This window comes from Sorex fumeus, unplaced genomic scaffold (genome assembly GCF_029834395.1).
Source record: "Sorex fumeus unplaced genomic scaffold, SorFum_2.1 ptg000026l, whole genome shotgun sequence".
Classification (NCBI taxonomy): domain Eukaryota; kingdom Metazoa; phylum Chordata; class Mammalia; order Eulipotyphla; family Soricidae; genus Sorex; species Sorex fumeus.
The window spans coordinates 7,757,499-7,828,001 of record NW_026606083.1 but is presented as its reverse complement, the minus strand read 5'-3'; the positions used below and the strand labels follow the sequence as shown (position 1 = coordinate 7,828,001).

Below are 70,503 nucleotides of genomic sequence, written 5' to 3'. Positions count from 1 at the left end.
AAGCAATTACCAACGGTCATGCATTAGGGTGCAGGGAATAGGCGAGATTCAGGTTGCCTTTGGCCTGTTTGTGCAGGTGAGACTGTGTATCTGTGGCTTGTGTCGCTCATCACTCGGGGTCAGGAGCATAACTTTCAACTTGCTAATTCAAATTTCACAACCCAATACAGGCTTCTATCCATGAGTGTTTTCTACGCACGAGTGTGTTTCTTTGGAAGGAGGCTCCCGCGGGCTTCCCCAGGCAGGTACTGAGCTCAGTCTCCCTCCACGCGCTGGATGCAGAGACGGCCTCGGCCTTGCTTTGTTCCTCTGAACTCTGAGGGGGCTTCCTATTTCTAAGATATATCCTCACTCCCTCAGCTCAAAAGCCCCATCTCTCCACTGATCACCCACCATTGCATCATCTTCCCCAATGTCTCCATTCGCTCAGGATGGTACATTTTTCCACTGCAAGTTTTCATTTTTAGCCTCTGACTTTAGACGGTGAAGAGCAATCTCTCGTGGAGAATCATTACTGTATTCTGCTCTCTGCCATAGCCTTCAGTGATTCCTTGGGGTGTGGACATGCCTCACCAACGCGTTCTCTTACCTTCCTCCCTGGCCCTCATGGCACCAGCCCTATCCCACACCCTCTTCTTTTTATTTTATTTATTGGTTGATTGTTTTGGGAGTCACACCTGGCAATGCTCAGGGGTTTCTCCTGGCTCTGCATTTAGGGATCACTCCTGGTGTTGCTTGGGGGACCGTATAGGATGCCAGGGATCGAACCCAGGTTAACTGGTGCAAGGCAAGCACCCTCCCCATTGTACTATCTCTCCAGCTTTGGTTCTATACCAAGGTGTGGGTTTGATTGGGCAGGGTACTGCCTGGTACGCCCTTGGCCCTGAGAGGAAACAGGGAGATAGTCGGGATTTTGTTGAACACACAAGGGAGCAGCCCTGGGGCAGCCTCCATGTCCCCCCTCCGGGGTGTGCCCTGACAGCGCCCTCCTCCAACTCCTTCCGGGGCTGCAGGTGAGAGCCGCCAATTCCACCCAGGGCCCCAAGAAGCTCCCAGAGTCCAGCAAAGGAAGGGGTGAAGCCGGGGAAGGCAGTTGAAGCTGGAAACCCCCAGCTGGAACCAATCCAGGGAATAACAGTAACTAGTGAAGCAGACCAGCTCTGGCTTCTGGGGGCAGTGGGGTGGGGAAGGGGCTGTTCCCAGGGGAGCCCTCGCCATAGGACACCCCACATGCTCCCCACAAACCCCTGAGCCCCTGCCCTCTCTATGGTCTTGCACCCAATCCCAGGCTGGGGTTCCTGTGGCTGAACTTGAATGAGAAGTTGCCCCGTGCAGTGGGTTCAGGAGGGGCCCCCCAGGCAGGGAGGGGCTTCACCAACTCACCCAGGAAACAGGATTGGGGCTGGGGAGGTACGGCTCAGGGATCAGGGTCCCAGCCGGCCTCCAGCACTGCAGGGCAGTCTGCACAGCCTAGCACTGCCTTCCTTGCTAGCATTTCCCAAGCCCCATGACCATCAAATCTCACCTCATCACAGCCCCGCACTGTCCACTAGTGTGAAGGGCTGCTGGCCAACTTGAGGCTGAATGCCAGCACCTGCGTCTGCTCCACATAGGGGGACAGACTCATGCTGGGCAGCTGCAGGGCCCCTGGACACAGGCACCTCATGGTCCTGAAGGTGCTGCTTTGCCACGGCCATGGCCTGGGTGGGGTGACTGCAAACCCCACCCTCGACCCCGGGCAGGCCACGCTGCACATGGCTCCCTTTAGCCCAGACCCCGGGGCAGACTCAAGAAGGATCAACAGCAATGACTAAGGCCAGCCCAAGGCCAGCGGCCAGCGGTGTGTAATGAATGTGTGCGGCTCTGTTGAGGTAAAACATGATTCATCAGAACAAATGGAAATGGCTGGAGCAATAGTACAACAGGGAGGGCATCGCCTGGCTTACGGTTAACTCAGGTTGGACTCCCGACACCCCTTGAGTGCAAAGCCAGGATTGACCCCTGAGCATCACCAGGTGTGGCCAAAGAAACAAAAAGGGGAGAGGGGTGGGGGTGGGCGCTCCAGGCCCAGGACAGCAGAGCAGAGTCCCCGAGGTCATGGTAGGTAAGCAGGGGGGTTACACAGTAGTCACCGCAGAACCAGGATTCAACACAGACACCGGCACGGCTGGTTTCTCACCACCCTTTGACTGCAGTTGGGAGAATCTCAGGCATCCTACCCCATTCCAGAGGCCCTGGGCAGTGAAGGAGCGTGACTATAAGCCGGGCAGCTGGGCAGGGGCTGGGCCCATCTGTGCGGCCTCCTCGCCCGTGTGGGCCCTCCCGGGAGCACTCTCCCCTCTGCTCCCCAGAGCACAGGCCCGCTGCTCACACACAAAAGGGACCCGAAGCATCATCGAAGCATCATGTGAGAAAGTAGCTCTTCCACTCAGGCACCGAAAGAAAATGGCATTTCTGAACCCTTCCCCCTCCCGGTGTGGTTTCCATGGAAACCAGAAGGGTCCGCACAGTGGTTTCGGAAGCTTATGCGCACGTCCCCTAATGCCGGCTGAAGCTTAGTGACTGCTGAACACACGTGTTTATTCGGGAGCTTTTTGTCCATGTAATCAGCCACATCTGCTTTGATTTGATTAAACAAGGCGCGGCGCCCCGCAGCAGCCCTGCTCAGCCCTCCTGTCACCTGGAAACGCGGGAAAGAGGGCGCCAAGCCGAGCATGGGGACACCCCCCGGGGGGACACAAAGGAATCAGGAGGGATGGTGGGAGGCGAGAGGCTGGTCCAGGGGCCAGGGTGGAAGCTCAGTTACCCTGAAGCAAGGGCCATGGAGGCAACTGCTCTTAACCCGTTCCCTGCACCTCTGTCCCCTTCGGTGTCTGGTGCCTGATTTCCGGAGCCCTGGTTTTCTTGCTGTCTCCAAGTTGCCTGGATTCTTCTCCCGACTCAGTGACACGCTTAAGTTTGGAGCATCGCAGTGAGAACAGTGGGACAAGGAAGAGGGCATTTGTGCCTGCCAGGCCCACACAGACAAAACAGACAGCAACCCCCCCGCCCCACCCCCAGGGTCCTGACCCCTCCCTCCCTCCTTCATTCCTCTCTTCCTTCCTCCCTCCACTCCTCCCCCCTCTCCTCCTCCCTCCCCCTCTGTCCCTATCCTGCTCTCTCTCCCCTCCTCCTCCCTCCACTCCTTCCTCTCTCCCTCTCTTTCTCCTCCTCCTCCACTCTTTCCCTCCATTCTCCCTCCCTCCCCTCTTCCCTCCTCCCTCTCTCTCCTTCATCCCTCCTTCTTCCCTCTCTCCCCTCTCATTTCTCCCTCCTTCCCTGCCACTGTTTCTTCCCATCCTGCCTATCTGCTTCTGTCTATTGAAAACACCCTTTGAAGTAGTCTTAAAAGGGAGTTTTTGGGAAATGAATCACTGACTTAAAAATCACACCACTTAAACATTCGCAGAACTATGTCACCTTCTGAGTAGGTTTATTCCCTGTGCTCTTTAAGTCTATTTTCCCAAAAGATGCTGTAGTTCGCACAATCCTCTGGGGGAACCTGTAAAGACCTTAGCACAGAGGCGCATTCAAGGTGCTACTGGGCAGGAATCCTCCGCTCGGGGCCTCACTCCCTGTCTCTGCCGTCGGCTCCTGCTCCTTCTATCCCTGGTTTAGACTCACATCAACCTTCTTCATCTCTGCGGCAAAAGAGCTCCCAGTGGGCAATGCACAAAAACATTCGCCCAGAAGCTTCCGCTAGTCACGGCAGCTCAGTAAACCCTTAGACAAGGACTTAATGTCCCCTTGGGGAGATACAACAATTTTCACAAGTTTCCTGTTACTAAGTATCTTTGGATCGTTCCATTAGCCATTTAGTGGTAACCAGCAATATAAGATCAATTCTTGTGGGGCTGCCATGGGGCAGGCTTGAGGGGTGGTTAGGAAAATGGGGACAATGGCAGAGGGAAGGTGACCGTGGTGGTGGGAACCGGGGCTGGAATCTGAATGCCGGTAACAAATCACCATGGACAACTCTGTAAGCCTCTGTTCAAACAAAGTGGGGGAGAAAAACAGTTTCAAGTACCTGAACTGGGGCTGGAGCACTAGCACAGTGGGTAGGACATTTGCCTTGCACACAGCTGACCCAGTTCGATTCCCAGCATCCCATAGGGTCCCCCGAGCACAGCCAGGAGTAATTCTTGAGTGCATGAGCCAAGAGTAATCCCTGTGCATTGCAGGGTGTGACCCAAGGAGCAAAAAAAAAAAAAAAGGATAAAAAAAGGTACCCGAACCACCACCAATGGGATGGCCCTAGCCAGACCCAGACCCAGTTCATCTCACAGCCACATTGGGAAGTTTCACTATTGTCCTTGGGTCTCCTGCTGGCAGCACCACTCCGTCCCTTAGATACAAGTGTATTCCTCCCCCCAAAACACCTTGCACCAGATGCCCGCAGCCTGCTACCTCCTGCAGCGTCAGCGGGCTGGTGTGTAGTGCCTCCCTCTCTCCCTCTCCTCCTGGAAATCAGGTGAGACCCTCTCGGGGAGCTCAGCCCCATCCTCCTGGGCCCCAGTCATCTGTCCCCTCAGCGGAGGCCATGGAAACCATCTCCTTCTGGCTCCCCACCTCGCCTTGGTGCTGCATTACACTCTTGAAATCGGGTAAGGACATTTATTTTATTTTTTTTTCTTTTTGGGTCACACCCAGCAATGCACAGGGTTTGCTCCTGGCTCTGCACTCAGGAATTACTCCTGGTGGTGCTCGGGGGACCATATGGGATGCTGGGAATCGAACCCAAATGCCCTACCCGCTGTGCTATTGCTCCAGCCCCCAGGGTAAGGACATTTAAAACTCTAACAGGACTCAGGCCTGTCTCCCTAAAGGAGTGGCCTGCAAGTGTTCCTGCGAGGAGTCTCGTCACTTTAAAAAATAACTCTAGCCTGACAACAATAGTTGGGAATGATTATCTGGGTGAGAAGTGGGTGTTGAAACTAGGTAAAAGGATCGCACTGTAGCACTGGCCTCTCATTGTTCACTGATTTGTTCAAGCAGGCACCAGTAATGTTTCCATTGTGAGACTTGTTGTTACTGTTTTTGGCATATCAAATACATCACAGGTAGCTTTCCAGGCTTTGCCGTGTAGGTGGATACTCTTGGTAGCTTGCCGGGCTCGCCGAGAGGGGCGGAGGAATCGAACCCGGGTCAGTTGCGGGCAAGGCAAATGCTCTACCCACTGTGCCAATGCTCCAGCCCAGGTGAAAGGATGAACGCGATAATCTTTCAGCGTCTGTATTGAAAACCATGATCCCTAAAATGAGAGAGAGCGAGAGAAGGAGGGAGAGAGGAGAGAGAGAGAGAGAGAGAGAGAAAGAGAGAGAGAGAGAGAGGAGAGGTGCCTTCCATAGAGGGAGGTGGTTAGTGGGGGAGAGAGGGAACCTGGGTTCACTGGTGGTGGAGAGTGTGCACTGGTGGAGGGAACGGGTGCCGGAACACTGTGTGACTGAAACCCAATCATGAGCAGATTTGTAATGCTCTATCTCATGGTGACTCGATTTAAAAAATAAAATAAAAATAACTAAAATGATTGCCACCATCGGGAACACGCTTCTGAACACACTTCCTTAGAAAACAGGCCTGGAAGGCCAAGGCCACGTGTGCCAGCCCGTCAGCCGGGGCAGAGGAAGGCGGCGGCTGGCGCGGCTGGTGCTGGAGAACAAAGCAGAGCCCAGGCTCCGGGCACCATTTGCCAACTGTGATGAGCCAGTTAACCGCGCCCCGGAGGACTGCCTCGGGCCCACATCAATGATTCCTGCACACACAAATTCATTAGTTGTTTAATTAAGTTCAATCATGAATTAAATTTGTTTAATCATTAATTAAGAAACAAGTAGTGCTCTGCTAAAAGTTAGCAGCTCAGAAAGAAAGGGAATCGAAGGAGAGAGCAATTCCCAGCTCAGCGCTAAACATTGCTGGTGCTCCCCTCTGCCTCCCTCGGCCCCGGTGTGCACACACACACACACACACATGCACACGCAGATGCATGCGCACACACGCTCATATGTGCACGCCGGCACCCCTACACACCCATAGACTGCTGAAGTCACTTTCAGAAAGTTGTTCTCTTCCCTGTCCACACCCACGCTTTCAGAATACAAGTGAAGGTCCCCGTTTGCGGGTCCCACAGCTGACCCCATCCCTCCTGAGCCAAAGGGGCACTCCTGTCCAGCTTAACTGAAGGGAAGCACGCTGCCCTCCTGGGTAGGAAACTAGCCACAGAGGTCTCAGCTCTGGGCATCGCAGACTCTCCAGCTGTTTCTGCCCAAGTCTCTAGTGCTTCGACTCTCACTGTGAGAATTTGGAAGCGACTAGAATCCCCGGCAGGGTTCCCTCGGGCTCCTAAGACTTCGAGAACCAAGAAGTGTCTGTCCAGTTGCAGACCCAGGAGCAGCTCCCGGTCCAGAGCTGGTCGCTGGGAACGCAGATTTTTCTCGGTGGAGACAAGCGCCCCCTGGTGCCCCCTTGCGGCGACTGTGAGTGGGTCCGGCTCCCTGTGGCTCACCATCCATCCATCTGGGTTCCAGCTTTTCATCCGGGGAGTCGTCCGCGGTGTTGACTGGGAAGTGCAGTGGTTTCAGGGGCTCTTGGTTTTGACTGTGAGTCCGACAGGGGCTGGGGGGCTCACTCAGCAGCGTGGCTTGGAGGGGAGGCTCAGCATCCCTGCTCGGCACGACTGTCCACAGCACACAGAGCTGGCTGGGCTTGTTGTCATAGTAACAGACATAGAACTCAACCCTGATTTCCCTCCTGGTTTTTCAGACATCAGCCCCAGCAGGTGTGGGAAGCCTCAGCCGGGCATGCTCTGGGTGTGCTCCCGCCAAAGATGGGCGAGCCCAGATCCGAGGGGAGCAGGGCCACGCGCCAGCAATCAACCTGGTGGGCAGAATGTTCTGAGGTGGAGAATGCCACACCTCTGATCGCATCTACTAAAAGGGAGTCTGAACTTTGCCAGGATTCCCACCATCCTTCCAGGTGGAGGGGAGCACCCGGGGGAGCACTCTGCTCACCGGGCAGAAGTGGGGAGCACGCCGACCCCAGGCTCACTGTGCAGAGACATGGCTCTGAGGAGCACAGGGGCACCTGGCGGGGGCCTTAGAACACGGTCATGAGGGGGACGCTCAGTTGGACATCCCTGTGCCTGTGTGCAGTGTGAGCGTGAGCATAAGGGGAGGGGCCGCAGAGGCGCCATGGCACACCCAGAGTCAGCCAGTGCCAGGAAGGGGGACCCAGGTTGGGGAGGCACCTGAGCACAGCTGTCAGGGTGCTCACAGCTGCCAGGGCTCACGGAGTCAAGGGGGGGAGAAGGGATCTTCCTGCCACAGGGCCCCAGGACTGAAGCCCAGACGACTCTGAGCAGGTACAGATGCCCCCCCTAGGACCAGCTAGCTTGGCAGCTGGTGTGACAAACCTTGGAGAGTAATAAAAAAAATGTGGAGACTGTAATAAAAATCGGGGGTGAATCAGAAAGCCAGCGAAGGCCGGGTTTGGAGGGAGCTGCAGCAATGTTCTGAGTCAGCGTCTCAGGGTCTCAGGCTGCTGGGAGAGCTGAGCGCGGCCGGGGTCACTCACAGCAGTGCCACGGAGTCATCAGTCCAGGGTCAACCCTCCCTATGCTGGGCTGGACTGAGCAACCAGCCACCAGCCTCTGTTGGGTAACGCCAGGAAGACACGGAGCGAGGCTCTCAGGGAGGGAAGCATTCCCTCCAGAGGTTGCTCTCCGCTGGGTTTATACTAGATAATAAACAGAATTTCCTTTAAAGAAGACAATCATCATAAATCATTTTAATTGGCCTAAGGACCTGTCTGTTCGGAACGTGAGATTTTTCATGTTTCAAACTGGCACTGAAAATGGAGGGGGGTGTGCTAATCACAAAGGCGGCTTCACCATTGTTTCCTGATGGGGCCATGTGGGAAATTCAACTTGCAGAGTTGGTGGGGGGGCGGGAGGGGGATGGGGGGATGAGGGAGATGTATCCAGTCCTCCCTGGGGGGGTGGAAAGGAAGAGCTGAACCTTTTGTTTAAGGGAAAATGTATTTGCAACTCTGAAATTCTCTCCTTCCATTCTCTTCCTTTCTCACATAATGAAATCTCCATCCCGACTCCCCCAGCAACTCCCTCTGGAAGCAAAGCCAGCTGGTATTTCAAAGGGATACACGATGCCACCCCCCCCCATCCTGTACAGGTTCCAGGGAGCCCCCAGCTGGGAAGAAAAGTGTGTCTTTCTGCTTCTGATTGCAGACAGGGGTGTCTGAAATGTGGGAGTAGAAGAGAATCTCCACAGTCGGGCGACACCCCAAATACACACGTTCATACGTGCATGCGATCATACACACATGCACGCGCAGAGCCCTGTAGTGGCCAGCCAGGTCCTGCTCCCAACACATGTGTTGCTTTTGACAGAAGGACTTTCATGCTTGCACATGTGGCTGACCCTCTGAAGAGGGACCAGAGAGCTAAACACAAGCACAGTCACTCACCCTGCATGTGGTCAGCGCCAGTTCATCCCCGGACCCCCATCCGGTGCTCCAAGCACTACCAGGAGTGCTCCCTGAGTGCAGAGTCAGGAGTCGGCGCTTGCAGCCCTCACAGCAGCTGCGGATATCAGGGACACCCCAGGTTGCAAGACACGCTTCCCCCATACACACAGACACTCTTGCAACTCCTGAATCCCAGGCAGATTTTCCCCCAGCTCCCCAGGTGAGAAATGGGCTTTCAAAGACTGCAGGGGCTTACAGAGAAGCAGGCCATATGGCAAAGCGGCACGCACTGCTTTCTAGAACCTTCCCAGAAGCAGAAGCCAGGACGATCAGTTCTCCTTGTTCTCCTTCGTAAGGCATCAGTAAATCTTTCACATGAGAAGCCTGAATTATTTCATGGAAAAGTTTTTCCATTTTCCACCCCAGCATTCGGGGAGTGATGGGGGTGGGAAGCTTGTGCTACTTTCTGCTGCCCCCTGGTGTCTAGATGGGTAATGACACCACCAAACCCGCCCGCTCTTTTCTCCTTTGCTCCAAGTCACTAGTTTCTCCTTCAGCTGCTGAATGGAATGTTGGGTTGAAAATCCCACATGTGGGTAGGAGGACACTCACTTTACTTGCAGCGGACCTGGGTTCAATCCCTGACACCCCCTGTGGTCCGTCAAGTCCCACAGGAGTGATCCCTGAGTGCACAACCAGGTGTGCCCCCACCAATAAAGGCAGATGTGGGGCCAGGTGACAGGGCAGTGGGTATTTGCTTGCCGTGGAACTCTGAGCTGTGGTCAGTGGATGTCAGAGTGGCTCCTGGAGGCTCACAGTGAGCTGTGCAGGGAGGCAGGGAGACGGGACACCCAGGGGGTCAGGACTGCCCGGCTGGGAGCTGGGACTCCAGACGCTGGTGGGTTCCAGTGGACCTTGCCATCTGTGCTCCTGGAGGACCTGACCCTTATTGAACCAACACCTGTTCCTGGGGAACTTTCATCTTGTGCAAGAGCCAAGCAGGGCCTCCCCATGCACACCCTACCCAGCACAACAACATCTGGGCTCTAGCTGCCTTGCACAAACCCACCTTTTCTGTAGCTTGGGTTTGGCTGGAGTCGCTCTCAGAACCTCCGAGTGGTCAAAAGTAAGAAGCGAGCTAGCGGCAGCTGCAGGTTTGGGAGATGTCTTCTGGGAGTTTGGGGACACAAGTAGGGATCACCCTGACCCCAGGCTTTGCCATGACTCCCGAGAGTGCGCTCTCATTGCCTCTGCGGAGTCAGAGCCACCTCCTGCCCTCTTCGCAGGCTATAGGGCTCTTCACCCTGGGCCATGCCTTTTCTTGTCCCTTTCCCCCCCAGAGCTCCTTCAGGGTCAGGGAAATGAGACTCATTGTATTTACTGGTTTTGGCATATCGAATAAGCCATGGATAGCTTGCCAGGCTCTGCCGTGCAGGCAGGATACTCTCGGTAGCTTGCCGGGCTCTCCGAGAGGGATAGAGGCTCTTGGGGCTGCCTCTAATCGCCCTTGTAGGTGTTCCCATGGTTCAAAAAACAGGATGAGAACTCTATTTGGGCTCCCAAAAGAGGAATCGAAAGAGCTATGCTTGGAGTATCATGTTTCACTCAAATGAGAGAAAGAATCTGGAGTTCTGACCTCTGTCGATGATTGAGAATCAGGGATGCTGTCTCGTTTGCCAAGGCATTGAAAATCAGATGGGCTGGACATATAATGAGATTTGGAGATGACCGCTGGACTAGAGCCATTACCGACTGGACTCCACGGGACATTAAAAGACCACATGGCCGCCCATCTACCAGATGGTCAGGCTTCTTCGTCAAGACCCTGAACGATCAGTTTGAGGTTTTTCATGTTCCTAGAATGAGCAGACACCATTGGGCTACACTAGCATGTGACAGGGACGAATGGAGACATTACTGGTGCCCACTCGAGCAAATCGATAAGTAACGGGATGTCAAGTGATCAAGTGATCCCCCCAGAGCACAGCACTGCCTCCGTATGTGAATGGTACCAGGCCCCTCGGGAAGGAGGGAAGGTTCTGGGGACCGTGGCACTCAGTCCCAGGGCTGGGTATCCTGAGCCAGGGTCCCTCTGTCCTGCAAGGGGCCTGGGAAATGGGATTCAAGAAGCCACGCCCCAGAAGGTGGGAAAGGGGCAAAGGGGCGAGAAGGGCAGCATCAGAGCACTGTTCCTGCCTGCAGATCAGTAGCTGAACCGGGTGAAAATTAAATAAAGTGAAAATCTCAGCCCCTCCCAGGGAGGACCCACATTCCAAGTGTTTGTTAGTGACACGACACTTGTGGCTCCCACGCTGACCAGACGGAATGCTCCCATAATCACAGAAAGCCCTAGAAGAAAGCCGGGATAAAGACTGCATTTCCTGTGGAATGTAGTGGCTCTCGAGGGTCCACAAGCCCCCAAAATGTGGCTTGAGCGCTCCGAGGTAGTGAACTAATGCAGACCAGACGGGGATGGCTGCAATGGCGCAGTGTTGCCAGCAGGGGGAGCTGCAGGCCCGCGAGTGGAATCGCATGGCTGGGCCACTGGACTCTGCAGCACCTGTCGCTCCTCGGGGCATCCTGGACCTCAGCAGAAGGGGGAAAGCCATTGGAAGCTCAGCCGTGAATGCGCATCACACGCCCACACGGCCTCACGTGGCCCTGCGGGGATCAGGCGCCCCAGCATCCTGCCACCCCAGAGGGCCCAGAGCACTGGTGTGCTGCTGCAGGGAGGGGAAGAGACGTGGCTGGTGCCCCAGAGCACGCAGGGCACACTCCACCTCTGTGGCTCCTGGCGCCCTGCTCCACAGACCCCCAGGAGTCAGGACCCCTCCCAGGAAGGAACCCAGGTGTCCCGCACACAGGGCTGGGGACCTTGCATCAGGACATGTTCAGAGCTTCTCACTTCTGGGTCCCAGGGGGTCACCAGCGGACAGAGGACACAGTGGGAGCTGGTGGGCCATGAGCCAGACCCGGGGGTCTCACCCAGGGAAGGTCTGTGGGCCTGTGACCTGGAACAGTGAGGGGAGTCTTTCTAAAGAAATCATGACTTCCCAGACATACATCCTGTCACTCCACACACATGCACACACACTCACACATGTACACATTCATGTGCTCATGCATGCACAGACATATACACATACAGACCATGCTCACAGACACACAGAGTACATATACATGCACACATGCACACAGACTGCGCACACATGCACAGACTGCACACATGTGCACACACATACACACACATGCACACACTTACACATGGATGAGCACATGCACACACGAATGCACATAGACATGTACACGCACACAGACTGCACACATGCTCACGGACTCACAGAGTACATATACAGGCACACATGCACACACACACTGCACACACATGCACACAGATTGCACACACACGCTCACATACACACAGAATACATACACATACACGCACACATGCACAAATTGCACACATGTTCACACATGCACACAGACTACACACACATGCACATATGTACATGTGTACACACATGTACACTCACACAGACCCATGCACATACACAAACATGCACACATGTACACCCATGGATGTACACATGCAGACATGCATGCACACAAACACACACATGTGCACACACACAGTGGCAGGTATCTACTTTATTAGGTATTTGCATCAAAAACACCATCTGGCTTCAAGAAAATCCTTAAATCAGACAGGAACTATTTGGGTTTCCTTTTCCCCCCTTTTTGATGCTGGGGCCATACCCTGCAGTGCTCAGGGCTCACTCCTGGCTCTGGGGCTCAGTATTCTCTCCTGGCGGTGCTTGGGGGGCCGTACGTGGTATAGGGGGTCAAACAGGGACTGGCCGTGTGCGAGGCAGGCGTCCACCCTGCGCTGTCTCTCTGGCCCGGGTGGAGCAGCTGGAATGTCTGCTCAGCAGCGGGATCTCAGCGCCCTGAACCTCCTCTTCCTCTCTGGGCCTCCAGGGGCCGACCCGCAGGCACATGACGTGCGAGATGCTGACTCACCCCCACCCCAGACACGCGTATTTCTTACCTTCTGAGGCAGACCAGAGGCCGCTCTCATCGCCAACCTGTCCCGTTGCAAAAGTCAACGGCCAGTCTGGCATGAGAGAGGCCAAGGAGGGTGTCGCGGAGCTTCCAGCCTCTGGAAGAAGGACCCCAGAGCCAGGGCTGGAAGAAGGTGGGCGCGCTGATCTGGTTTCTACCCCTGAGTTGACGGGGCCCAGGACAGGAAGCAGAGCTGACACCTCTCCCCGGCTTCCTGTCAACAGCGCAGGCTACAGACAGATATCAGGCAGCTCCCTCAGCATCTGGGCAAATACCCTGCAAAGGTCACTCTCCTTCTTTCGAGCAAGTGTCCACGTGCTGCTCCGGGGATGACCTCAGGGTGTGGGGAACCCCACACACACTCCTGACTCAGGCTTCAACAGAGCTCAGCGCCTCTTCTACAGGAAAGGCCCCAGTGAGGCCTCGGTTCCTTACTATGGCAGCGAGTCTTTGAAAATAAACGCGCCCTTTCCCTGCTCCCATAGGCCAGCGTACTCAGGAAGGAGGGAGGCTTTGCTGGAACCCCCATAGCCAGAGCAGGGGGCTGCTCGTCCCCTTCCTCCCCGGCCCCACAGCCACGCTGGGAAGTGCAGCCCGGGGCTGGGTAGGGGCAGCTCCTTTACTTTGGGTCTTGAGCCCCATAAGCCAACTCCACTGAGGATACAAGTGTCTGGCTTTGACCTTGACCCACCCTGGCTGCAGTTCTCATCTCAGCCATGGGGAGGGGCCTGTGATCTCAGAGTGCAGGGTGGGGGGCAGGTTCTCAGAGTCAAGGCCCAGACCTCCCCCCTCCCCCGCATCCCCAGCCAGGACGGAACCCCGTCCAGTAGGTGACCATAACTCAACCTTAGGACTGCGGGTGGGCTGGACAGCCCAGCACAGAACAGGCTGTTGTCGGGAGAGGCCCCGGCTGGGGGGTGGCCGCCTTCCTGACGCGAGCCCTTCGTAAGCCAAGGCCTTCTTCCCGTACTGCCTCTGCCGGCTGATTCTGTTTGTCCACGTGAGAGACGAGCCACCTGCTGAGGGTGGAGGCTCCTTTCTCCCAGTTCCTACGGCTGGATTTTTGCACGGGGGCTGGAGGAGCCATGCGGGGTGCTTGGAGCTGACCCGTGTTCTGTGCTCCTAGTCAGCCCTGGCGGGGCTCAGGGGGACTCAGACTCAGATCTCCCACATCCTGGACCTCCAGTCCTTCACGTCTTTCTGTCTGCGAGTCACGCCATGGGTGTGTGGAAGCTACTCCTGACACAGTGCTCAGCTGTCACTCCCAGTCTTACAACTGGAACCCCTAAAGTACAAGCGATGAGACACTCCTATGAGCAGCCGGATGCCCACAAACTGCACAGCCCAGAACATGAGTAAAGCCACAGAGACAGGCCATCTACTCAGGGGAAAACACAAAGGGCTGAACAGACGAGTGTAAAGGATAAATATGGGGCCTGGGTCAGTCAGCCAAGTTCTCCCGACTAAACACTCCCCGAGGCAGATGATCTCATCGGAAGACCGAGTGAACCATTTAAAGAACCGTGAATGCTGCCTTCTCCAACTCTTCCCCAAATCAAAGAAGCAGGAACATCGCAGATTTATTTTACAAGCACCACCCTGATTTGAATGCCAGATAAAAATACAACAAGAAAACTACAGATAAACATCTCTGATGAATAGAGGTGCAAACATAATGAGGAAAATAATTCAACAACACATTAAAATAACAATTCAGCATCATTCAGTAGGACTCCTGGGATGCAAAGTCGCCTCTCATGCAAGAAGCACAGTATTGAATACTTTGCTTCACATTAACAGAATAAAGGATGAAACATATGTAATCATCTCATTAGGTGAAAAAAAAGCAACAAAATTCAACAGCTACTTATCATTTTAAAGATCTCAAGAAATTGGCTGTAGAAAGAACCTCAACAACAAAACAAGCTTCAGGAATAATCACATTATACTCAGTGGTAAAGGGATAAAAGCTTTACTTACCTATCAGATCAGGACCAAGGTAAATGTGTACATCTATTCAACATGATACTGCAGAGGTGAAAAAGCAAGAAAATAAGCTAAAAGAGATCTGAATCAGGAAAGAAGTAGAAATGTCTCTGCAGATCACGTCATCTTTTATGTAGAAAATTAAAGGTTCCATAAATAAAAGCCGATTTAAAAAAATAATAGATGCATTCAGTAAAGATGCAAAATCGGCATACAAAATCTGCTCTCTCTGGGGGCCAGAGCGATAGCACAGCGGTAGGGCATTTACTTTGCATGCGTCCCACCTGGGTTCGATTCCCAGCATCCCATATGGTCCCCGAGCACCGCCAGGAGTAATTCCTGAGTGAAGAGCCAGGAGTGACCCCTGAGCATTGAGCATCGCCAGGTGTGACCCAAAAAGCAAAAATTTAAAAAAATAGAAAACTGCTCTGGATGCACCTGTTAGATGCTGGTTTGGGACTGAAAAGAAGGGATGAAACTGACTTTCCCAGCCCCGGGGCTGGCTGGACCGGCTTAGAGCTGCCGCTGTGGGAGGGAGGGCGGGATATTAGCTCTGGGCAAGGAGCCAGGGGAGCAACCCAGGGACAGGAGAAAGGCGGACTGGGGAGAGCAGAGTTGGGGCTCTGGGATGGGGTTTGAGGGTGAGCAAGATCGGGATACCAAGGTTTCAGCAGGCCCCCGACTTCATCCTCTTTCCTCCAAGCCCGGTTGAGGGAGCCTGCTCTCCTGCCCGAGAGCCGACAGAGGAGAGGGCAGGCGCTCCAAAGCTTCCAGATTCTTCTCAAGAGTCACCTCAGCTGGAAAGATGGAACAGGGCCTCAGGCCTGGCACAGGCCCGACCCAGGTGACATCCTGCCCACCCCTTAAGGTCCCACCCAGCAGGAAGTGATCCTGAGCACAGCCGGGGCGTGGCCCAAACCTCCTGCTCCCCCACCCCCCACCCACCATCGCCAAGGGCCCACATTGTAATGGAAACTTCTGTCTTTTGAAAACAAAACAAATCATTCCCTTCTGAATCCAAATATCTTGACATTTGAAGGGAAAGCATGTCCTGGGGGCTGGCTGAAATTGGCGGCAGATTGGGGTGATGAGAAGCACCTGTCCAGTGGGCGGCTGCCCCAACCCCACCCCACCCCCAGCCCAGCCCTGAGAAGCTTCTGCACTCAGGTCCCCTCCTCCGGTGCTGCTGCTGGTGCAGGCCCCCGGGGAAACTACTTCCCACAGCCAGTGTGGGTCCCGCTGTCAGCTCCCCGGTCTGGGCCCTGCCTGTCTCCCCAACGTGCTGAGGGCGCCGAGTCCCCCACCCTCGGGAGCCCCGCAACCATGCCAGTCTGGTTTAACCCGTCTCTGGCCTGCAGACCCCTCTGCTGCTGGGGGAAAGATGCTAGCAGGACCCTTAGGAGCTGCCCAGAACTTTATTGTGGTGTCTGTTGTCAGGAGACGCCATCCTGCGGCTGGCAGCACCCCTCACCCCAGCATACCTGTCCACACACACACTTCATGCGCATGCATTCACACACACATGTGCACACATACATAATCACGTGTGCATACACACCACATATGTGCACGACACATCACACACATGCACACACAAAGTCATAGGCACATACACTCTCATGTGCACATACTCCTTCTCTCCCTCTCCTGCTCTCTCACTCTCTCTCACACACTCACACCACACACACACACACACACACACACACACACACACACACACACTGTTCTCTCTCCTTAGGGCCAGAGAAAGCACCCCGCCCCTTCCCCGGGGCCTGGGGCGTTCAACAGCTGCCCTCACCTCAGTGTTCTGACCTCACCCCTCACCGTACCACAGCTCCTGGGGGGAGCTGCCAGTGGCCCCCTCTCCTGCCAGGGGCTCAGAAACACACACACACACACACACACACACACACACACACACCCTGCACCTGTGCCCTCTGGACTGCTATTAACTGCCCCGGCAGCTTTGCTGAAGGCATGTGTCCAGCCCACGGTTACTGTGAAGTCCTGCGGCCCGGCCCAGCCACACCATCCTCCTTCTCGCCACCAAGTACATTTCCTTCAGCCCCAGAAAGCATAACTCTATTCCCTGTAGCCCCAGCTAGCCGTGGCAGCTGATAACACACTGTCCATCCACGCAGGTGTGTGGGAGCAGACCTGGGCATTCTGCAATGTGCCACACGCCTCTCCATGGTGCCCTGTGTCCCGGCCATGCTGGGTCATTTTCCAGTCCTCGTGGGCATCTCCTGGATGGGGTCACCTCAACGCAGCCGCCCCTGGCACCTCAATCTCCCTGAGGCATGTCCAAGTGTCTTGAGCGGCATCAGCGGGGTTGACCCCAAGCGGGGGTCTCGGAGGCCACTGACAGTAATACTTAGAGACTCTGCCTGTGACCCCGGAGTCACCACCAGAGCTCAGAAGTCTCCTGGGCTACACCCCCGATGTCACATGGTGCCAGGGGTTGAGCCCTGCGTGGGGGCAGCACCCCAAGCCCTGGACTGGTTTCGGGGTCCTCCTGACTGTGGTTCTGCTCAACATTTCCTGGGGGATGGAAAAGCACTTTCCTTGGGCCTGTCAGTGGTCTGCTCTGCAGAAATGGTTGGTTTCTTCCCACGTAAGTGGCTCATCTTCCCCTTACTGGCTGGTGCATCTACAGCTCTTAGATGAGGCCTGGACCTTGGACGCTCACACTGTGCCTGAGGAGCAGCCCGGACACCTTCTCCGTGCTTGAGTCACAGTGAGCAGGAGCTCCCGTCGGGCCGTGTGCCTTCCGTGTGGCCAGAATGAGGTGTGGGACAGGCAGCAGGCTGGCCTGGGGGGCTGCAGTGGGCAGATGGGATTTCGCTGTGGAAGTCCCCGGGTTCCTTCTCCAGGGCCCAGCCCACAGCCATGGTTGGGCAGATGCAGCACAGTGCGGTGGGGAGTGGCCCGGGCACCGTGGATTCTCCTGGCTCTGCTCACGCCAGCACACATGACCTCACTCGGGTCCCTCACCTGGAAGCCAGCAGAGCTCAGGGCTCGGTGCCAGGGGTGGGGCGGGGGCACACCTCATGCCTGCGAACCCCTCGCTTGTTCCTTCAGCCGGGCACTGCCAGCCTTGTCTCCCCACAGAGCCCCGATGCCCCCTTAGTGCCATGAGTCCGCACACGGGCCAGGCTGATACTCAGCCACACTCTGCCTGCCAGTTGCTCACCTCAAGCCTGGTCTGACTGATTTTACTCTATTTGCGTGTTTAATTTTGGCTTTAAAGCCCCCCTCCCCCCTTTGATGGTGCTCAGGAATACCGAGAGCAGGACTCAGGGGCCTTCTGCAGGGCCAGGGTGGAACCCGAGCCAACTCTGAGCAGGCGAGCGCTTCCCACTGTGCTGTCTCCACTCTTCCTCTTCCTGACCCAGACTCCTCCTCCTCGTGCCCCCTTAGTCTCCAGAGCTGGGACGCAGGGGCAGGCACCTCCTCAGGTCCTCACAGAACTCAGGAGAGGAAGAGGAGGTCAGTGTGGGGAGAGCCACACTGGGGATGACGCCTTCCAGTCCCCTCTCTCCCACCGGCTTCATCCTCGGGTCCCCGAAAACACGGTCTGACAGTCCCAGGCCCACCGACATCACCATCACCCCGCTGTGACCGGCACCCATGAAGTGCACACCCCAAATGTCTGATGTTTCTGAGCATCCATGGACAGTCCCTGTGATGTTGGTAGCCCTCCTGGGTGGCTTATGTGAAGCGGGGAGGAGAGAGATGGTCACTCTCTCCCGAACCGCCTCTGCCACCCCAAGACCCGGGGCTACCAGGTTCTTGTCTTATCTCACAGAAAAGAATTTCAGGAGTAGACGAGCAGTGGAGTAAAATCAGATTTTATTTGGAGGGTTTTAGGAACGGGAAGGAGGGAGAGAGGGAGAGAGTAGCACACTCAAGAGAGAACCCTGGGAGAGCCCTGCACACACCCCAGCATTAGACACGAATGCGTGAAAGTCCACATCTCAAGAGGGGAAATTTGGGCCACACACATGCTTGGCCACGTGAGCACAAGCAGCACACGGGCTCGGGCAGCATATGCACGTGCTTTCTTTGTCCACGGTGGTCTTTATAGGGTTTTTCCAACCTGCCCCGCCTGGGCTTCTACCTAGGCAAAGGTCTAGTGTGAGAGAGGTTGCCTACAGGGTAGAGTTGGGATTGGTGATGGTCTTTGAAATTCCTTTCCTGGCCTTTGGCTCCTGCTGGAGCTTCTGTCGAAGGAGGGTCCAGCCTTCTCTGGTCTGTGCTGGCCAAGTGAAAGTCTTAACAGGCTTTAGTTCCTGTTTTCTGCAACTTCAGGGCTACTGATATTTTTATTTTTCAAGAAATCGACAGCCAGTGCCTGGGGGGGGGGGGGGGTGGCCCTCCCCATCTACCTGCCTGCCTCCATCACCGGGGTCTCCCACTCAGCCCCTGAGCATGTCGTGAACCTGGTGAACTTGTGCTGTGGGTACAGTGAAGCAGGAAGTGTCTCCCATGGGCCCAGGGCCTCCTGTTGCTCTCAGACCCCCACAGGAGAGGCTCCGGGTCCCCAGGGCTGCCCGAGCGGGCTGAGATGCTGGCCCTGGGCCCTGTTCAGGCATAGCTGCTGGTGGCCAGGAGACCACACCCAGGAGAGAAAGGCCTCAGAACCTTCTAGAAGAGCCTGAAGGCTGGGAAACAAACCAGGGCTGTGAAGGGGAAGGTGCATCAGAAGCCGATGGGGGGATTGTTCTGCCAGGTGGGACCCTAGGGCTCTGGTAAGTGTGAGTGTGAGTGAGTGTGTGTGTGTGTGTGTGTGTGTGTGTGTGTGTGTGTGTGTGTATGGGGGGGATCAAAGCAGATGCTGCTCTTGCTGCTTCTGGCCCCACCCAGCCGCTTTCCAATCCCAGTGATGAAGCAGGTAGATTAGGGAAGAGCCCCCTAGGACCCACATCACGGCAATGACATTTCTGGGAATAAAGCCACAGTCCGAAGGCTGACGCGCCTGTGGCTACAGAAAGTGGTCTGCTCAGGCCTTCCCTGTGCCCCCTGAGCCCAGCCCCCCACAGGAAGGGCCTGAAGGGAGTTACAGAGACCCCTCAGTGCCTTCCTTTAATCCCCCCTCAGCTGGCCTGGACCAGAGAAGACCAGGCAGATGTCAGGTGTGGCTTGAAGACCACCTGGAGGGCCTGAGGGGGGGGGGCGGGGGAGCTGGGCGTGCAGATCCAGTCTTCCCAGATGGGGGCAGAGGTGAATCCCAAGAAACTGACCATTCCTCTCCCCTGCCTGACCTGATGCCCACAGACATCACCAGGAACCTGCATCCAGCTAGGAAAGCTCCCTGGGGGAACGGCAGATAGCACTATTGCCTACTGCCCCTGAAAGAATCCATATTAGGGCATCAATTTTTTGCGTGCTTCAGCTAACTTGCAACATTGCTTTCTGTAAAACTGCTTGGCTGCTTTGCACCTGGGGGAGAGGGGACTTGGAAAGTGAACAGGGCATAACTTCTTTCTAAACCAAGTGTGACAGGATTCAGGTGTATTTACTGTTCCTGAAATGTATTGTCTCAGTAAAGCACCCTGCAGACTTGGGTAAAGGATAACTCAGGATGCAGGTAGATTGCCCATTCCAGGAATGTATTGTCTTAGCAAAGACCCCTGCAGATGTCTTGGGTAAAGGATAACTCAAAATGTGGATGGTCGAGGGAGAAGACCTAAGGCTTAATGATTCCGGCTATAACCTTGCTTGTGCTGACAATCAATGTATGGATGTACGTAAATGCTGATCTTTGAATCTATAGGCTAAGGAGTGAGGTACTTTTAAATGGATTGGTTAAGAAAGTATATGTTGTTACAAATCTATTGGCTATGAAATGTGCGGGCCTTGCTGTAATGGCCAGTGAAGGCCTATATAAGACCTCATTTGAAGAAACTCGGGGCTCTCAGCCACTGCCCACTCTGGGGTATGCTGTGGAGCCCCAACATGCTGGTCTAAATAAACCCCGTTTGTACTCCTGCAGGAATTGTGTCTGTCTGGTCTCTCCGCGCCTCCCAGGGCCAGGGGACTCCGATCCCAACACCCCGAGCTGGACACTGGGCATGAGCCTGCAAAAGCAAGCCCCATCGAGGGCAGCAGCTGTATCTGAGCCCAGAGCTGCCACACCGGGCGGGGGCCTCAGGCGTCCTCTAGGGCAGGATGGGGTCAGGGTGAGGAGCCAACTTCACGTGACACCCTCAGAACCGTGACTTTTACTGATGTTTGAGCTTGTCCATTTTACTCACTAAGAAAGGCCTGGGGGTGGAGAGCCGGGTCTGTTCAGGATGTAGCATGGGCGCATTATCCAAAGGGAAAGTCCCCACCCAGAAGGGCGGCCCTGCGACAAGCAGCTCAGCCTGCCAGCTCAGTTGTGTGGAACGTGGTCGGAGGGGGCTCCCAGCACAGGGTTTGAATCTAAACAATGAAAGAAGGGAAAGCAAAAATGCAAAGCCATCACCCCTCATTTAAATAACAACAATTAAGTCACTGTTCAAAACTTTCTGGTTTGCATATGCAAATTGTGTTTTGCTCTCCCTCTGGAAGCCGGAGCTCACAGCTGCATGAAAAATATCTGGTTTATGAAGTTTCTCCAGGTCTTCACAGGGTAATGCTCAATTAGGCTGAATTCACTGAGACCTGGTGTTGCTTTAAGTTGGCCTTAAACGCCTGCATGGCACTGTTTACCTCTCGGGGCCAGGAGACAGCAGAGGAGTTAAGGTGCTTGCCTTGCACTAGGCTAGCCCAGGCACGACCTCCCCCCACACACGCACTGCCCCCCCCACCCCACCCCCCCACACACACCGACCTTCTGAGCACAGCCAGAAGTGTTCCCTGAGCACAGAGTCAAAAGCATGCCCAGAGCACTACCTATAGGTGTGGCAAAAAATTGTAGATGTGAAATTATAAAACTGCTCAAAGAAAATATATGAAAAATGTCCTGAATGTTAACTTGGGAATTAAAAAATAATAATAATACCAAAAGCAAAGAAAACTGATGCAAAAATAAACAGGTTGAACCATACAAAACTGAAACCTATTCTGCCAACTTTTCAACAGTCCAGGACACAGAAGAAAATATTTGTAAGCCCCATCTATAGGAACTAGTACAGGAATTAATAAGGGATTAACATTCAAAATGCAAAAAGTACTCTTACAACTCAGTAGGAAAAAAATACTTAGTGGCAAAGGACGTCACTAGTATTTCTCCAGATAAGATATGCGAGTTCCGGGTTATACAAAATGATGTTTGGTCCCACCAGTGTCAGGGGTGCAGATGGAAGTGAAGGAACTGGCCCCTCACACCGGGCAGACTCAGCTCCCCAGAAAGGGGGGGGGGAGCCTTGTGAGGGAGGAAGCAGGAGCAGGGCCTGTGTGGGGGCGGACAGGCCTGCTCAGGTGTGGAAGGAAAGCCAGATCAGAGAGAGTTCAAACCCTCTGATCCCTGTCCCTCTGACCCCTGTCCCATGTCCGCTGTCCCTCTGACCCCTGGCCCTCTGGCCCTCTGACCCCTGACCCCTGTCCCTCACTGCAGCTCTATTTACAACCAACAAGCAACGCCTAAGGGAGACTCAGTGCTGGAGTGCTCACGCTGCACGGGGCCTACAACGCAGCCCAGCACTGCCCACAGCTGACAGCCAGCCCAGCACTGCCCAGCACTACACCTACAAGCCCCGGGCGTGAATGTCCCCCGGGGTCCCCTGTGGCCACTTCAGAGCCTTCTCTGGAGTCCCCTCCCCTGAGGTCTGGCTGGGCTGCCTTCGGACTTCTCGCAGGAAGCGCCTGTCTGTGTGCCATGCCGTGTCCATACCATGCCGTGTCCCTGCCCTGCCGTGTCCCCGCTGTGCGGTGCCCTCGCCTGCTGTGTCCGGCTGATGCCCTGCCTGCCCTGGGCCCCCAGCACCCCCCACCCACCCCTGGGCGGCTCCTTGTGGCTTATTCCCCTCAGGCCCACCGAGGACCTTCCCTCTTCCCCTACTAGGCGTCAGTTGCCTGAAGGCTCTTGGCTCTCAGCCAGTGAGCACTGAGGGTGGGCAGGCCTGCTGGCCCTCCAGGTCTCCACATGCTGTAGTCTGGCTCCAGCACTGGCCTTTCCAGGTGATCCCGGACCCCATGCTGAGGGTCCCGTGGCTTCTTCCCCCCAGAGGCCTCATCCCAGCAGCCCCCACGCAGGACCTCCTCCCCCTCCTCCTTCTGGGGGCTGCATCTTTGCTCTGGGTGAGCCCCTTTCCTGCGGCATGTCCCCGGAGGCCCCTCCCCACCTCAGAAAGAGGCTGTGGAAAGCCCCGCTCTGGGCCCTCTCCGGGCACTGCCTCAGTGCGAGGCTCCTACTTTGTAGGGCCGGGACTCAGGCTCCCGGGAATGTGGGGGCCACGGGTGCAGGGATCAAGTCGCAGCCGCCATGTGCGAGGCACGTGCTCTGCCACTGTTCCTCCTCTCCAGTCCCGGATGCATGCGAATACACATGAACCCTAATGACCAGTTAGGACACCCGCCTCCAGAATTCACTGCTCTCACAAAGTGGCTCCGAGTGGCCTCCGCAGGCCATTCCTGGGGGCTGGAGGAACAGAAACCAGCCTAGCTCAGGGTCTGCCCAGCCTGGGGACTGGGAAGAAACAGCAGGCTCAAGGGCAGGGACTGGGGCTTGTCCTTTTAAAGGGAGGAATCAGGGAAGCCTTCATAGAGGAGGCATCACTGAGGCTGGGCTGGCGGGCAGAGGTGGCATGACAGGGCCCTGCCCAGGACAGGCTGCAAGATCCCCGAGGCAGCAAAGCTGGGCTAGCTTGTGCGGGGCTTCCTCACTCCCGCTGCCATGTTTGCCTCACATGCAAATGGCCCACGTAACTCCCTGTCCACACAGGGGCCGTCCGCAAGTAGCCATCAACCACCCCTTTCCTCCTCCACGCGTGCGCTCTGCTCTGGGCAGTGTGGGTGACCTCAGGGGGGCCGGGCAGGGCAGCTGGGGCCAGGCCTCCCCCGACGGCACAAGGCCCTGGGAGGCCTCAGGGGAGCAGAGTCTGTAGAACGGGCTTCACCCAGGAGGTTTCTGTGGACGGTCTTAGAACACCCATGGGGTGCTGGCGCTTGGCCCCCGCTCCAGGGGACACCCAGACGGGCTCCCATGGGGGGGAGATGCAGACACGACTCCCTCTGAGGGGACACCCAGATGGGCTCCCACGGGGGGAGACACAGACACAACTCCCACTGAAGGGAGACCCAGGTGGGCTCCCACTAAGGGGAGACCCAGACGGCTCCCACTGAGGGGAAACCCTGACATGACTCCCACTGAGGGGAGACCCAGACATGACTCCCACTGAGGGGAGACCCAGATGGACTCACACTGAGGGGAGACCCTGACATGACTCCCACCGAGGGGAGACCCAGACAGCGCCCACCGAGAGGAAGTCCAGAGGCTCACAGCTGGAACTCCCGTGGTGCCTTTGTCTTGGCGGTGAGGGGCACGCAGCTGCTGGACTCGGGGACCGTGTGGTGCTGAGGCTCGTCCCAGCTCAGCTCCCTCACGATGGTTTCCTCTCAGGTTCCTCCACTGGGCTCAGCCAGAGGACAGCCCAGGCCGACCCACAACGTCCCCCGTGGGGGAATCGGAAGCTCACCTGAGGAGATTCTCTCCTGTCTCCAGGACTTGAACTGAGGCACCCTCTGGGGCTGAGAAGGTGCTGGAGCCTGGTGATGCCCACGGCTGGGTGAACAGATGGGCGGACAGGGGCTCTTCCAGTGGCCACAGGCTGCTCTGACTCACAAGGGCGCTGGGCAGCGGCTGGTTCCCGGCACCCAAAAGTCACCCGCTCAGCGCTCAGGAAAACTCTGCTCAGGCGGCTCCACTTCCCTCCAACATACTCTCAGTGACACTTTTTCTATTTTCTAGTGGAAATTGTAACCACAGGTTACCACATTTTCTTTCCTGTGTTTGAAAACCACATGTGTTCTAGTGAAAACATCCAGGGTGCGCGCTCAGGTGCAAGGCCCAGGGGGGGAGGCGGCCGCTGTGATGCTCGGGCCCGGTCCCTGCCACTGTTCTGACCCTAGTGCTTTCTGAGGAGACAGTAACTGTGGACAGAGACGACACAGGCCTGGGGGTCGTGTTCTCAGGCAAGACTTGGGTCAGGAGACAGGCCAGTCTCTTCAGACACTGCCCAGCAATCCCTGATGCTTATCCAGGTCATGGCTTCTCCCCCGGTGGGGAGGCATTGGTGAGGGAGCGAGGCCACAGGGCGGCAGAGGCACAAGTGAGTTCCACGGCCCAGTCTCACTCAGCAAAATGGCAAGGGAGGTGGCATCAGTTTGGGACTTTTCTCTTGGGGCTAAGAACATAAAGGAACGATTTTAGCTTAGGCCGGAGATGGTTCTCCCTTCTGCCCAAGACAGAAATGGAATCTCAACATATTTCTATTTGTGTTTTGGGTACCCCGGGTGGTGGTCGGGGCTTATTCCCGACTCTGTGCTCAGGGGATCATTACACACAGTGCTCGAGGAATCATCTGGGGTGCCGGGGACCAAACCAGGGCTGGCCACGTGCAAGGTAATCTGCCTCTAGACTATCCCTCCAAGCCCTGAATCTGCAGAGTGGGCATAGAAGCATGACACTCAGGCAGAGCAGAATTTTAGGAACCTCTGTCAGCACAGGGAATGAGCTCATTGCAGGTGGCAATTCAGGATCCCCTGAACACCACCAGGTGACACACACACACACACACACACACACACACACACACATACACACACAGAGAGAGAGAGAGAGAGAGAGAGAGAGAGAGAGAGAGAGCAAGCAAGTAGAAATTCAGTCTTTGACACTCAGTGGAACATGTGAAAAGCCACAAGGCAGGCAGCTGCAGCTGCCTTGAGCGTGGGTCTGGTTTCCTCAGCCCTGCCGCTGTGTTCCTGTGAAAGGTGGAGTTGAAGCCTGAGCAGCCTATTACTCTGGCCCTGCTGAGCCCCGGGATACCCCCAAGTCCTGAGGTGTAGCAGGTCAGCCCCAGGACAAAGGGCCTCAAGGCACAGCCTTTCCTCCTCTTGCAGGGAGAGAACTTTCATAGCATGATTAAAATTGGACCTGCGGTTCTGCAGAACGTCCTGAATTTAGGGGATGTTCAGAAGTCACTAAAGCCGGGAGCTGGGCAGCTGGGGCCTCCTCAGGCCCAGAGCCTCTGCCCGGCCTTACAGAGCGGGCCACTCGGGACACGTAGCACCTCACCTCCGTTCCCAGCCGTGCAAACTGCAGGCGATTCCCCTGGAAGGGAGCGAAGGGGAGTCTGTGTGGGCTGCAGGGCTGGGTCCTCACAGCCGACCTCCACTCTTCACAGCGTTGCTGGTGGGTGATACCAATTTCTGTCATTTAGTTCAAAGCAGAAGAGCTGAACCTATTTGGAGCAGCGAGAGTGCACCAGTCGCCTGGCTCAAATTCCTCCTTGTAATTCCTGGAAAAACAGAAAATCAACAGAGCCAGGGAAAACCACAACTGCAGTAACCTACGGGCCGGGCCCCGTGTTTCAGCTCCACGTAGGAGGGCAAGGCCGGACACTCGCCCTGAGCAGCTACCTTGGCGTTCTGACGTGAGGGAGATGCGAAACCTCTATACATATTTTTAAATGTGCCAAGATGAATATTCATTACTCTATAATCACTGAGAGTTATTTTTAAAGTAAAATAACTCCAACACTTCTGCAGAGAGAGAAGAAGGTTGGGAAATGCGTCAGAAGATCCCTGTCTGTGGCCGAGGGGGTGGCAGGCCACCATCGGCTTCCTCTCCTCTGGGCAGCAGTGAGAGCATGCAGGTGCACGTGTAGCTTATCAGAGGAATTATCAGAAAAACAATTGTTCAAAGCCACCATCTGAGTCTGGTCCCTGTTCCTATCCTGGGCAGTGAGTCCAGTGAGAGGCCCTGGGCCCTCCTAGATCCCGGCTCGGTTACCCGCCCTCTCTCGGCCTCAGAGATTAGACAGGGCTTGAGGCGGCCGGACTGGCCATGTCCTGTACTGCGACCCAAATTCTCTGTACAGGGTGGCTGATGGGCTGAGCACAGCGCTGCGGGGATTTCTCGGCTTGGTTCTGCCCATGAGACCCCACAGGACGTGGCTCAGGTTTCCCCTCGGAGACCCTGCAAACAAACCTCAGAGGCCAGGCCCACGGGAGCTGCCCCGGTTGCTTGTCAGAGTTCGGGCAATGTGCTGTCTCTGCCGATTCCCACGCGGGTCCCATGGCTTCTCTTGAGCGCATCCACATTGCACTCAGAGGAGACAAGCAAGACTCCCTTGCTCTTTGCTTTTTCTGTTGCCCGCATGCAAAATACATGAATCATTAAACACACTGGTTTTTCTTTACTGCCAGAGCACATTCGGTTTGGGGTAATTGGGGCACATGTGCGCCGCGTTTAACGGGTAAAGGGAGCTCGAACATCTGCTCGCGGGAGGCGCGGCAGCCCATGACTGCCTTGGCCAACTCCTGCTAAACTTGCGTCTTTTGTTTGCTGTCTCTGCCCGAGGACAAGCAGAAGCAGGAGGAAAGATTCGCTGGACTCTACACCACATAAGCCAGTGGAAATTTCGAGAAATGACCATCTTGGGAGTCTTGAACAAAACCAAACACTCACTACCAGGGTGAGAGGCTGGGGTTGAGGTGGGGTTCAACAGGGCCACATGGCCAGGTCCACCCTCCTGAGCCTCGTTCAGCCTCGGTCTGATGCCAGCAGGAGAACTTCCTTCCCTGTCGCCCCAGCAAGGGACTTGAAAGTAAACGGCAGAGCAGGTGGTGCGGCCAGGGAGAGCCAAGAGATGCGAGCGTCCCTGGGCACCCGCACAGCCCCAGAGAATCCCAAATCACTCCTACCACAACCCACATTAAGGCAGCGATCTGTGTGTGAGCGAGCACTGGAGGCGCATTCCAGCGCTGGCAATTACAGCTTCCTTCTAATTGAATTTTACAGCTGGAAGAAACCCAGCAGATGAGTCCGTCGAGACCAATGCACTTTGTGTGTGTGTGTGTGTGTGTGTGTGTGTGTGTGTGTGTTTCTGCTTGTGCGTGTGCGTGTGTGTGTATGCAGAGGAATCAGAATGGTAACAGTCTGTCTGAGGGTCTGGAGCAGAGGAGAGGCCAGCGAGAGGGCCCACTTTGCTGCTGGCCTTTGCAAGAGTCCAGAAGCTGGGTGGGAAGCAACATGCCATCTCTCTCCCGGGCTGTGGACCCGTGTCTAGTTGCAGGTTTTGAAGCCACACTCAGCACATTCATGACAGACGGAGCCACTCCTCTGCCTCTTCCTCCTGCACTCAACAAATTCATTCTCTGAACTCGACTCATCCTTCCAGGGAGCTCCCCCAGATGCCCGGTCTCGGGGCAGAGCTGCTGCCTTCATGTGGCTGGGAGAGAATCAGGGCGTGGGCAGCATCAGATCCTACATTTGGGACATTCGGGTTTTTGTTTCAGGACCTGCCCTGCAGTGCTGAGGCTTCCTCTTGCTCTGTGCTCAGAGATCTCGCCTGGCGGTGTTTGGGGACCGTCTGTGGGTCAGTGGTCTGAGGAGGCTCAGCCTTAACCCCTGCATCATCTCCCCGGCCCCGTGGACCAATCATTTCTGTCCATTTGGGGCCTTTTCCTTGTGCCAATTTCCCTGGACACTCCACAACCACGACTATATCTGTGGCCCTCAGAATCACTGCCCTGCACCTGGGCACATGCCTGACCCACACTCAAGTCCAGCCTCTCCAATGCCCCCCTCCCTCCGCAATGGTCGCTCGCTGGATGCCTGGCCCCATGGCTGAGTCTCACGGAAGGGCTCCTGGCCCCCCGACAGTGCCCAGGAGCTGCCCTGCCATTGGGTAGGAATGAGAAAAGGAAGCACAGGGCCTTCCCTTCCACAATTCACACATGAGACTTCAGGGGACGATTTGCATCTGTGTTAAAGGGGCACTGATCACCTCTGACACACTGAGTCACAGACTCTCGAGGTCCTTGGCGTCCCTGTCCAGCCACTGACCTTCAAAAATCACAGAATCAAAAGGGTCTGAGGAGCCTCATCCGGAACAAGGCACAGCGCCATGTGTCGTGGCTTCCCTGCTTAAGGAAGCAGAGGGACAAACGCGTGCTCAGCTTCATTCTGTTGTAACAAGAAGCGTTGATGCACAGGGGAAATGAGCTACTTAACTGCTCTGCATCATTAAAGATGGATTTTGTTTTATTTCCTCTGGTTGCCTTAATTGGGTATTTTAACTCATTATAATTTTCAAATTGGCCAGTTCGCCATGTGTTAATTCTTTTGTTCTCAAAACCGTTAGGAATAAGGACAGCAGGCATACACACACACACACACACACACACACACACACGCAAACACACAAACATATACTCACACACATGCAAATACACACATATACACTGACACACATGGAAACATACAACCATACACATACACATGTAAACACATACACACACACACTATTAGTGTTTTGAGAGTCAGGCAGTAACGTCAGCTGGTCTATTTCTAGGTGAATGACAACAAAAAAAATCATAGATTTGGGGCTTAACAGACTAAAAGTCAATCCAAGTCCCCCCCCATAACCACCCCCCCCCACTGGGGCTAAGCTGGGCACCGCGTCCGTAAACCAGGAGGGTTTTGCCCATCCCCAGGGCCTCAGTGTGAGCAGCAGCAGAGCCCAGCACTGGCCACGCTCTTAAATGAGACATGAAGCCTCCTCTCTGCACGTCGAAGGGTTTCAGTCTCTGGAGGGCTATGTGTGTCCCCTTCCCTGCTGGCGGGAGGTGGGAGGTGACCGCCCCCTCCAGGAGCCAGGCTGATTGTTTCCGCCCCTGGAGTTTAGAGCTAGCACCTAGCGCTAACCTCTCTGACTTCTATTGAGTCCCTTGCCCGCCCCCCAAGGGACGGAGAAGGGAAACTCCCCTCACTGGTGCCAGGTGTGATCTGAGCCCCTGCTCTGCTCTGTTCGGAATCTCTGACACTCTCTGGACCCATCTCCACGGCTCTGCCTATTTCTCCGGTGTTGGCTGGGGGAGGGCACTGTCCTCCCAGCCCGTGCTGCTTCTCCAGGGCCACACTTAGGGGAACCCCAAGGACAGCATGGCTAGACTCCAGGGTCCCCCGTGCCTCCCCCCACCACCCCGGGGTGCCTAGGCCTCTGGGAGGTGTACCAGGAGGCACAGAGCCGCTCCCCCCACACACAGTGGCCCAGCACGTTTCCAGGAAGGAAGGAGGCAGCGAGGAGAGATGGGGTGTCTTACATGACGCCTGGCCCTCGCCCCCACACCCACGTGGAGTCCTCGCCAGGAAATGCTGTTTCTTCTTCCAGGAAGCCCAGCACCCTGCCTAGCACACACGGCCTGAGCTGAGCCAGAAAGACCAGCAGCAACAGAGGGCGGGGGTGGGGCGAGGCCCAACCCGACACTCTCAGGACAGGTACTCGTGCTGGCGGTCGGAAACCCCCTTTCTGGACCTCCAGTGGCTGCCTCTCCTCAGACTCCGGGCCTCTGAGGAGTCCAGCTAGCATAGGACTGAGAGACGAGGGGGCTAGAGAATGTGTGGGAGGGGCTCCGGGAGCTGCTGGTTTGGGACTGCAGCCCCTTCTTCCCCTCTGGGCAAGCCCCTCACCTCCCAACGACCGAGGGGTTCTTATCTGTAACAGACCTGGGAGTGCACCGCAGGCAGGGGCTCTCCCTTCCCTATGCCAGAGTGACGCTTCAGAGGAACAGGCAGGCTCTGAGGATCGCGTCCCCCATCCCTGCCAGCCAGGCCACACTGTTCTGGGAGGGAAGCAGATGGGGGTGGGGGGGACACGCTTCAAAGTACGGCACAGCCAGCAGGACGGACGACACCTCAAAGCCAGCCCCAATGGCGGATGACAAGAACATCAGGGCCCTGCACCTAACCGTCTCAAAATAGTGAGACAAGAAATGGGGGCAGAGCGGGGGCTGGTCTCCCTGCCCTGCAGTGTGGACAGTGCCCATTCTTCTGCCACGTGATGGTTTTTAGGAGGTCTGAAGAAGTCACAGCAGGCGTCTGGAACTGGAAGGTTCCCTGTGAATCTGCAGAGGCTGCGGACTTCTCAGTAGGGACTGGGAGGGATGGGCAGGGCATGGGGGGGGGGGTGCTGCTTCAGTCCTGCCCCTGGTTCCAGCCACAGATACCAATTTCCCACCAAATTTCAGCAGCAAGTGTACAGTGAGCAGAGTGGATACCCCACCCATCACAGCCCCCCCCCCCTGGAACCTTCCCAAGTGGCACTGGGTTCTGCTAAACTATCCTGACTGGAGGGGCAGCTGCTGCTGCTAGCCACTAGACCACCACACAGAAGAGAGAAGGACCCCGTTCCTGGCACACAGACTTTCATTCTGGTGGGCTACTGGCAGGCCCTCTGGTTTGCAGCCTGCAAGTCTCTCTCTGCTGCATCTGGCCCAGTCCAGGACTCTGCTCTTTTATACCTTTTAATCTTGCTTCCTCTAAATAAAAACAAAACAAAACAAACAAAAAAACACGGGGATGGACGGGTACCATTCTATCTCTGGTATTGGGATATTGTAATAACACAAGTTCTGGAATAAGTCTTAGCAGTCATGTGCAATGGGGAGAGAGCAGCCACGGCAGAGCTTTGTGCTGGGAAGGAGCTGGAGCTCCGTGGGCGCGGGGTGACCCGCCCTCCTGTCCTTCCCCAGACCCAGCAACCCACCCTCCCCTCTCCCCCCCTCCCTGTCACCCATTGCCCTTGACCTTCCTTTGTTCCCCCTCCTACGTTTGGCTACAATCGCCCTTCCAGGCCCTCCGTTTGCAACTACGTGTGGGAGGGCTCGGGGAGCAGGGGGGAGATGTTTTATAGGGTCCAGGCAATTTCCCTGAGCCCAGGGGGCAAGGATGGAGGGCGAGCGGCCAGGGCAGGATGAGGATGGAGGGTGGAGCAGGGACGGAACTGGGGGTGGGGCCGAGTGTGGGTGGTGGGCGAAGCCGGGAGCTGTGGGCGGGTTCGACGGAGGGTGGAGGGCGGGGCCGGGCATTGTGGGCGGGGCCTACTGAGGGCGGAGGGCGTGGCCCGGGGCGTGGGGGCGGGGCTGAAGGCGGGTATAGGGTGGGGCCGGGAGCGCTGAGGGCGGTGCTGAGTGCAAGTGGAGGGCGGGGCTGGAAACCGGGGCGGGGCCTAGTGAGAGTGGTGGGCGTGACCTGGAGCTCGGGGCGGGTTGAGGGCGGTGGCTGGACCTGCGAGCTCTTGGGGGGCGGGGCCAGGCGTCTTGGGGGCTGGGCAGGGGCGGGGCGAGGGCGGTGGCGGGGCGCGGACGTGCGAGCGCCCCCTGGCTGCCGTGTCCGCGGTGCACATCCCTCCGGCCGCCGAGCGCGCTCACCGCCCGCCCGGAGCAGCGGCCGCCGCAGGTAGGGGGGCGCGGGCGGGAGGGCGCTCCGGGGCCCCAGGCGGGAAACCCCCGCCGTGCGGGGCCGAGGAGGGGATACGGGGCCCCGGCCGGCGGCGTGCGGACTTCGGGTCCCGGTTGCGGCGCGGCCGTGCCGGCCCCTTGCGTGCCACGGTGCTAAGTTTGCGCCCTGGGCAGCCTGGCAGAGGGCAGGAGCGGCCGGGGCTGGGGGACGCCAACCTGGCCGTCCGGGGGTCACGGCTGTCGCCTTGGCAGGGAGAAGCATCCTCTGCCGGGACTTTCCGGCTCTGGGCAGCCCCGCCGGCTGACCCCCAGCTGGCCAGTGTCCCCGCCGCCTGCGCCCCCGGGTCCCGGGAGCGGGGAGGTTCCGGGGACCCGTGCGCCCAGGACCGGACTCGGGCGCAGCGGCCCCGACGGTGGCCCCGGGGGGCTCTCTGCCCTTCCCCGGAGGGCACATCCGGAGCCCGCCCGGGGTCAGCCCGGGCCCCGGCACCTGCCCGCCGGCGGATGCTGCGCTCGCTCCGAGAGGCTGTCGGGGGCAGGAGTGACATTTGCTTGGGCGGCGGCCGCGCGTCTGAAGCTCCGCAGGCTGCCCCGCCGCGGGCTGCCCCCGCCCGCCCGTCCGGACCCCTGCCGTCTCCCCCTCCACGGCACCCCCCAGTGCCCCCTGCCCTGGCAGTGCCCCCCGCCCGCCTCTTCCTGCAGTCGCCTCTGGCCCTGAGCCCCTGGCCCCGAGCCCCCACGTCGCCTCCGTAATTTCCTCGGAAACTTAGGAACTGGATGCGGGGTGGGGTCGGGGGAGCCCTGGGCCCCACTTTGCCCTGCTCACTTCGGCCCTCCCTGGGATGGGCTCCCGACAGGTGCCCTGCAGCCCAGGCCCCCCTGAGAGTCCCCACGCCGGGGACTGCTGCCTATAGTGACTGTTTCCGCCCAGGTTTGCGGCTCTAACGGGGTACGGGGTATGGGGGTGTGGCGCCGGGGTCGCTCTTGGAGCCGCGTGGGCAGAGCCCTGTCAAGGGTATTTCCCAGAGGGACCGCAGGTGCACGGGGCCGGGCTGGCTCTGGGCATGAGGGCTTAGGGTGCAAGGCTGTGGCTGGCATGGGGAGCAAAGCTCCACAAAGCTCCTTATAAACGATGCTGGCGTGCCCGGAGACTGGCTCTCCTCTAACGGGCTCTGCAGGCCCCTGACAGACACAGGGCTCTGCCCCGCACTTGCTGCCATGCTCCTTAGGCATGGGCGATTCAATCTCATTCTAGACAGTTTCAACCTTTTGTTTGTTTTAAAAGCAATTCTCCTCCAAGTTATTTAAAATGAAAACTCGGTGTGGTTTTTTAAAACCCAGATAACATTACCTAAACAAGAATTCACATTTATATCATTTTTGGTTGGGAGGATGGTTCTCCCAAGCAGAGCTCAGGAGATGCGGGGCCCCCTGCTGAATCTCGGCCCATCAGCCTGGGTGGTTCAGTGCACGGGTGCTGCTCAGCCCCGCGGGGTGGGGGTCCTGTGTCAGTGTGTGGGGCTGGAGGTGCCCAGAGCCCAGGTGGTGGCAGGGGAGCTCATTTGGGATCATGGTGGGCCCCCGCCACATGACCCAGGCCTAAATCAGCAGGTCACTGGAAACAGGGACAGACCCCCGTGGTGCCGTCCCAAGCCTGGTACTTCAGTGCCCGCATCCCCCGGTCCTCCCTGCTGCAGCTGCTCCCTCACCACTGCTCGAGCCTGCAGGGGACACGGGGGACTTGCCGAACATCACTCAAGCAGAACGGCTGGGAGAGCGGGATCCGTCACGGCCCCCCGGGCACTGAGCCTGCCATGGACTTAGGGCCAAGTCCTGCCACACTGTGGGCACCAGATGCTGCCAGTGACCACAGGGCAGTTTGATGGACTGGGAGGTGACCGAGTGACAGGTGGTAGACGCAGCATTGTTAGGGGAGTGCACCTCGGTGGGTCTTCACAGCACCTCAGTCCTGGCTGCCGTGGGCAGAGGATGTCCCCTCCTGCCCCTGGGGGGGGGGCCCTCAGCTCTGGGGGCTGGTGAGTGGGAGATTCGGTGCCCTGGGGCCCGCCCAGCACTGTCCACAGTGCTTCTTGCAGACAGAAACTACCCCAGGAGACACTAGACCCCCCTGCTCTCCACCTTGCCGGGCACGTCTGGCGGTGGGAATCGTGCGGGCGTTTGTCCATTTCTATGTCTCAGGAGCTGAGACCCGCCAGCACCTGTGCTGTCCTCTGGAGTCTCACTCTCCATCCTCTCGGGCAGGAGTACCCCTCTGTGGGCACCAACGCTCAGCCTGCCCTTCCCTCAGCCCTGTGCTGGTCTGCTGTGAGCCGGGGATCAGGGCATGGCTCTCCGCAGCCCTGTTGGAAGCCCCTGTCCTCACCGGATGGGCCCAGCTGCATTCCGTGTCGGCCTGTGTGTTTTTCTCCAGACCTGCCGGACCTTCCCCCTGGCCGGAACCCCTGGTCCATCCCCACCAGCCATGCCCAGGGCCGCAGCCACCCCTGTGGTCTGTGGAGAATGTCTCTCCTCACGGACCAGTGGGGACTGACGGCCTGGAGCCTGCTGCCGGGCACTGGGCTCTCCCTGAAACCCCTTGGCTCACACACCCTCGGGGGCAGAATCGTGGCTGCAGCTGTGCTCAGAGCCACTAGGAAGCCGCAACGGCTCCTCAGACTCAGTTCCCAAAAGGCCCCTCTCCCCGGGGTCAGGCCACGGATGTGGGGGTCTCCCTGGGGCCATGCCGCAGGCGCGGGGGTCTTATCCAGGTCAGCCAAGAGTCCAGCGAGCCCAAGGTGGGCAGCAGAGCTGGGCAGGAGATGCGGTGAAGGTGCAGTGCCCTCTCACAGGTGGTCAGAACCAGGCTGAGAATCAGGGACAGGCTCCGCGGCTGTCCTGGTGCCCGCAGGCCCCATGGCCTGTCCTCGGGGCTGTGCTGAGGGGCTCAGCATGCTCGCTGCCTTGTATCCGCTTCCTCCTGTGAGCAGCAAAGCACCAAGGACCCCTGTGGAAGGCTCTCCTGTGATGGGCTCCGCAGGCCCCTGACGCTGCTGGCCATCTCCTGGGAGGGGCCAGAACACAGGAGTCCCCACATTGTGCCGAGTGAATGTGTCACAGGGGACAGGCCTACATGTGGGGAGTGGGTGTCAGAGTCTTGGTCCAGAGGTGTCGGCTTGGCGAGACCTGGGGTGGGCAGCAGTGAACTGGGCAAGAATGTTCCAGAAGTGGGGGAGTGCCTGGCCAAAGGGACCGGGACATTCAGCGAAGGATAAGGAGTGCCCGGCCTGTGGAGAGGGGCCCTTCAGCCAAGAGGACTTAGCCAGGAAGGGGCCGGGGTGTGGGCATGGGGATGGGGGCGCAGTGCCACGTGGAGCAGCTTGGCTGAGCCCACCCCGCGGTGCCCCTGTAGAATGTGGCGGGAGGGGGACAAGCAGGCAATACCCCACCTGGGCAGCCGCCTGTCCACGCACTGGGCTGACCTTGGACCCTTCCCATCAGGTCTCGCCCAGCCCTGCTGTGTCTTGGGGGGTTATGGCAGTGGGACGGCTCCCCACTCCCGCCAGATGCTCAGTCTCCCCCCCCCCACCCTCCCCCCCGGTAAGGCAGGTGTAGGTCTGTCCATTCTGTGGACATGGGCGGTTGTTGTGGTTCTGAGCCTGTTTCCTCGCGTGGGGGCTGTGTTCAGGAGTGTGGGGGCTGCGGGCAGGGGGTCCAGGGCTGCACATGGTGCTCCGGGGACAGGAGGGTCCTGGGGTCAGACTGGGCTCAGGCCCAGACAGCTCCCTGGCCGGGCACTGACTCATGCTCCCAGTCTGTCAGCGCCCCCAGGACGCCCCTCTCTGAGACAGCTGTGCGGGGCACGGGGGCTCTGCAGTTGCCTCCAGCTCCTCCCGGGGCCAGGATTGGGGTGCGACCCCAGCAAGACAGGCACACAGTGACACGCCCTCCCCAGCCACCACCAGTCCTGCCTGATGTCCCTGGAGGAGCCCTCAAGGGTCTCGCCTCCTCTGGGGGTCTCGCTTCTGGGGCCTCAGACCCCCGTCCTCCGGGGGGGTCCCACCTCCTCTGGGGGGCTTTACCTCCTCTGGGGGTCTCACTTATAGGGCCCCAGCTCCTCCAGGGGGGCCCCAGCTCCTCCAGAGGATCTCACCTCTTCTGGGGAATTCTCTCCTCTTCTGTGCGGTCTCACTTCCTCCAGGGGGGATGTCACCTCTCTGGGGGATTCTCACCTTTTCTGCGGGGTCTCACATCCTCCAGGAGGTAGATTTACCTCCTCTGGGGGTTCTCCCCTCCTCCGAGGGGCCACTTGCTCCGACTCAGTTTTCCCTGAGTTCTGTGGCTCGTGGGTCTCTGTCCTGCCACCCGTGGAGTCTACTTCTACCGAGTGTTTATTTGTGTCAGAACCCAGGGTGGGGTGGGGACTTTCTCTCCAGAGGGTCACTCCTGACTCTCACTGTTGTCTGGGGACGGTCCCCACCCGGACTCACCCGCAGTCTCCATGAGTCACTAGCATCCACTCTCACGCTGGTGCTGCCCATCCCTCCAATAGCTGTGGACACGTGGGGCCCATTTCCAGGGTGTTGCCAGGCGCGTGCCAGGAGCCGGATCCCAGGAGCGTTACTCAGCATGGCCACTGTCAGGAGACAGGCTCCGGGGGAGGAAACAGGGCCAAGGGTCACCCACGTGGCCCGCAGTGACCCCGGCGTCCTGGCCCCTCACCTGCTTGGCCTGCAGGGGCTCGGTGGGGTCAGAGCTGCGAGCCAGCTCCCTGGGCAGTGCCAGTCACACTCAGGGCCTCCCTTCCCTGAGTCCTCACAGCCGGCCCTGCGCCCGCACGCCCTGGGTGCTTTCCTGCCTCCCCGTCCCCGAAAGTCCTGCCTGGCACGATGTCTCAGTTTCTCCCCTCAGCTGGCTCCTGGACCACACCCCCAAACACCTCCCTTCCCCCCAGGTCTTCTGGGTCCTCCTCAGAAGCTGGGCCTGCTGGCATGGACCCCTCCCCCCTGCTGCATCCCTGGGCACGGTCCCCCAACTCCTGGGCGCCTCCCCCACAGCTTGCCAAGCCCAGGGGGTCGCAGCTGGCGCTCTCCATCCGGCTCAGCTCAGGGAATCCAGGCTGGGAAAGGCAGCGCTGGTGGCCGGGAAGAGGCCTGGGGAGCAGCCTGCGTCGCTCGGCGTCACGGATGCTTACTGGGCATGAGAGACGGCACCCCTGGAATGCTGTCAGCCCGAATAGAGGCACTTGCCCACACAGCTCAGGCCGCTATCCCTTCCTCGTCCGGCCTGTGGGCATTAACAGGACACGGAAGCACCCGGCGGAGAGCCGGGGAGGAGAGGGGAGCCCGGAGGACACGCTCGCCTGCAGGTGCTACCCAGATCGCTGACCAGCCACTAGCATGGGCTGTTCCAACTCAGCAAGTAAACCCGAAGGGGCCACAGCTCCCCAGAGGGGGGCAGGCAGGAGGAGGGGCAGGGGTACGGGTCAGCCCCCGCCTGGAGCAGGCTGAGGAGCAGAGAGGGCCCTGTGCCTGGAACACACGCATGGCGTCACCCTCCTGAGAAGCGACAGGTCTTGGCTCGTGGGAACCCCGCCGCCTCGTGAGACCCGTCTCCAGGGCGAGTGCCGGGGGGCGTGGCTGCTGGCTGGAGCGAGGCCTTGGTTCCAATCCCCGGCACACCCACATGCCAAGCGAGAGCCTGGCTACCCTCCCCAGGATCCCTGGCCATAGTGTGCCACCCCCGCCCGCCCCCACAGCACACCATCGCCCAAGGTCCATGCCCTGGGCACAGTGAGGGAGACAAGCACCCAGCTCAGAGAGGGCCACCTGGTCTGAGCAGAGGGAGGGCAGGGCCACTGGTGCGAGAGGCAGGTGAGCTGTGTGTGTGTGGGGGAAGGGCTGGGCGGCCAGAAGGACTGTGGGCTGTCCCCTGTGTGCCACCTTAGAGGGGAGCCTCTGCCCCAGAGACTACTGACCAGATATGCGGAGAGGATGCTGAGACCTTGGACAGGACCCAGACCTGGAACAGAGTGCTGCCTGGACGTGGGGCATCTGCTCCTTACCCCCTCCACGGCCAGGCCCTCCCCACCTACCAGCTCCGGGCCTTGCCAGCGACCAGCTTAGGGCCACAGATCCTCTGAGAAATGCCAGCACCACCGACTTCTCGCACATTCTCCAGCCGATTAATGAGTAACCAAGGGCAAGTGGGGGCGGGGGGGCGCAGGGCGGGGAGGGGACCACAGACCACAGACGTGCTGCTTTACGTGCCTGAGTCGGTGCCTGGCGCATGCCCATCCTGGCTGTGTGAGCAGCCCGTGCCCCTGCCTGTGCCCCAGGAGCACAGTGTTGGTGCCCTCCTGGATCCGATTCCCATGACCCTGTGTGAGACCCCAGTGTCCTTCTCCTGCCCTCTGGATCTGTCCTCTGGTTGCAAATGGCAGATGCAAATGGCAGAGCCAGGGGGGTGTTCCCTGGGGCCCATCACCCGCCCACGGGCCTGAGGCTGTGGCCAGCTCTGGGCCTGCAGGGACCAAGCGGGGCTGCCCGTGGTTCTGTAGCTTCCGGGTGAGCCCCAAAAGCGGTGTCCCCAGCCTTCCTGATCAAGTGTCCGCTCAGGGCCCCGGCCTCCGCTGGGACCTTCTGTTTGGGCCACACCCAGCTGTGCTGGGGAGTCTCTCCTGGCTGTGCCCCGGGGGACTGTGCCAGGCAAGGCCGGGACCCAGGCTCACACACCAAGCTGAGGCTCTGCCTTGAAGCCCGTCCTGGCCCTTTCCATTGCATTCTCTGTGCTTCCCGGGAACCCTGTCGGGCCTGAGATTGCGAATGTTCCCCCATTCCAGTGGCTGTCCTTCTGCACTGGTGGATGTTTCCCTGGCTCTGCAGGCTCCATAGCCCCACGCGGTCCTGTCTGGCCCTGCTTTCCTTCCCTCGCGAGCACCAAACACATATCCGAGTCTGGTTTCCAGGCTGTGTTTCTTCTGCGTATTTTATGGCCATGGGTCTGACATGCATGTCCCGAATCCAGTTCTGAATTCATCTCCACGTTGGCTCAGTGTTTTGGTTTTGGGGTTTGTTTGTTTGTTTTCTGGCAGCTGCCCAGGTTTCCAGCGCCAGTTGGTAAAGAGACTTTCTTTGCTCCCTTGGTGGCTGGTAGCTTCTTTGTAAAATATTCCTCAGTAAAGTCCAGGATCGGTCATCGGCTAGTGATGGGGTGACAAGACAGGTGGGACCTGAGAAGCCACTTTCTCTGGGGAGAAAGGGAAGAAAGGCAGTTACAAGAAAGGAGCAGAGAAATGGCTTAGTTTCTGGCAAGAAGAGCCAAAAAAAAAAAAAAAACCAGCGAAGATGGAGAAGAGGTGGAAAGCAGGGGTGGATCCCAGAGAGCATCCCCAGAGGTGGAAGGCAGGGGCGGAGCAGGGAGAGTCCCCGGAGGAGACTGTGTCCGTGGGAGACGCCCCTCCCCTCCCCACCGCAGACACCAGTGTTGGGATCAGAAGGTCCAGCGGGCCAGGCACTCCCACCTTCCTTTCCATCCTTCACTGCGGATGGCTGCTGAGGGCCCAGGGGGCCAGGCTGGCCAGTGGCCCTGAGCGCTATGTCCCTGCCACAGCTGGCACAGCCATGAATGAGGTGGCGCGCACTCGGGGTTGCGAAGCCCCTCATCACCAAGAGGGGAGCCTGGTGGGCTCCGAGCGGTCCCCAGCTACAGGTCCAGCCCTCCAAGGGACGCCCCGGCCTAAATCCTGGGGAGACCGAGCTGCGCCCTTCTCTCTGGATCTCCCTCTCAAAGCACGGACAGCAGGCGGGAGCAGCTGCGGGCTGTGGGCGCAGGGCAGACCAGCTGAGAGCCCTTCAGTTCCGTGATGAAGTCTGGCTCTGAAGGAGCTGCCGGAAGGGCCTGGAAGCTTCCACCTACAGCTCATGTCTGCTGCTTCCCCGGCCAGGTGCCCGCGTGCAGGCTGGGGGCCTGGGACCCCCGCTTCCTGCCCGGCTTGTTTACTCGGCATCTTTCAGCTGGACGTGCCGTGGGACTCTATCCACGACGTCTGCCTTGAGGTGAGCTGTGGTTTTGCAAACTGAAAGTTGTGGGTCGCTGCAGGGCCTGTTGACGAAAGCGGCTCCCTTCTGCGGGGCGGGAGTGTGTTCGTCTTCATACGTGTGCGGGAAGCTGGGCTTCCGCCTGGCATCGGGGGGGACCCACAGCTGTGGGCCCTCATCCCAAGGCTCGCGGCCACCATGAATCCCACCAACTTTGGCCCGAGGAAGAAGAGCCTGAGCTGTGACTCTGGACTTGATTCTGTGGGTGGTGTTCGGGCTATGCCCGGGACCAGACCTCCTGGGGTTTCTGTGTCGGTATTTTCATCTGTTTGGGGGCCACCCCCGGCGGTGCTCAGGGATTGCTCCCACGAGTGCCCGGAGACCATGTGGGGCTGTGCCAGGACCCTCTGGGCACCCCTGTCCCCCAGCCCTGCCCCATTGTCATTTGGATGAGCCTTGTCCCATCTGCCGGTGACGGTAGGCTGCTAGTGGGTCTTTCTGAGTGGGGGACTCCTGTGACCGCGAGCCGCAGCCATCCCCCGCTGCTGGCCAGCCAGAGCTCCTTCCCGGGACTTTCTGGTTTCTCCGGATTCTCTGTCTCAGGCTCTGCCTTCAAGGAGGAGGAGGGAGGGGTGGGCTCTTCATCATAGCTGCCTGCTGGCTCTCGTCACCTGCCCCCCTCTGTCCTCCCCCGCCCCGCAGGGGACCGGTAGAGAGCTGGGGGCCCTGGAATGCACCCCTGGCCTGGGGCGGCTCTGTGACATTCCCCACTGGCAGTGGCTTGAGGCAGTGCTCCTGGGCCCTGGGCTGGCTGTTCCTCTGGGCCAGCCAGGAGGACAGACCCGAACTGGTGCTTTGTGTGTGGACAGCCAAGCCGGTCCCCCATGGGGCTCATGCACCTCCCATGGGCCCCCGTGTCCCCTCTCTCAGAGGCTCTCTGTCCATGAGGAATTCCTTTTGCCCCCCAGATCCATGAGTGACCCCCTCATTCACAGGCAAGTGGCCCTGTCCCTGTAGATGCAGCCTCGGGCACTGTGACATCAGTGTCGGGAAGAGGCATGAGGGGGTCCCTGCAGCCTCACCACCCAGCTGGCACAGGGACATGCAGGCTCTGCAGCGAGACTCTAGACACTGCCTGGAGGGTCCCAGACTCCCACTGCTAGGCGGATGGAGGGAAGGAAGGGTGCCTTGGTCATGCTCTGCTGGCCCCGGCCCTGCAGGCTTGTGGGGTTCTGGGGGTCGATCCAAGGGTCAAGGAAAGGCCACACCTAAGAGCCTGGGATTGTCCCGTCCTTCCCCAGGCCAGGCCCTGCAGAGACCCACAGCCCAGACCTCTGCCCCGTGGAAACAGGGGTACAGAGGCTCCATCCTGGACACTCCCCCACCCCACAGCTGGAGATCTGCATGGCTGCATGGCCGGAGCATGGCCGTGGCCTCCGTGCCCTGCTCACAGCCCTGAGTGCTGCATTCCTGGCAGACATAGCAAGAGCGTGACTCTGTGCGCTTTCCCATGGGAACCGCCAGGCAGGCGAGTCCTGGGAAGCGCAGGTTGTGCACCTGGAGAGGGCTGGACTCTGAGGTGGGCTGGACCCAGGAGAGGGCTGGACTCTGAGGTGGGCTGGACCCAGGAGAGGGCTGGACCTTGAGGTGGGCTGGACCCAGGAGAGGGCTGGACCTTGAGGTGGGCTGGACCCAGGAGAGGACTGGACCTTGAGGTGGGCTGGACCCAGGAGAGGGCTGGACCTTGAGGTGGGCTGGACCCAGGAGAGGGCTGGACCTTGAGGTGGGCTGGACCCAGGAGAGGGCTGGACTTCGGAGTGGGCTGGACCCTAAATTGTGCTGAACTCAGAGGTGGGATAGACCCTGGGGTGGGCTGGACCTCAGAGTGGACTGTCCAGCATTCCCCGCTGCCCCTTTCCTGCTCCACTGTTTTATTTTAGAGTTTTTTCGAGTATTTTCGAGTATTTTAGAGTCTGTGCATGCAGGGCAGTGGGGCTTGGCGGGCAATGACACTGCCATGCCATGCTGTCTGGGCCAAGGGTCTGGGTCCACGTGTCCATCCCACAGAGTGTCCCACCTGGTGGCCCACTGGTGCTGACAGACCTTCCACCCTGCTCGTGGGAGTTACTGCAATTTGGGGGGATGAGGTGCGCAGACACCTGATGAAGAATTTTGCTCTGAATCATAACTGCTCTCAGAAAAATGCAACCTGTCTATCAAATTCAAAAGTTTCTACCTTTGAAATAAAAACCAACCCAAACTCTCAGAAAATAAAACAGCACCATACCGCAAACGAGAGAACATTCATGAGCCACCATCAGATAAAGGGCTAATACCGAAGATACACAATGCTCCTGCAAGACTCGGCAACAGACAAAAGTACCCATACACAGATTCACACACTCAAAAAAGATTTACACCAGACACATTCACGTAAGACACAGGAGTGTCACACTCACAGACTGACACACTCACACAAGATTCATACACTCACATAAGAGCCACAAAGATTCATACCCATGCACAAGACAGAGGAGAGTCACACACACCACTTCATACTCACCCACACAAAATTCACACATGCTCACATATTCACATACACACAAGATTCATAGACACCTTTTGATTCACACATGCTCATGTATTCACACACACACACACAAGATTCACAGGAATTCACACAGATTTATGCACACAAGATTCACAGACTCCCGCAGATCCGCACACACTCACACAAGCCATATCCACTTATCCACACAGATACAGAGACACATGAGGGTTCACACACAGAGGCACAAGACACACGGACTCACTCACACTCAGCCCGACTCCTGGGGCTGCGATGGTCCCGGCTCGGGTGAGGGAAGCGGAGTGGTCAGCGTGGGGGCTTCTGAGAAGCCTTTATCCCGGCAAGGGCAGAACTGGGGGCTGGTCTGGAGGCTTCTATGAGAGGGTCATTATCTGACCCAGGCACACGCACATGGGAGGTGCTCTCACCGTGTATGTGTCCCTGTTCGAGTTCGTGAAGAAAGCACACTTTCCGCAAACGTCCGAACCACAGCGGCCAGCTGCCGACTGCCCAGTACCCGCACGCTCATAAATAGCCTGGAAGGGTCTTGCGGTGTCATGTTAACGGCTGTAACCAAAATAGACTTCGTCCTCACCAACCCGTTTCCTTATTGTCCACTCGAGGAGGAGCAGACGGGGCTGGACACGTCGGCTGCTCCCGGGCTGGGGTGCTGTGGGGAGACTCCGGGGCAGCCAAGGGGAAGGAAGAGTGTTCTGAGGGCTGACCTGCAGCAGCTCTGGCGGGGGCGATAAGCCGTGCTGAGGGGCCAGGGGACACCAGGAGTCACCGCCTTCGTCTTCTGTCACCCGGCAGGGAGCAGCCATGTCCCCGTTCCTCCGCATCGGCTTGTCCAACTTTGACTGCGGGGCCTGGCCTCCAGGCCAGGGCGAGGCGGCGAGCCCGTACTGCGCCGTGCTGGTGAAGGAATGCGTGGAGTCAGGTGAGTGGGCATGGCAGGGCCTCACAGCTGTGCTCTGGGGCTCCCACAGGGGCAAGGGGCTGTGGGCGAGACAACTGTCTCGGGGATAGACCTACATGATAGAGAACGTCTCCGGGTGCGGGGACAGAGTCTGCTGAGGGAGGGTCACCGGGCTTCCTCCCAGCTGGCGGAGGGTAGGTGAGGGGGCACAGTGAGGGGGCATGGGCATGGACGCCAGGGGGCCTTTCTGCTGGGCAGGGCTGGGTGATATAGTATAGTGCGTGGGGTACTTGCCGTCTGTGTCGCCAGCCGGATTCAATCCTTGGCATCCTGTATGGTCCCCTGAGCCCACCAGGGGTTACCCCTGAGCGTTGCTGGGTGTGTCCCCAAAAGGACAACAACAAAGACTCCTCTGCTGTGCGGGACTGGTCACGAGTTTGAGCCCTGGTTCCCTGGAGTGGGGGCTGACTGAGAGCCTGGCAGTTCCACTGTCTACCGGCTGGGACCTGACCGCTCCATGTGTGGCCCGGAGGTGAGGCCTCTGGGAAGCGCGTGTGTGGGCCCTGGTGGGCAGGGGCAGGTGCCCACCACAGAAGGATAGTGACAAGCAGGGGAGGGGGAAACAAATGTGCCATCGACAGGCATTCAAACTCTGCACAGAATGAATTGTCAGCAAATGGGAATGTGGGGGGAGCTCTGTGCTGGTAAGTTATTATTACATATCCTAAAAAAAAAAGGTTTTTTTTTTTTTTTTTGCTGGCCTCCCTACATCCTGGGCCTGGTCCCTGTGTCACTATTATTTTGTCTGAGGGCCACATCCACCTGCCATCGGGGCACCCCGGCGAGGTCAGAGTCACTCATCGGGGCCACTGCAGGCAGGGTCAGAGACCGAGTATCACACTCCCTGGACAGAGTGACAGGGCAGCAGGGATGCCCCAGTACCACCCTGGACCCTCACAGTGAAACATCATAGGCTCGGGTGACTGAGAATCGCCAGGAGGACTCCAGGCCTCCCTCCGCCCACCGGGAAGAGGCCCCTGGATGCACTAGCGAGTGGCAGAGGCCGAGTCCACACGGCTCTCGCTGGTTGCAGGCCCACCAGCTTCTGCTCTGCTTGTGCCCGTTTCTCCTGGCCCACTGAGACCCGGAAATGCTAGCCAGCCTTTGAAGCGCCATGCTCAGGGGGCTGCAACCTGCCCCCCCACCTCCCACCACCCCTCTCCCCCGCTGGAGAGATGGCTTTGAAGTTGGCTAACAAGGACCTTGTTATCAAGACCAGGTTTTGTGTTTCCAGGAGGTGTCCCCCACTGTGGCGGGGGCCGGGCCTGGGCCAGCCTGGGCCCCAACCTAACTGTTCCAGGGCTTGGGGTGTGCGACTGCTCCTGCGGGGTGGGGGCAGCACCACGGGGTGGGCTGACAGGTGCCAGTCACAGCTTCGGGGGCCCACAGAGGGGACAGGGTCCTGCATTTACAACCTCCTGGCAGCTGACACCACGGTGAGCTCCCAGCTGGGCCCCAAAACTGCACCTCAGCTCGCCCCAGCCCTGGCCCCTCCCAGGCTGCCTGAGCCGCTGGAAGCCCATGGCACGTCAGCACAAGTGGAGTCATATCTGACACTGGCACGGGCCACTGGTGGCTGAACTGGGTGTTCCCGAGAGGGCAGGAGCCCTGTGACACACGTGCATGATCCCCTGATGGCGTTGATCCTGTGGCACACCCAGATGTTTCACGGATGGCGTGTACCCCTGTGATACATGTGGATATTCCACGGCTGGTGCATACCCTCTGTGACACTTGGATATTCCATGGCGTTTATCCCCTATGACACATGTGAACGATCCACGGATGGCGCATACCCCCTGTGACAAGTGGATGTTCCACGGATGTCTTGTACTCCCTGTGACACACATGGGTGATCCACAAATAGCATGTACCCCCTGTGACACACGTGGATGATCCACGGATGGTATGGAGCACAGTGGCTCACGCTTGGATGACCCAGGGACAGCGCATACCACTGGTGACTTGCATTTAGATATCCCTTAAACGGACTGTACCAACAAGAAAGCCAAGCTGTCGTATACCACTGTAGCTGGGCACCTTCTGACAAGGCAGAGGCCTCTAATGAAGCCAGCAGATGGCGAGGAACACGCACGGCAGTGCCGCAGGCAGGCATCAAAGGCAGGACCCGCAGGCCTGGGGGTGGGGGTGGGGGCAGACGCAGTCGGGTATTAAAGGCAGGGCCCGCAGGTCCAGAGAGGGGGTAGGACTTGGTTATCCCATGAACCGATTTCTCTCCCAGTTTGGGAGGCTCCGAGCTGGAAGGGAAGCTGTTCCCTTCACACCGCCAGCCTGGCCGGGTTCTGGATGCCCCTGCCCATCTTCCTCCCCTGCACCCCCCTGCACCTCTGTTCCTGGTTCAGGCACCCCCTTTGTGGGTCCAGGTGCCACTGTAGGTGGCCAGACCCTCCCTCCTGCACTGGGAGCAGAGAAGGAACAGTGAGGTATGGGTGACACACTGATGCCTGCCAGCCCCTCATCACCCTCTTCAGGGGTGACTCCCAAGAAGCCTGCCCCTTCCCACAACCACCCTGCATGGGATGTGCATGCATTTTGGGGGCCTCTCCCTTGCTCAGTGCACTGGGCGTCATCACAGACGGACAGATGGACCCCCCACCCCGGCACAGCAGTGGGGATCAAGGCAGGGTCTGCATCACCCTCCTGCACTCAGGTACCAGGTGCAGACTCGACCCTCCCCAGGCCAGGCCGGGGAGTGTGTGGGTGAGGGGGCTGGGGGCCGGCTCCCCTGGGCAGGTGTGTGGTAGCTGGGAGCACAGGGGCTGGAGTAACAGCCGACCCTATCTCTGTGTGGCCAGAGGGCGGGCAGCTGTATGTGCAGAAGAAGCCCACCATGTACCCGCCTTGGGACAGCACCTTCGATGCGCACATCACCAAGGGCCGCGTCATGCAGATCGTCGTGAAGGACCGGAATGTGGACGCCATCTCCGAGACCACCGTGGAGCTGACCGCACTGGCCGACAGGTGCCGCAAGAGCAACGGCAAGACGGAGATCTGGGTAGGTGTGCAGCGAGCGGGAAAGGTGGCCCGGCCGTGGGTGGGGACCCCGCCGGGATTGACCCCTGCGCACTGCTGGACGTGGCCCCCAAATCAAAACCGAGGAAGCAGGCCACCTAGGCCGTGCGATGTCGCCCTTCTTTGCCGGCTTGGCAGCTCCACCCCCCGACCCAGTCTGCACTGAGGCGTCAGCTGCCTCCACTCACTCCTCAGGTGTTTTCAGCTCAGGTGTATCCGGACATTCCCGCAGCCCAGCGGGGGCCCTTTGCCGATGCTGTTTCTCCCCCTCCTCCCTCCAGCTGGAGCTGAGACCTCAGGGCCGGGTTCTGATGAATGCGAGGTACTTCCTGGAAATGAGCGGTGAGTGTGAGCATCTTTCTTCGTCCCGGTGGGGGCTGTCGGGGGTGTCGCGTCCCCCCCCCCCCCCCCCCGTCCTGGCCTGCCTGATCTCTGAAGAGCGGTCCCCCACCTGGCGCCTGCCCGAGCTAGGGGTGTTGCGCCCCCTCCTGGCTGTGTGAGAGCGGGACGGACATTGGCCACGACAGACAGAGCCACAGACTTGGGCACCAGGGGCTCGGCAGACGTGGGGCTCAGCTTACATGCACACTTGCACACGCACAGGCCACGTCGTGCCTCTGGCAGCCCGGCCTCCCCTCCACCTGTCTGTCTGTCCATCTTTCCATCCACTCCTCCACCACAGGCGGTTGTGGATGAAGGTGAGTGCGTGGAGGTGGAGGCCACTGCTTTCGCTTCCCCAGCCTCAGAGAACGTCTGTCACAGGGAGGGCGACCTCTGCCCCTGCCTTGCTCCCAGGGACCAGCTCCAGGGGTCATGGTGCTTTGGGGCTGGGATCTCCCATAGCTGCCAGGGGATGAGAACACGCACAGAGTGGGTCAGACCCCTGCTGGAGGAGACTTGATGTGTGACTCCAAAGGACAGGCCTGTGCACCCCAAGGGTGCCCAGAGCATCAACGAGTCAGAATAAACAACAAAACCCAAAGGCTTCCCAGATGCCCTCTGAATATGGGTGAGGTGACGTGACGCCGGGGATTTGCCTCAGTCCCGCAGTGAGGGGGTCGGGGCTCCCAGGAGTGGCTGGAGCTGGGGGATTAGCCGTGGGGACTGGCCGGCTCTCTGCTCTGCTTTCTGCCTAGTTGTCAGAGTAACGGAAAGAAGAAATTCCCAAGGAAGCAAGGAGGGGATGGGGGCAGGGCCGGAGGGAGGGCCCTGGTGTCCAGGCTGTGGGCAGCCGTCTCAGATATGGCGGTGGGAGGGAAGGAAAGTGCCGCTGGCCGGGAGGATAAGGCCGGCCAGGCGGCGGTCAGCGTGGGGGCATTGGGGGTGACACCCTGGCCGGCCTGCGCTCCCAAAGCCCCCAAGGCCCCTCCCCAAGGGCCGGGGGACCAGCCCCAGCTGTCCAAACCCACAGGTGCCCGGTGGGGTCCGTATGTCTTAGCCACACGGCCCAGAGACCCCGTAGCCACCCACCCAGGGGGTGGGGCTGTGTCTCAAGGCTCCTGATGCCTCACTCTCGCCAGGGCACACGAGCCTTTCCTCCTCTCTTCCTCTGTCCTCACACATGCACACACACACACGCACACACACGCACACAAGCATATGCACACATACGCACACACAGACACATGGACACACACTTGCACGCACACACATGCACACAGACACACATGCATATGCAGACATACACATGCACACACACGCATACACACATGCACGCACACAGATACACATGCACATGCACACACAGTCACACACATGCACACACAGATACACATGGGCATACAGATGCAGATGCACACACAGACACATTCATACGCACACACGCGGATGCACATACATGCATAACATGCACACGCACACACATGCACACATGTGCACAGATATGCACGCACAGACACGCATGAACACACACATACACGCACACAGATACACATACACATGCACAGATACACTGGCACACACATGCATACACAGATACATAATACACGCACAGACACATGGACACACACACAGATACACATGCACACACAGACACACATGCATACGCACACACTTACGCACACACAGATACACATGCACACACAAATGCACACGCACACACAACATGTGCACACGTGCACACACATGTGCACACACAGACACATGTATGCACACATGTGCACATGCACACACACGTATGCACACACAGACACACACGCGCACACACACATGCACACACACGCACACACCCAGAGGGGGCCCTCCCTCGCACACACTGACCCAGGTTTGTCCCGTTATCACACAGGGTTCCACAAGTCCCTGCCATATGTGACACCCCAAAACAACACCCAAAATAGCCATTCCCGAAGCACCAGGTGGGCTGTGGCCCTCCTGCTGTGCTGCGTAGCCATGCCACTGAGGCCCCCCACACACTCTGGGGCCTGAGAGCCAGCTGTGGCTTCCCGGGGCATTTCTGCAGGCATGGCGGGTCCTTCACTCAGTGTCTTGGATCTCTGCAGCCTCCATAGGGACTGGCCCCCGGGGAGTCCTGCCTGGTGAGGCCCAGGGCCGGGACACAAGCCCTGGGGATGCTGGAAACATGCGCTGGCCCAGCCATCAGCAGCCACGTGCTCCCACACACAGGAAGGCCTCAGCTGCTGCCTGTCCGGCTGGCTGCACCCGGGAGCAGCACATGTCCCACTGTGTCCTCACACCCTGCTCCCCCTCCCCCGCAGACACCAAGGAGCAGGGCGAGTCCGAGAGCGAGGGCTTCTTCGCTCTGCATCACCGCCGAGGCGCCATGAAGCAGGCCCGGGTGCACCACGTCAAGGGCCACGAGTTCACGGCCACCTTCTTCCCGCAGCCCACCTTCTGCTCCGTCTGCCACGAGTTTGTCTGGTGCGTGGGCTGGTGTGTGCATGTGCGTGCATGCCCCCTGGGCCGAGAAAGTCGAAGGGTGAACATTTACAGAAACCAGTCAGGGAAGGACCGCTGCCAAGAGCTGGACACAGCAAGACACGGCTGGCTCTGCCCACTGCACAGAGCACACACAAGTACCATCATGCCCGCACACACATACATACCTGCCTGCCCATGTGCACACACACGCACACTCGCACACATGCACATACATGCCCATGTACACACCCAAGCCCATGTACACATGTGTGCCCACACATGTATGCGTGTGCACACACCGTGTGTCCTGTGTTCCAGCCTCTCCACAGGCTGCCTCCCAGGGGTCCCTGCAGGATCTTCCCAGGCACACCCCAGCCTAGAGGGTCCAAGGGTCCAGGCTGGGGTGTGTCCCCCTGTGCCCGTGCCCTGTCCTTCCTTCCTGCACAGCAGCTCCTGTCCCTCAGCCCGTTAGGCTGAGAAGTCGGTGACCAGCTCTCACCAGGCAGTGTGTCCAGCCCCGGCCCCCTGTCCAGGGACACAGGTGGGGACACGGGCCCAGGAGGCACTCTCAGAAGGGAGAGGAGGACAGGAATGCCCAGTCGGCGTGCGGGGCAGGCAGCAGGGGGTTAGTGGACGGTCTCACCCCCAGGACAGAGCCTCTGGTGACTGCGCGGCCATGTGCTCTCTTGCAGGGGCCTCAACAAGCAGGGCTACCAGTGCCGACGTAAGTACCGGGTGCGTGGGACTTGGGACCCACCCCTGGGCCCCTCCCCCCACCCCGCCCCCAGCTGCCGTGTTCCCTCGCAGAGTGCAACGCCGCCATCCACAAGAAGTGCCTTGACAAAGTGATCGCCAAGTGCACGGGGTCCGCCGTCAACAGCCGGGAGACCATGGTACGTGGACAGACGGACGCAGACAGACAGCCTCACCCTCGCCCCCACCGCATGCCCTCTGGTGATGCTGAAGCCTGGGCAGAAAGGGCAACCGTCTGCTGAATGGTCTGTGCTGTCCCTGGGCCCCTGCTCCCGTGGCCCCAGGGTGGTCTGTGCTGACCCTGGGGCCCCTGCACAGGACGATTCTGGACGTGAGCCCTGAGAGTGAGTCTCCTCCGGGTGGGGGTGCGGCAGCTTCTGAGCAACTCTGCCCCAGGACCCTGCTCCACCCCTGCTCCAAGGCCCTGGAGAATTTTTTTTTTCTTTTTGGGTCACACCCAGTGATGCACAGGGGTTACTCCTGGCTCTGCACTCAGGAATTACTCCTGGCGGTGCTTGGGCACCATATGGGATGCTGGGAATCGAACCTGGGTCAGCTGCGTGCAAGGCAAATGCCCTACCCGCTGTGCTATTGCTCCAGCCCCGCCTCCCCCCCTCCGCCCCCCGGGAAATTTAGACTTACGAGACCAACAGGGGCAGTTGGTACCCTAGCGTTGAAGGAGAGCCCCCTGCCACAGCTTCTCCCTTCCCTGAATCAGTTTCTGATCTGAGCCGGCTCTGGATCCCAGATCTCATCCGGCTCAGAGCTGTGTGACCTGCACTAGTGTCTCACCCTCTCTGTGCTTTCTCAGCTCTCCAGCGGGGCTGTGTGCAGAGAGGAGCTGTGTTGGGGGTCACGGGTGTGCCATGACCCTGGCAGGAGGTCACAAGCAGAAGGGAGGGAAGGAGGGTCTCCACCCCACCCCCACCCATGGGCGCTCAGCAGCGAAGCCTGATGGAAATCTGCTTAAGGCCCGGCAAAGGGAAACGTCAGGTTAGGGAGCGGGAACACTGTCTCGTGGGCCCTCGGCGGCCCCAGAGCCGCAGCTGAGCAGCTACTGTCCCTGCAGTTCCACAAGGAGCGCTTCAAGATCGACGTGCCGCACCGCTTCAAGGTGTGCACCTTCCGCAGCCCCACCTTCTGCGAGCACTGTGGGACGCTGCTGTGGGGGCTGGCGCGGCAGGGCCTCAAGTGTGATGGTGAGTGCCCCCCTGCCGTGCCCCCCCCCCCCCCTGGGCCCCTGATGCGGCTGCTCGGAGGGGGAAGGAGGCGGGAACCATCCCTGTCCCCGCATCTCGTCTTGGAGCAGTTGCCAAGGAGGCAGCGGCTCTGGGCCACAGCCCACTGCAGACCCTCCCAGACACCCTCCCACAGGCCCCCCTTCCGCAGAGACACCCCTCCCTGCAGATCCCACCAGACCCCACCGCAGACCCCTCCCCACACCCCCCTTCACAGAGACCCCTCCTGCAACCCCCACCACAGACACCCCCGCCGGCCCCTCCCATAGGCAGTCTTGGTTACTGCACCCAGCTGGGACGTCACAGGGCCGTCAGGTCAGGCCCGAGGTGCCCAGAGCCCCCCGCAGCCGGGCTGGTGGGGGCCTAGAACACGGGGGCATTCCGGCCATTGTCCCACCACACCTGCCCCTGGCCCTCCTCTCTGGGCCTCCCTCCCCATTCCAGCCCCCACCCCCTCCCACTCCCAGGGGCTCCCCCTGCCCCACCCCCTCCCTCCTTCCTGCTCCCTCCTCCCCTACCCCCTTCTCCCCTCCTTCCTCTTCCCTCCTCCCCTCCTCCCTCCTTCCCTCCCCTCCCCCACCTCTACCCCCTCCTGCCTCCCCATGCCACAAGCCCCATCACCCCTTCCCCTCCCTCTGCCCCCCACTCTCTCCTAAGCAGGGCCTCCCCTTCCCCCTCCTTGTCCCCCAGTACCTATGAAAATAGTCACCAAAGGGCACCTCCCCTATCCACAGAGAGCCAACCAACACCTGCTAGGTCAGTGCCACCCCCGCTGACCTCCTCCCACAGACACGCCCAGTGGGACCTGCTGGCCATCCCTTCTGAAACATCAGAGTGGACTCATGGCCAGGGGGTATCCGAGCGGCACAGGCACACGTCTGAGTCCCTGCCTGGTGGCCCTGTGCCCCCAGGACTGGAGGGGGCCGTCCCCTCACCACACCCCTGGAAAGGCAGTGACTATGGCCAGGAGGCACATGGGGTTACTTTTCCTTCAGTTCCATCATGGCCCGCCAGGCCTCCACAGACACTCGGCTACCCTCCCCCCAGCTTCCACGGGGCAGGGACACATGTGTCGGAGGGGGCGGGGTGCTGCGTGGCTCAGTGCTCTGCCTTCCAGCATGCGGGATGAACGTGCACCACAAGTGCCACAACAAGGTGGCCAACCTGTGCGGCATCAACCAGAAGCTCATGGCCGAGGCGCTGGCCATGATCGAGAGCGCCCAACAGGTAGGCGCGGGCAGGGCGTGGGCCCCTCCCTACTGCCCCATGCATTGCCGGGTTCCCCCTCAGGGGCCCTGCAGGCCTGGCGGGGCCATGCCCCGGGCTCCCTCCACACACACACACACACACACACACACACACACACACACACACACACACACACACGGGGCCTCCTGCTTGGGTTGCGATGACCGGGAAGGCCCCTGAAAGCCTCGGGACGTGGAATGAGAAGCTGACTCCAGGGTGGCCCAGGGCTGGCCTCACTCTGGGTCTGGCTCCAGGCACGCTGCTTACGGGACACGGAGCACGTCCTCCGGGAGGGGCCTGTGGAGATCGGGCCCCCCTGCCCTGGGAAGGGGGATGCCAGGCCGCCCTTGGCTCCAGCGTCAGGGAAACGAGGTATGTGTCCAGCAAGGGCAATGCCCAGCCCCATCCTCCGCCGCCTGCTCTCTGTGCCCCTGGGGCACCTGGTCTCTGCCCCCCCCCCCCCAGCCCTGCTGGAGGGGCAGGGGGCAGACGGAAGAGGCCTGCAGTGACCAGCTGTGGTTCCCTCAGATTTGTCAGGTCAGTGGGGGAAAGAGCAGGACCAGCATCACAGGGGTTGGGGGAGGGGCCTGGGCCCCGCCTCGAGGTTGTTCAGGACAGGATGCGAGTATGTGCCTGACTGGGGTTCTGCATTGGACGCTCCCCCGTCTGCACGGTGGGAGGGACAGAGCACCCCAACTGCGCAGGGAGGGGGGGCGCGGCACATTCTGGAGCAGTTAGAAGGCACTTCAGCGCTGGCCTGCCCCCTCCAGAGCCGCAGGGCATCTCCTGGGAGACCCCTCCGGACAGGGTGGAGACCCCAAGCCACCCACCGCAGCCCGACCTGACCCCGGACAGGCCACCCCCTCACGCGAAGCCCGGTATCGAGGACTTCATCCTGCACAAACTGCTGGGCAAAGGCAGCTTTGGCAAGGTATGGGGGAGGGCACATCTAGCCTGGCAGTAAGTGTGGGGCTTCAGGGAGCACAACCGCACCAAGCAGTCAGGGTCCTGGACGTGGCCGTGAGGAACCACCTTGTCCCCCCATAGCGCCTTCGGGTCTGCCAGGGCACTCCCTAGGTGCGGCTCCTTTGCAGTATGGGTCCCCTGGGGCAGGCTCAGACCCGGGTGCAGGGTCCTTCGCACGGGGCAGACTCTGACCCGGGGCCTTTGCTCGGGGCTGACCTTTCCCATCTGACTTTCCCATCCCAGCCCTGTTGTGACTAGACCTGCAGCAACCAGACCCCAATCGAGTCCTCCCGGCCCAGAAGCTGTGAGTTGGGTCCCAGGGCTGCTGGCCTCACATCAAAAGCAGCTACTACTAATTCCCACATCACAGACAGGATCCCAGGAGCCGCAGCGCCGGACCCTTGGGGCACACCTGCACCCTTTTATATAGCTGGTATTAGAGGCGCTGTTGAGAGCGCAGAGCTTATTGGTGGAAACTCAGGACTTAGATGTATGGTGGATCCTCATTGGCTGGTCTCTAGCCTCCTCTCATTGGCTAGACTGTTCCTTGCACCGCCTACTTCCGGTGGAAGCTGCAAGGCCCCCTGGACCTTGTAGTTTTCTAGCGGATAGCCTTTCAACAGGGCTTTCTAAGTGGTCACTTTCTGCTGGGCATCTCTGGGTGCTTGTTTCTGGTGCTCAGACAAGCCTGTCTTCCCTCTGGCCCGCGTGCTCTCCTATGAGCACAGCTGCCAGGCTGCATCGGGGTTGGGGGGGTCTCAGATCATCCCTACCCAGGGCCCAGCCTAGCATCTGGGTCCAGTCTTTCTCAGCTACCCCTCCTGGGAACCTCTCCTGCCCTGCCCTGGGTCCTAAACTGTGTCTGCCGGCCCCACCACGGGAGAGAAGGGAGAATCTAGAACCAGCCCTACATGGTTGCTGGTGGAGTGGCAGCTGCGGCAGATACAGAAGGATGCCCAGGGATCTGGCATGTCCAGCTGCCCCCTAAGTTTCAGCCCTGCTCCACAGCGTGGGCCTGGGAAGCCAGGGCCGCCCTCCCCCACACTCTGGCTCGAAACCGCACCCAGTTCTTCTGGCAAAAATGCACCTGGGCTCGGCTGCAGCTGAAGGACACTGGCTTCCCCTGGAGCTGGCTCTAAACCCAGCACTGGCTTTGGCAGACGTGTGTGTGTTTGCCCAGAGGAAGCACAGCAGTGTCAGGGCAACCTTACAGCCAGTGTTCAGGATTTAGCACCCATCGGCGCGCGATTACAACCCACTGCCAAGCAATTGAAAGCACATTACAGCCGTGAAGATGGCCTTTGCCGCGATTTAGCTTATGGCTGGCACGGCTGTGTTTTATTAGAAAAGGCCATTACCCAAATAGAGAGTATTTATTGATTATGGAATATTCATCTTGCTTTCTTCCCTGTGGGTGGCCTCATTTGAACAAGGGTAATGAGAAGCCAAATCTCCAAGCCTTATTTGACCAATACCCCCAAGTTTCAGAAAACCCCAGGGGCCCTCTGCTCTCCACCCCTCACACCATTTGCCAAAGGGAATGTCTTAAGGTGAGGGTCGGCCCGTGGCACGTGTGTGAGCCCTAGGTGGGAGTGGCCAAGTCACAGAGACACCCGTGCTTCATGCTGTGGGTCTGAAGGTGTCACTTCAGCCAACACTCAATGCACGCAGGTGCAGCTTTTGGGGGTCCTGCCTATCTTGTTGGGGACTTGGAGCTCAGGATCAGAGGGAGGACCAGATTATAACCGCAAAGAACACAGCAAAATCATGTGCATCGGGTCAGGGAGACGTGGAGTGTGGCCGGGGGCTCTGAGACCACAGCACCTCCCGTATTTCTTTCTGTCCCAAAGAACCCAGTACAGCCTAGAGCCAAGGTCACTGCCTGTTATCAGGGGTGTTCCGGGTACCAGCCTCTCCCACAGTCAGCCCACAGTCCAAAAGGCTCCCTGGGGGACAGTAGTAGGCTCCCTGGGTCCATGGGGGGGTGGGGGGAGGGGTTCAGGAATGGAGAAAACCTCCCCACCCTGCCACACAGGGCTGCACAGTGGAAGGTGCAGGGAGCAAGTGCCAGGTGGGGTTGGGCTCAGCTGTGTCTGCGGGGGCTGGGGGCCTGCCATTCCCCCCCACATCCCGGCCCCCTCCAACTCCACAGTCATTCCCTCCCCTCCCCTCCAGGTCTTCCTGGCCGAGTACAAGAAGACCAACCAGTTCTTCGCCATCAAGGCACTGAAGAAGGACGTGGTGCTCATGGACGACGACGTGGAGTGCACCCTGGTGGAGCGGAGGGTGCTGGCGCTGGCCTGGGAGCACCCCTTCCTCACGCACATGTTCTGCACCTTCCAGACCAAGGTCAGCAAGGTGGCGCCCCCTCGGGGAGGCACGGGGCCCTGTGCCCACAGTTCCTGTCCTGGTGGGCAGCTTCTCTGCCCCTTGTCCACCTCCTCCCTCCTCACCACCCTTCCCAGCTCCCAGCTGACCCCAGGTTCTGGGGGGTAAGAGATCAGATGCAAACGGGGAGACTGTCCAGAGGGCGGCCCACTTCTGCCTGACAGAATGATGTGCCCGTCTGAGCCCCTGGAGCAAACTGCAGTGCGAGCTGCTTTCCAGGTGGCAGAGACCCCCCCGTACCACCCCCCACGCTCCCCAGCCCTGCCCCAGCACTCCGGCAGCTCAAACATGCCTGAGATGACAGAGCCCAGGAGGATGAAGCCTGGGGGGCCCATGCACCCTCCTGTACTCCAGGGGAGGGAGTCGGCAGCGTCCCAAGGACAAACTTCGCATCTGCCCCAAATGGGTGCAAAGCCCACTCCGGGGCCCTATGAGAGACCCCCGAGAGGTCCCAGCTCGGGCCTTGGTCTCTGTCTGCAGGCAGAGCGGGGTGGAGGCATCAGGAGCTTCCAGAAGCCAGAGAGGGAGAGCCCCTCCTAGCACACCCCCCACCCTCCATTTCTGGCACTCGGTCCACGGAGTGTGGGGTGTGGCGGTGCTCACGGCCCATCCCGCTGTCGCAGGAAAACCTCTTCTTTGTCATGGAGTACCTCAACGGCGGGGACCTCATGTTCCACATCCAGGCCTGCCACAAGTTCGACCTCTCCAGAGCCACGTGAGAGCCCACCGCCCATCCCCGGGCAGCTGCCCCTCGGTCCCCTGAGTACAGGGGCACCAGCCCTGCCAGGACAGTGAACGAGCTCCCTCACGAAGTGCCCTGAGCCCCCCCCCCCCCATGCCCGCCGCCCCCGAGTCCTGTCTCAGAAAACGCAGTGGCTCCGTGGCAGCACAGCCAGGCCCTGGAGCGCTCCCGGTTCAGGGACTCCCCATCCCCTGGGGCCAGGCGCTGGCCAGGGCTCCCCTACATGCACACAGACACTGGACATAACGGCCCAGGGCGCCCCCAGCAAGCTCTTCCGGCAGCTTCTCTCCTCCCTGTTGCATGAGCACAGCTGCTCACGTGTGCATGCTTGGGTCAGTGTGTGCAGTACGTGCAGGTGGGCACGTATGACTGCGGCCGCCCCTGACCCCACCGTGCCTGCAGGTTCTACGCTGCTGAGATCATTCTGGGGCTGCAGTTCCTGCACTCAAAGGGCATCGTGTACAGGTGAGTCACGTGCCGGCCAGCGCGGGACCCAAGGGGGGAAGAGCGGGCTCTGCTGGGGGCACCGGAGGGGAAGCACCGAGCTTCCTCCGCTCCTCTCAGCCCTTCCTCTCCCTCTTTGTTCCTCTCCTCCCCTTCCTCCTCCCCCTCCTCTTTCTCCTCCCTTTCTCCTCCCCCTCCTCCCTTTTTCCTCCTCCTCCGCCTGCCCCTCTTCCCCCCATCTCCCCCTCCTCTTTCCCCTCTTCTTCCTCCTCCTCCTCCTCCTCTTCTTCCTCCTCCTCCTCCTCCTCTTCCTCCTCCTCCTCCTCCTCCTCTTCCTCCTCCTCCTCCTCCTCCTCCTCCTCCTCCTCCTCCTCCTCCTCCTCCCCCACTGTGTCCTTCCATGTGCTCTCGATACCTCCTGTCCTGCCTGGGTGTCTCAGGGGCCAGCCTTCAGAGCCCAGAAGTTCTGCCCTGCACCTTCCTCCCAGACCCCCCCCCCCCCAGCCCGCTGCCCTCCCTCCCATCTCTGGTGGCCGCCATCCTGGCTCTCTCTGCACACAGGGTCCACACTTGCCCCCACTCTTGAGAAGCCCCCACTCCTGGATGATGGTGGTGGGCAGTGGGGACAAATAACCAAGAGGTGCTTAGAGATGAGGCCAGCAAAGCCCCCGAGATGCCTGGGGGCGGCCGAGAGCCAGCCTCTAGGTGGGCACATGCCCCCACACCTGCTGAGGAGCTGGGGTCCTGCGGGAGCAGAGGGGACACCCCATGAGCAGGGAGGACACGCCTACCCATGCAGGCCGGCCACAGGCTCCTCCTCAGGGTCACTTCCGCCTGAGGATGCCGCCAGGAGGGTCCCCGAGCTCAGACCCAGGGCCACCCCTTGGCACTGTGACGGGGTCTGCTGCGAGTCAGTAGCCCCAGGGGTCTCGGCCCTTCCCCAGGCCCATCGAGCAGCGAGTGAGCCCCAGGGCTGCTGGGCTGGGTGGGGTTGCAGCAGCAGCCCCCGAGCAGCTGTGTCCCGCAGGGACCTGAAGCTGGACAACATCCTCCTGGACCAGGACGGCCACATCAAGATCGCCGACTTCGGCATGTGCAAGGAGAACATGGGTGGTGGCGCCAAGACCAGCACCTTCTGCGGGACGCCTGACTACATTGCCCCCGAGGTGCTGCCCTGCTCTCGCCAGGCCCCAGCCGCCTCGGCGCCCCCTGCAGCCAGGAAGGACCCCCGCCCCACCCCACTGCTGCAGGCCACAGGGCCCTGACCAGCAGAATGAGGGCACAGCCCTCAGGGCTATCCTGTGATGGGCACCGCCCCCTTCCCACCCCTCCTCGTCCCCCAGTCTACATTAGAGACCCTTTCGGCTGCCTCCAAGCTAGGGGGGGCCAAGCTGGATCCTGCCATGTCCCATCCCAGAGCCCCCGCACCTGCCACCGTACCCCACACAGACACACAGACAGGCACAGACACACAGACTCACACAGACATACCCACACCTGCCACCACACACACAGACATGCACAGACACACACACACACATACATATCCACAACCACCACCATATACACACACACATACACACACAGACACACAAAGATATACACAGACATGCACAGACACACACACATACATACCCACAACCACCACCATACACACACACATACACACACAGACACACAAAGATATACACAGACATGCACAGACACACACAGACATACATACCCACAACCACCACCATACACGCACACACATACACACACAGACACACAAAGATATACACAGACATGCACAGACACACACAGACATACCCACAACCGCCACCATACATATACACGTGCACACACAGACACATACAAAAACGTATCCACACCCACCACCATACACACACACAGACACACACAGACACACAGACACGCACAGACATGCACAGACACAACAGATACACAGACATGCGCAGACACTCACAGACACAACAGACACACAGACATGCACAGACACACACAGGCACGCAGACACACAGAGACACACCCGCACCTACCACTGTACACACACAGACACACACAGATACACACAGACACGCACAGCACACACAGACATACTCACACCTGCCACCATACACGTACACACGCACACACACGCGCACACACACAGACACCTATAGATACACACAGACATATCCGCACCCACCACCATACATACACAGACACACACAAATGCAGACAAAGACACACAGAGACATGCCCATATCTGCCACCATACACACATATACAGACACACAAAGACACACAGACATGCACAGACACACTGGCACACAGAGACATGCCCACATCCGTTGCACAGACACACACAGATACACATAGATACACACAGAAACAGACACACAGACACACTCACCACCATATACACAAGAGACACGCACAGACACACACAGACACACCCGCACCTGCCATCGAACCCCACACAGACACACATATACTTGTACCCGCCACTGTAAACAGCCCACATACAGACAGACGTACCCACACCTGCCACCACGCATCACATACACAGACACGAGGACACGCTCAACCAGGACACATGTAGGCTTAGACACACATGTGAGCACACCATACATATGTGTACAGACCACCGATGCACGCACACACCATATACATGCACATATACACATCACACACATTCATACATGCACACAGCACATAAACCCTGCATGCATAGCCACATGTCCCACAGCCACACGTGCAGACTCACACACTCATGCACTCAGTCCACACTCCCCACACAAGCCTGCCCCAGCACTGACCATGCCTCTGCCCCGCCCAGATCCTGCTGGGCCAGAAGTACAACCACTCCGTGGACTGGTGGTCGTTCGGAGTCCTCGTCTACGAGATGCTCATGGGCCAGTCGCCGTTCCACGGGCAGGACGAGGAGGAGCTGTTCCACTCCATCCGCATGGACAGTCCCTTCTACCCTCGCTGGCTCGAGAAAGAGGCCAAGGACCTGCTGGTGAAGGTAGACGAGTCCCACTCCCTGGACGCCCCACAGCCTGCCGGAGGCAGGACCAGGCTCCTGACACAGGGAGGGGCTTCCCAGGGGCTTCTCTCTCCTTCCCACGGGAAAGAGGCACGGTGCCCATTGGGCCACCTCTGCCCTGTCGTTCCCCCCAACCCACCGGGGCCTGAGGGAGGGGCCGGGGCAAGGAAGCTCATCAGCAGATGCAGGGTGTTGCACCCGTGCGGGGACTGCAGGTGCGAGTGCGTGTGGGGTGCATGCTGTGGCCCCGTCCCTCAGGACAGCCCTGTCAGACGCGCTTGTTCCAGGTGTGGAAAGTCTGACTCAGCCTCCTGGAGTTACCACACCCAGAGTGAAGGGCGGGTGCAGGGAGCCGGAGGGGCAGGAGAGGCTCTGAGAGCAGGACCCCCTTTCCCAGACCCGGTTGAGTGCTGGGCTTCGGCCTCACCCGTGTCCACCCTGGGCAATGCATTTAAGCTGGGCACTAGCCCCGGGCACCAGGCAGTGTGGCCATGCCAGACACCCCAGAGGGGGTCACGAGGCCAGAGAGGAGGCTGGGCACACAGGCGCCCAGCATCTTACCCCTGCCTCTGTTTGCAGCTGTTCGTGAGAGAGCCTGAGCGGAGGCTGGGCGTGCGGGGGGACATCCGCCAGCACCCACTCTTCCGGGAGATCAACTGGGAGGAGCTGGAGAGGAAAGCGATCAACCCCCCCTTCAGGCCCAAAGTGGTGAGGCGCGGCTGGGAGCACAGCGTGGGGGGGCCACGGTCAGGTCCGGATGCGGGGGGGTCTCCCCAGGGCATCACTGATGTCCCCCGTGCTGGCGACGCACTGCCCAGGGCACCTATCACCACAGCCGGTATAACAGCAGAAAAGGGACTCGTGAGGGTCCTACTGGGCCAGACACATGCAGGCACACATGCACACGCAGACACACCTGCAGGCGCAGGCGCACACGTGCACAGCCATGTGCACAAACACAAGCATATTCCCAGATCTGTGCACACAGAAGCACACGTATACAAGAATGCACGGCCCCGACTGTGTACAGGCATGCGCTCACAGACATGCTGCACACATGGCCAGGTATGCACACACAGACATGCCCACCCGTGTGCGCTCACACGTGCACACACGTGCAGACACATGTGTGGGGCTGACTCCCTCTCCCCTCTGCGGGCCCAGAAATCCCCGAGTGACTGCAGCAACTTCGACAAGGAGTTCCTAAGCGAGAAGCCGCGACTGTCGGTGGCCGACCGCGCGCTCATCAACAGCATGGACCAGAACATGTTCCGGAACTTCTCCTTCATGAACCCGGGCATGGAGCGCCTCATCTCCTGAGCGGGGACAAACCGAGGGCCAGGACACTTGCCATGAGCACGCGGGAAGACAAGAAACACGGCCGGGCCGGGCTCCCGCCACCCCATGTTGCAGCTGCAGAAACCGGCGCCGCGTGTGGCCAGTGTGGGGCCCGCACTGCCCCACGGCCACACAGGAGGAGGTGGTGGGGGTGGGAGGGACCCCCCCCCAATAAACACCACGGCAGTGAGAGGCTCATGAGCACGGGGAGGAGCGGGGCATCTCCAGTGGGTAGAAGGAAAGCAGGACGAGAGCCCCTAGGCGGGGGCTGCTGCACAGCGCGAAAAGGCCCCACGAAAAGACCTTTCGTGAGCAGGCAGCGCTGCAGGAAGTGGAGGCGAAGCCTTTCATCTCCGAGCAAACAGGAGCTGCAGGTGTGCGGGAGAGGGGGCCCCAGTCTACCCAGGGGCCAGCCGCAGGCCCACACCCCAGCGCACATGTGATGTCAGGAGAGCACTGTGGGTCTGAGTGTGGCACAGCATGACGGGCGTCTCTGCAGGGTCCGGCCGAGCACGTATGGCCCCGGGACTCCCTGCGCTGACAGCAGCAGCCTGTGTGTGTGTGTGTGTGTGTGTGAGAGAGAGAGAGAGAGAGAGAGAAAGGAGGCGCAGTGGCGGCGTGGGGGGCGGGGGCGGAAACTCATTCCAGCCCCTGGATCAGGCTGGCCGCGGTTAGGGGCGGGGCTTGTGGTCAAAGGGGCGGGGCTCTGGGAAGGGCTTGTGGTTAGAGGGACAGGGCTCTGGGAGGGGCTTGTGGTTAGAGACAGGGCTCTGGGAGGGGGCGTGTGGTTAGGGGGGAGGGGCTTGCGGCTAGAGGGGCGGGATTCCAGTTAGAGGGGCGGGGATCGGGGCGGGGCTTGCACCCTGCCCTTCACAGGCCCGGGATGTGGTCCTCCTCAGTTCCATCCTGGCCCTTGCAGGAGCTAGATGTCCTGTGGGGACCCAGCCAGGTCATCTCCTACTGACAGACACCAGGCCACATCCCTGGGGTCGTCACACACCCCAGGAAGCTCCTGGCTACAGCTAGGACAGGCCTCGCATGATCCTAACCCTGTCCCTGCCCCAATCCATCTCTGGACCCAGGAATCTGTATGCTCTGCTGCAGCTCCAGCCACCAGGGGGCGCTGAGACCTTGTCTTACAGCCACACTGGACGCTGGTACCTCTGTGTCCCCTGGAAGGGGCCACTGGGCACACACTTACTCCTCCCGAGCTGAGATGCGACGGAATAGCGTCTCCTGTGCCCACATGGGGCCTCTCCAACACAGCCCTGGCTCTGCACGGGGCAGCTGGCACTGGGGTCAGGAGCGCCCCGCAGAGGGGAGCTGACGGCTGCGGGGTCTCTCTGTGAAGCTCAAACGCATGTGGGCACTGATTCCCACTGTTTTCATGCTAGGACCCCTGGAGCCCCCACCCAGCGTCCGGCCACAGCCCCGAAGCCCCCAGCACTGCTGGGCATGGGCCCTGGGCAGGGGAAACCACAGGGAAACAGCAGGGCTCACAGAGGTGGGGAGGGGCTTTCCTGACGGAAAGTGCTGAAAACACCCAAGTTCCAAGTCAAAGAGTTTCGTTCTGAGGAGGGTGCTTTGCCTAGACCTTAAGGGAGGGAAGAGGGGAGGGAGGAAGGAGAGAATGAGAAGAGGGGACGAGGAGGAGAGGGGAGTGAAAGGGAGGAGGGAGGGGAGGGACAGGGAGCGGTAGATGAATACAACTGTGCTTTTGGCCTGGAGCCACTAGAGGGCAGCAGTGGCCAAGGCGCCAGCAGGGCCGCCCACCGGCAGGACCTGAGCTTGACCTGAGCTGACCCGTCCCTGACTCAGACTCTGGCCCACCCCGTGGGGTTTCCTCTCCAAGACTCAGAACTGCTCCACAGACCTGGGGCCTCTCAGGACCAGGTGCTGGGGCGTGAGCGGGGGTTGGGGGCCAGGGGCTGGATGGGGACAGGACAGCACAGGCAGCTTCAGCACTTGGTCACGGCTGATGAAACCAGCCTGCTTTGTGTTTCCTGGAAGGAGACTGGCCCGGGACATGGGGGCCCAGGGGTTACCTGTTGGTGGTGCTGCCAAGAGAATGGGCAGTGCCTGTGCCACCATCCTGGGTTGTATGTGCCCAGGGCATGACCTTCTGACGTTCCCTGGGCGGAAATGCCCAGCAGCTGATCTCTGGTGCCCATCTGGCCCGGGAGCCAGAAGATCCCGTGGATCCCCGTGGTCTGCAGCTGGCTCAGCGCCTCTCCGTGAAGATCATCCTTCGCGCTCAGCCTCACCCATGTCCCTCTGCCACCTGAGACATGGGGGAACACACATCAACGTGCAGGAAATCTCTACGAACCGAAAATAGAACCAGCAATGGAGAGAGCAGGAAGGTCCCTGGGGGGAGCAGAGTGGCCACTGATCACCACCACCGCCAGAGCTGTGGTGTCCGTGGAGATGGGACAGGCTCGCGGGGAGAGTCTAGCAGGAGGTGGAGAGGCGGCACAGCGCTCTAGGGGGGATGTGGGGAGGCCAGGTCCATGGGAGCCCCTGAGACAGGACACGCAGTGGACACGGGAGTTAGGAGACTGGACACAACTAGAGCAATGACCCCAGGCGAGGGGCCACCTCAGCTGTGCCCAGCACCCAGGACCAGAGCAGGCTCAGGTCGGATGGGGGCTGGCTGCCCACCTCTAGCAACAAGTCTGACCCATGACACAGCCCCATGCTCTTCCTGCTCCCATGGGAAAGCACTGTCCCCTCCCCAGTCAGCAGACTTGCCGGGGGGGAGGAGAGGCACAGGCTGCATCCCCCACGCTTCCTTGTGAACCAGGCTATGGCCCTGCCTCAGGAGACCAGGACCCACAGCATCCACTGCCTGGGCACGAAACCATGACCCACAGCATCCATCGCCTGGCCACATGAGACCATGACCCACAGCATACACAGTCTGGCCACATGAGACCATGACCACAGCATCCATGGCCTGGCCACATGAGACCATGACCCACAGCACACACAGTCTGGCCACGTGAGACCATGACCCACAAGCACGCACAGTCTGGCCACGTGAGACCATGACCCACAAGCACGCACAGTCTGGCCACATGAGACCATGACCCACAGCACACACAGTCCAGCCACATGAGACCATGACCCACAGCATCCATGGCCTGACCACATGAGACCATGACCCACAAGCACACACAGTGTGGCCACGTGAGACCATGACCCACAGCATCCATGGCCGGGCCTGTGAGGCCACAGTGCCACAACATCCCCATGCGCCTGCCTGAGGGGAGGCTGGGTGGATGACAGTTTGGGCTCTGGGTGCTGCCTCTAAGCTGCCTCATCAGCCCTTGTCTGTTTCGCACTGTGACGGCCACTTCTGCCCTGAAGGTGACCCGTGCACCCAGATGCCTGCACCTGCGTGTGCATCCCGGCTGGCACATGCCAGGGCTGCCTGCCTGAGTGTTGCTGACGGGGCCGCCACCGGCAGGCTGGCTGGAGTGGGGAGGAGGGCCCAGCAGCTCAGGGGGAGAGACAGCCCGTCACTCCCGCCCTCCGCCAATGAGGTGCACCCCGGGAATGAATGGGCTTTATGTGGCTAGGCAAGACGCATCTGAATTCCGCACCGGCTCAGTGAATCAGCTGCAGGCGCGCCCCCACCACACCAGCTGGTATTTTTCCACCCTTCCCTGGGTTATATAACCCAGCACATTTTTAGAAACCGGGGCCAGGCTGGCTGCAGAGAGACCTCGGGGCTAAACGCTCGGCATCCTTCCTCACTCTGCTTCCAGGAGAGGGGCGGCTGGTTTCTAGAGCGGGGAGAGAGGCCGGGGAGGTGCTGTTGGCAGGGGCACCAGGACAGGCCGAGATCCCAGACAGGCCCGGGAACCTGCCCAGCACTGAGGCTGCAGAGGTGTGGTCACTCACTGGGCAAATGCCGGCCAGAATCTGGAGGGCAGCATGCTGGGGCTTCGGGCCACTGCTGGTGGTGGCCGAGACACCTCCTGGGGACATTGGGAGGGAAGAGGCTCCTGCAAAACAGGTGCTGACACCAGAGCATGCAACATGTTGACAGGAAGAGCATGGAGTAAATTGAGGCAGGCCCTGTCTTAGCAAAGACCTCACATCTGACAGCACTATGTGATGATGACAGGGGCTCAGGGTAAACTGAGGCATGGCTGGTGTGCCTGAGTTCCCCACACTTGTTCCACACTGACCCGCGCCTCAGGCCCTTTGCCTCAGAGCAGTCCCACGTCTGTCTGAGTGCCAAGGAAACCAAAGCACAAGGCCCAGAGCACATGTGGGGTCTCTGGCCTCTCCGGGCAGAGCAAGGACCATGCCCCAGAACTATCTGAAGGCCCCCAGGGTCATTTCCCATCCACTCCTTGGAGTTATCTGTAAGGTTTGTCTCTTTGCTCTAAAATGGACATTTAACCCCAGAATTCAAGCACTGTGAAGGTAGGGGTCCGAGTACCTGGTGGGCAGTGTCCCCTCAGCACAATTCCACCCAAGTTTCATGGGACAGACAGGGAAGGATGGGAGTGGACACAGGGAAGGAGGGAGGGAGGGAGGGAGATAAGAATGATGGAGGGTGAATGCAGGATGGAGAATGGAGGATGGAGGGCTGGATGGAGGATTAATAGATGGATGGATAGATGGATGTAGGGAGGATGGAGGAATGAAGGATCAAGGGATGGAGGGATGGAAGATAAATGGATGAATGGATGGATGGATGAATGGATAGAGGATGGAGGATGGAGGGATGGATGAATGGATGGGTGGATGGATGGATGGAGAATGGAGGGAGGGAAGATGAATGGATGGATGGAGAATGGAGGGAGGGTGGGAGGAGGGATGGATGGAAGATAGATGGATGGATAGGGGATGGATGGAGGGAGGGAGGATGGATGGATGAAGGGATGGATGGATGGATGGAAAATGGATGATGGATAGGGGATGGAGGGAGGGAGGGAGGATGGATGGATGAAGGGATGGATGGATGGATGGAAAATGGATGATGGATAGGGGATGGAGGGAGGGAGGGAGGGAGGATGGATGAAGAATGCGGGATGAAGGATGGATGGAGGATGGAGAGAGGATGGAGGGAGGATGATGGATGGAGAGAGGGATAGATTGAGATGAAGGATGGAGGGAGGGAGGATGGAAGATGGAAGGAAGGTAAACGTAAAGGTAAAGGCCCTCCCGTTGATCATCGATTTGCTTGAGCGGGCCCAGTAACGTCTCCATTGGAGACTTTGTTGTTACTGTGTTTGGCATATCGAATACCTCACAGGGAGCTTGCCAGGCTCTGCATGCGGGCGAGATACTCTCGGTAGCTTGACGGGCTCTCCGAGAGGGGCGGAGGAATCGAACTCGGGAAGGAAGGATGGAGGATAAATGGATGGATGGATGGATAGATGGATGGATGGATGATAGAGAATGAAGGGATAGAAGATGGATGGATGGATGGAGGATGCAGGATGAAGGATGGAGGATGGAAGATGAAGGGTGTATGAGGATGGAGGATAGAGAATGGATGGATGGATGGATGGATGGATGGATGGATGGATGGATGGATGGATGGACACAGATGAGCTGGACGGGTGGACCTAGAGATAGATCCAGGTTAGATGGGGGGCTAAGTGGAGGATGGACAGGTGAAGGTGGACACAGATGATGGTGTAGAGCTGGATCTGGATGGAGGAGTAGAAGGTAAAAGGACAGACTGGGGTCTGCATGCATCTCTGGTAACCTTCAACTCTTAGCTGAGCACCTGAGACATTCTCCATGGAGGCCCCATGAAACACTTAGGGACCCACTGCCCTGGGCATATTAGAGACGCATGTCCCTGGGCATGGCTCCTGAGCACCGCTGGGTGCCCCCCGAATCAAATCAAGTGATGGGACTCCGGCCCCTTCTGCTTTCTCAGCACTGGTGAGGCCGCAGGTCAGGCGCAGGAGCAGAGGTCCTGTGAGCCACCCACAACTCTGTGCCTCTGTCTCTAGCGTCTCTTCCCAACGAGCTGCTGGCCTGGGCACTGTGCTGCGTCCCTGACCTTCTCTCCTCACAGCAGCATTCACTGACCGGAAGCTGGCCGGGGTGAGCTGAGGACAGGGCCTGGCCTGGCACAGCAGGAACTGAGCTGGGCGCCCAAGGCTACTCTCCATCACTTCCCCAGACAGGAGAACCGGGAAAGGAGGGTCCAGAGGCCCCGGCCAGGCTAGCCTGGGCTTCTGCCCCTGGCCTCTGCCCTGGAAAGCTCTAGCAGTGCTGGACCAGTGGGCAGCAAGGACACCCCTAGAAGCTGCACGGGAGAAGCAGGGACCCTCCTGATCCAATAGGGTCTCCTGTGCTCTTCTACCAGCCTGCATCTCCTTCCCTGGGATGTGTCTCTCTCCAGATGCTCCAGAACCGCTGCCTTGCTCCGGAAGGGCTTGTACGGTCAGGGGGCAGAGAAGGGTCCTCCAAGGCACAAGCCTCTGTGCTCAAAACCACACCCGGCTTGACCGCTCACCCACCCCCACCCCCTGCACCTCACACCCGGATGACCGCCCAACGCTGCTGCCCCGTGCAGGGCCCAGCAGCCTCTCCTCAGCCCTCCAGGGTGCAGACAGTCTGGGTGCCCTGGAAGCTGGCTGACACGCCTTGACAGACAGCCCAGCACACTGTCTAGCATGGTGGGGACACCAGGGTTGGGGGACACACGCGATCCCACTGCAAACATCCTTTCTCCCTCTGGCTCTGGATGGAGCCGCAGCTACGGTTTGTCCTAACCCAGGCCAGTCCGGGCAGCTGGGCAGGGGGTGGAACTCAGTCACCAGGTCACTGCCTTTAATCAGGCTGAATGGAGGGTGGTAGGAGAGGGGACGAGGCCCATCCTGGGGTGGGGAGGGCCACACATGCACACACAGGCACAAGCACACACAGGCACACACACACATAGGCACAAACATAGGTGCACATGCACACGCACACACAGACACTCAAACATGCACACACACATGCACACACAGATACACACCCACACAGGCACACACAAACATGGGCACACACAGAGGCACACACCACAGGAACACACACAAATGAGCACACACAGGCACACACATGGACACACGTGGGCACACACACACACTGGCAGACACACATGCACACATGGGCACATACTGCACAGGCACACACATGGGTACACACATGGGCACATTTGCTCAGGCACATGTTCATGCACATACATGCGCACGTGCGGGTGCTGGCTCCCAGGCACACCTGCACGCATACAGATGTGACCACAGGCACATTTCCTCACCCATGTGCTCGCACACACACATGCACACATGCAGGCGGCTCCCGGCCGGCTTCCAGTTGGTCCTTAGAAGGAGCCTCAAGGACAGGCCGGAGACGCCCAGGGCTCCCGTGTGGCAGCCAAACACCCTAAACTATAAGAAAACAAAAACGCCACAAGCCAAATCAAACAGGCCCGAACTTTCCGCATATGCAGCCGACGGCTATTTTAAGGCCCGGGATCTGACTTTGCCAACAAAAGCCTTTTGTCCATCCAAGTGGCTACCACACCTCCCACTTCGTGCAGGGCTGATCTGAGAAGTGGTGGTCATTGCCCGGGCCACACCCAGACTCCCCACTGCCCACGCGAGGGAGCCGCACGCTGAGAGGGGGGTTCTGGGATGGAGCCTACCCGGGGAGGAGAAAGGGCCCCACCAGGTCCCCACACTATCCTCTGACACGCGGGGCCCTCCTGGGCAACCGGGGTGGCCTGTATTCACAGCAGAGGGCATATGGGGGTGGACACCAAGAATGCATGCGGGATGCTCTTGCTCACTGTCTGGGGGTGACCGGGCAGGGGTGGGTAGAGGAGAGACGTAGGCAGCTGCCCAGCAGGCCCGGCCTCTTCCCAGGGTGCCCTGGACACTGTTTCTTCCCTATCATGTTTGTGACTTGGGGACGCCTGACCGGGCACTGTCCACTCTCAGGTCCTGAGCAGAGTGTGGGGCTGGACTGTCCATGCGTGTCTGTGTGCTGGCCCTGGGAGGCTCTATTTCTGCTGCTTCTGGACAGTGCTCAGCCCAGATGGCTAGCAAGCCCCGCTGTTCCCGTGTCCACGTGGGCCAAGGGTCCTGGAGAGAGCCCATGGGCCTGTTGGCTCGGGCAGACATGCATGGGGAAGGGGCAGGCCATGTGTGTCCCAGCTGGAGCTTCGTCTCCTGGAGAGAAGCACCCACGAAACTGCTGGAAGGGCCCTTCAGGCAGTCAGAGCTGGCCCTGGGGAAGGCCAGGAAGAAAGGCAGAGGTGGGCTGGGCCAGGCGCTTTCTCCCCTGGCTCTCAGGTGCCTCAAGGGGCTGTGCCAGGAGCCTAAGCCTGGAGCCCCGCTGCCCCCTCTAGGATAATAGAATCCAATAAACCACAATTTAGCAGCATTCATGCAAAAGGTACCATTGGTGTGTCTGTCCCCAAGGGAAACTACTCTGCAGTGCCCTCCTCCTCCCTCCCTCCTCCTGCCTTCTGTCCTCCCTCCTTTCCTTCCCTCCTCCCTCCCTCCCTTCTCTGCATTCCTTCCTTCTGTCCCTGCTTTCCCCTTCTCTCTTCCTTCCTTCCTCCCTCCTCCCTTTGTATCCAAGTCACTAACTGAGATACATCCACAAACACTGGGTTTAAATCGCCCTCACAGCAGGAACTACAGCATTTCTGTTGCGGAAGAGGGGATTCCTGGCCCTAGTGCCCCCTCCTCATCTTCCCGACTTGGAGCCGGACTATGGGAACTGGCCATCATGAGGCTGGGCCAAGAGGCCAGAGCAGGGACATGCACAGAATTCTGCATCGGACCCCCAGCCCGTCAGAATCACAAAAGCTCCGTGAGTTTGAATAAAACCTGAACGTTTGCCTGGGGACCCAAACAGGCAACTGCAGACGTAC

The 70,503-nt window shown here is 59.2% G+C and overlaps 1 protein-coding gene across 1 annotated transcript; it reads left to right on the top strand.

The window, feature by feature from the left end:
* Window positions 1-31,943: 31,943 nt before the first annotated feature.
* On the top strand, window positions 31,944-61,665 carry PRKCQ (protein kinase C theta). The gene is made up of 18 exons (XM_056114555.1): window positions 31,944-31,954; window positions 43,375-43,501; window positions 46,357-46,556; window positions 46,855-46,915; window positions 49,288-49,450; window positions 50,143-50,174; window positions 50,258-50,343; window positions 51,273-51,402; window positions 52,559-52,668; window positions 52,944-53,061; window positions 53,460-53,620; window positions 55,831-56,004; window positions 56,667-56,758; window positions 57,188-57,250; window positions 58,257-58,395; window positions 60,051-60,239; window positions 60,840-60,968; window positions 61,425-61,665. Exons 2-18 carry the CDS (start codon window positions 43,384-43,386, stop codon window positions 61,578-61,580), a joined length of 2,121 nt encoding a protein of 706 aa, XP_055970530.1. The 5' UTR covers window positions 31,944-31,954; window positions 43,375-43,383; the 3' UTR covers window positions 61,581-61,665.
* Window positions 61,666-70,503: the final 8,838 nt, after the last annotated feature.

Excerpts from the sequence above, each read along its gene's own strand:
- PRKCQ (XM_056114555.1), top strand. The coding sequence starts at position 43,384 with ATGTCCCCGTTCCTCCGCATCGGCTTGTCCAACTTTGACTGCGGGGCC. Across the intron at positions 43,502-46,356 it reads GAAGGAATGCGTGGAGTCAG|AGGGCGGGCAGCTGTATGTG; the intron begins GTGAGTGGGCAT and ends CTGTGTGGCCAG. Across the intron at positions 56,005-56,666 it reads TCTGCACCTTCCAGACCAAG|GAAAACCTCTTCTTTGTCAT; the intron begins GTCAGCAAGGTG and ends CCGCTGTCGCAG.